Here is a 72,089-nt window from a genome sequence, read left to right as displayed (position 1 = left end):
GGATGAGCTGAGCTATTGTTTAGCTCAGAGGTAGGCAGAGTTGGTTCCTCCATGACATGTGGACTTCAACTCCCAGAATTCCTGAGCTAGCATTATTGACTCAGGAATTCTAGGAGTTGAAGTGCACAAGTCATAGAAGAGCCAACTTTGCCTACCTCTGGTTTAGCTCACTTGAGGCATACCAATCCGGTCTGCCATGCAAGTCAACTGAGCTAAAAAACAAAGGAAAATAGGACAAGGAACAGTGGGGGCAGGAGGGCAGGAGGGCAGGGCCAGGCAGACGTGGTATTTTCTGGTTCTCTGAACTACTCAAAATTTTTGGACTGCCCGACTCAGTCCAAACCAGGTGAATATCACTTCTGATACATACCATCTTTAGCAAAACACACTAAGCCATTTAACAATTCTTTGGTTTCTCTAAATGTTTTCAGTATTTATATTGTTCCTGAAAGGTGGTATTAACTAAAACAATTAATAAAAGAATTATGACAAATTCACCAGTTGCGGCCCTATTTGGACAGGGAGTCATTGCTCACAGTCATTCACGCCCTCATCACCTCGAGGTTCAACTACTGCAATGCTCTCTACATGGGGCTAGCTTTGAAAAGTGTTTGGAAACTTCAGATCTTGCAAAATGGGGCCGCGAGAGCTATGGTGGGGCTTCCTAGATTTGCCCACATTTCGCCAACACTCCGCGGCCTGCACTGGTTGCTGATCAGTTTCTGGTCACAATTCAAAGTGTTGCTAATGACCTATAAAGACCTACATGGCATCGGACCAGTATACCTGCAGTACCGCCTTCTGCTGCACGAATCTCAGCGGCCAATCCCATAGACTAAACAATGCTGTTTGGTGGGACCCAGGGGAAGAGCCTTCCCTGTGGAAGCCCCGCCCCTCTGGAATCAACTCCCCCTGGAGATTTGAATTGCCCCCACTCTTCCCGCCTTCCGCAAGATGTTGAAGACCTATCTATGTTGCCAGGCATGTGAAGACTAACTATCTCTTTCCCCCACCACCAACATTTTTCTTACTGTAATAAATGAGAATGGTGTGATTGTACAGTAATGATTGTTTTTAATATTCATGGGTTTTAAATTTAGCTTTTTATCTAATATTGGATTTGTACTCTGTATATTATATTATTGTTGTTGTGAGCCGTCCCAAGTCTTCGGAGAGGGGCGGCGTACAAATCTAATAAATAAATAATAAATAAATAAATAATGTAAACTAGGATGATTGGATTTTCAAGTACTTGATAGAATCACCATCAGAGGGGCTGAGGATTGATTGTGCTCCACTAATTTATTTTGTAGTGTGAACCAGGAGATTGATTCGATGTCCATCTGTGTTACAAGCGCCTGAGCCATATTTCTGGTCCGCAATATGTGAAACAGAGATCCATCTTCCTATTGTCTGGTAGGTCATCAAAATTATTTGCCTCTAGGAACATTCTGAATCTGGACATGTATGTTTTCCATGATTCCTTCTTCAGGTTGTAGAGCGCTGGAGCTGGAGATGTCTGCGTGGCCAGGGCCGCCATCAGGAATTTTGGGGCCCCATACAGCCTAAGTGTCTGGGCCCCCCCGTGCCATTTTAAAACTACTTTTTAAAAGTTTTTAAGAAGATGTTAGATAATCATCTGAAAATAGCTGTAAATAAAACCCGATGTTCCCAGAATTAACTTTATTCATAAGATTATGATAGCAACAACTTGACCTTAGTTTTACTGGAACTATAGAATAATCATATAATAACCGCTGATGTTACAGGCCGTATAACTATATAAAGAAGGAACTGTGAGGATAACAGTTCAAAAGGGACGGGGCTGGTGTTTGTTATGTTGTGTTGTTTTGTTGCTTGTCTTATAAAATGCAAATACAAAATTTAAACAAACAAATAAGTATATTGTAAAATGATAGATTATGTACTATCTTATTTTTTTAATGTTTACATAATAACTACTTTTAAAAAAAAATCATCTGCCTGAAGTAGTGTAGGATTCCTGTCTAAGCAGGGGGTTGGACTAGAAGACCTCCAAGGTGCCTTCCCACTGTTATTCTATTCTAATTATCCAGGGGGTTGTGTAGTTATCAGTGGTATTAAAATAGGAGCTGTTAAAAAAAAACCAAATACAATTTCATATTGCTTCACATCTCAATATCCTTTTCGATCTAGTTTTTACGCCCATCGGTGAACGCAGATCTGAACGAGCCCGTGGTATCCAAGTTAATTTCAAAGTACACTGCTCAAAAAAAAGTGAAGGGAACACTTAAACAACACAATATAAACTCCAAGTTGTCAATCAGCGTTGCTTCCTAAGTGGACAGTTTGATTTCACAGAAGTTTGATTTACTTGGAGTTATATTGTGTTGTTTAAGTGTTTCCTTTATTTTTTTGAACAGTGTAGATCAGGGGTCCCCAAACTTTTTACACAGGGGGCCAGTTCACTGTCCCTCAGACTGTTGGAGGGCCGGACTATTAAAAAAACATGTGAACAAATCTCTATGCACACTGCACATACCTTATTTAAAGTAAAAAACAAAATGGGAACAAATACAATATTTAATATTTATTCTTCCTCTTTCTTTCTCTCTCTCTCCCTTTCTCTCTGTCCTTCTGTCTTTCTAATTCTCTCTCTCTTTCTCTGTCCTCTCTTTCTCTTTCTTTCTTTCTTTCTTTCTCTCTTTCTTTCTGTCTCTTCTGTCTCTCTTTCTCTCACTCACTCTCTTTCTATCTCTCCCTCTTTCTCTCTCCCTCTCTCTGTCTCCTCCTTTCTCTCTCTCTCTCCCTTTCTATCTCTCTTCTTCCTTTCTCTCTCCCTTTCTATCTTTCCCTTTCTCTCCCCCCTCTCTCTTTCTTTCTCTCTCTCTTCTCTTTCTCTCACTCACTCTCTTTCTATCTCTCCCTCTTTCTCTCTACCTTTCTTTCTCTTTCTCTCTCCCTTTCTCTGTCCCTCTCTTTCTTTCTCTGTTCTTCTCTTTCTTTCTCTCTGTCCCTCTCTTTCTTTCTCTCTGTCCCTCTTTCTTTCTCTCTGTCCCTCTCTTTCTTTCTCTCTGTCCCTCTTTCTTTCACTCTGTCCCTCTCTTTCTTTCTCTCTGTCCCTCTCTTTCTTTCTCTCTGTCCCTCTTTCTTTCTCTCTGTCCCTCTCTTTCTTTCTCTCTGTCCCTCTCTTTCTTTCTCTCTGTCCCTCTCTTTCTTTCTCTCTGTCCCTCTTTCTTTCTCTCTGTCCCTCTTTCTTTCTCTCTGTCCCTCTCTTTCTTTCTCTCTGTCCCTCTCTTTCTCTCTGTCCCTCTTTCTTTCTCTCTGTCCCTCTTTCTTTCTCTCTGTCCCTCTCTTTCTTTCTCTCTGTCCCTCTCTTTCTCTCTGTCTCTCTGTGGGTGGGTGTATGTGTGAGTGTGCGCGCACGCGCTCCCCGCTGGGCGGTCGCGGGGGTTGTTCCCGTTACTTTGTTGTTGTTATTGCCTTTTTTTAAAAAGCAAGAAAGAGTCGTGGAGACCTCAGGCAGAAGGAAAGCCGTCTCACCGCCTTTAAATGGCAATTGCGTGTCATCTGAGCATGCTCCTGAGTGGGCCGGCGAGGGATATAAAAAAGGCTGGGACGCAGCGCGGAGCTCTCAAGCGAAAGAGCCGCCGCGGTAGGGGAGTCAGTGGGAGCGTTCAGGACCTACCCCTCTACCGCAAGGCGCCGGGTTCCCCTTTCTCCCTCGCCCGCATCCTTGCCGCGGTGACTCACCAGGAGAAGGCTGGAGACCCACGCGGCTCCTCTGGGGACCTTGCGGAAGGCGGCGGCGGAAGCCCCCATGGCCGGCGCTGGGTGTGAGGGAGGATGCTTTCTGCGCGGGCGGAGGCCCACCCTCGCCGGAAGAGCTGCCCATCTAGCAGTCCCACTGCCCCATTGGCCGGCAGGGGATGATGGGCAAGGGACGCCTCGGGGAAAGAGGGCAGGGCGGGAAGGGAAGGAGGGGGCTGGCGGGGGTTTAGGGAAGGGGAGCCGAGGCCAGCCTTGCAGCTCCTCGGCGGGAGGAGTCGAAAGCCACCGGGAGAAGACTGGGCTCAGCAGGAGAAGCGCCGGGCCCGCCCCCCCATTATTCAGGCTCTCTTCGGGGTTGGGGAGTTTTTGGCGGCCGCCGGGGCCCGGGGCCCCCCAATTTTCCAATTTGCCCGGGCCCGGGACAGCAGTCCCAGTAATACCCGTCTATCGGCGGCCCTGTGCGTGGCCATCCTTTTTTGTTGGCTGTGTGGTTTTCTTCATTGAATTTCAAACTAAGATGGGCGCTGGGTACCATAAGGTGCCTTTGGTCCTTAAATCCTTCATCACCAGTGTTAGATTCACATAACAAAAGTAGATCAGAGGCACAGCAAGAAGTATAGGCTTTCTTGTATCTCAGCTGTAATGAATGCAGAATGCCAGCCAGCTCCAGGCAACCCCCTTTTAAAGGTTTGCTTTGGAGGCAGCCAGGTTCGAATAGCCATTCAAAACTCCTGCTCGCAACTGGGCCAATCAGCAAGTGACCTGCAAATTTAAACCATACCTCAGTACGTAACAGAATGAGTTAGGCATATTTTTAAACTTTATTTTGTAGCCTGATCCGACTTTAATACCTTTTAAGTGAACTGAGACAATCAATGGTGAATGTTTATTTATTTATTTATTTATTTGTTTGTTTGTTTGTTTATTTGTTTGTTTGTTTATTTATTTATTAGATTTGTATGCCACCCCTTTCCGTAGACTCGGGGCGGCTCACAACACAATAAAACAATTCATGACAAATCTAATAATTTACAATTTAAAATTTAAAATAGTTAAGAAAACCCCATTTTTAAACAGACATACCTACAAACATACCATACATAAATTATATAGGCCCGGGGGAGATATCTCAATTCCCCCATGCCTGACGACAAAGGTGGGTTTTGAGGAGTTTACGAAAGGCAAGGAGGGTTGGGGCAGTTCTAATCTCTTGGGGGAGCTGGTTCCAGAGAGTTGGGGCCATCACAGAGAAGGCTCTTCCCCTGGGGCCCACCAACCGACATTGTTTAGTTGACGGGACCCGGAGGAGGCCGACTCTGTGGGACCTAATCGGTCAGTGGGATTCGTGCGGCAGAAGATATTCTGGTCCGATGCCATGAAGGGCTTTATAGGTCATATAGATAGATTTGATCAGAACAGTATATGGTTACTTAAACAATAAATCTTCTACATACTACAGTATGTAGTCTTCTTGGTTGATATTGAAAAAGTTAAGGCAAGTCTGGTCTGGTGACTATTTGAACGGGAGATTACTACAAAAATCCAGAAATGTGGAATAGAGTGGGACGAGGGGGGGCAGGTAAATATATAGAATATAATAGGCAGGTCTATGTTGTTTCCTAGGAAATGTTAACTTGATTCAGGATAGATTTTTACTCTTTTCTGTTTGTTTTATTTTTACAAATAATATAGCTGTGAGATCATTTTTCTTTTGTTATCTGTAAAACTTAAATAAGAAAATGATAACTAAATCATGGCTATGTTTCCTTTTCTTTTTCAAACATGATTGTTAACCCAATCAAAATTTGTTTCATGATACTGCTGGGATATCTACATTAAGTATCCTAACTATGACAACATCTGCTTGCCATTCAAAGTAGTCAATGATATTCTAGAGAGAGAATCTGCAAATCATAAATGCATTGTGTTAGATTCATAATTGGTAGCAAAGGTCTACAAAGAGATATGTATAATTGCTTCTGAGGGACTCTAGGAAAAGTAAAAAATAGTGAACAAGGCAAAGAAACTTTCTCATAATTACCTTTAGCAAAGATTGTTTACTCTTCAAAACATACCATAGGATTTTTACTTTTAATTAAGTTTTAACTGCTATTTATGGAAATGTTCCTTTAAATCAGTATCAAACATATCCTAAAGCCATTCATACACAACCACTAATTCATTCTGCATTTGACAATCCTATTGCTTAGAACACTGTCAGCAAAATAGCTGATTATACTAGATTTGGTTGTAGTTCATTTGCAATTTCCGATTAAACTGCTTTTATTGTACTGGATTGTAATGCTAATCAGAATTAGCTAGGTGCTGGAACATAACCAACATTTATCACAGAATAAGGTATTAAAGAGATCAGGCCAAATGTCTAAATGGAACTAACCTTTAATCTGTTATTAAGATTAGTACCAGAGCAAAACAAATGTGAATTGCAAGGAATTTTTGGATTTGGAGATTTTATTTGACAAGATTTTAAGGCGAAAAACACAATCCAACATCTGAAAGGCATATATACATTATATGATTAACGTAAAAAATGATACAGGCCTCTTAAGTTAAATGCTAGTATAGGCTCTACTAGTATTTATGCTTAAACAATACAGAGTTATTTCTGTGCACAGCAAACTAAAACAGGCTCTAATGAAATAAAAGTCCACGGTTCCAAGAAAGCCCTGCAAGATTAATATTAGCAATTAATTATTATACAAATCTAATCACAAAGTGTTATGGTGCATCAAGCAGAGTAGTCAGGATTCCAGACGTTGTTCTTAGGTTAATTAGAAGGCTCTGTTAAGTGTGAACTGTAAGAGTTCTGTTGATTTTTTTCCTTTCTGAAGATTCGATTACATTATGCTGCTCATAAAGTAAAAATATTTTTTTTACATACATATGAAGCTTTGGATCACCTCTGGAAGCATTTTGATGAAGACTAGATAATTTTTTGCCTGGAATTCCTGTTTCTTCACACTTTAAAATATTGAAACTTTTGTTAAAAATTCAAGGACCCTTTTAAGGGGGTGCTATAGTAAAATCAAAAATTCACCTATGAAGGGATTGCTTTTTGATACAGATTTTCTATGGACAAGTACAGTATACTGAATTCATTTATACAAAACACAGTAGGTTAAAACCAGTGATGGTTTGCTAGAGGTCCGGTCCAGTTCTATAAACTGATAACAGTGGCTGGAGGCTCCATCCATCCACCCCGGACCCTTCTGTACCTATACAGAAGTATTACTTGAGTGCATATGCAAACTGGTAGCAATGGTATTTAGAACTCATCACTGGTTAAAACATGATGGTTAGAGAACTAATTTTATAATTATGGAAGTGATGTGCTAGTGCCTGGAGGCTGTTGGGGTCTGGATGGGTGTCAACAGACTCAAACTCAACCCGGATAAGACGGAGTGGCTGTGGGTTCTGATTCCCAGGGACAATTCCATCTGTCCGTCCATAACCCTGGGGGGGGGGGAGTTATTGACCCCCTCAGAGAGGGTCCACAACTTGGGCGTCCTCCTCGATTTACAGCTCACATTAGAGAACCATCTTTCAGCTGTGGCGAGGGGGATGTTTGCCCAGGTTCACCTGGTGCACCAGTTGCGGCCCTATCTGGACCGGGACTCACTGCTCACAGTCACTTATGCCCTCATCACCTCGAGGCCCCCTTCTGCCGCACGAATCCCAGCGACTGATTAGGTCCCACAGAGTTGGCCTTCTCCGGGTTCCGTTGACTAAACAATGCCATTTGGCAGGACTCAGGGGAAGAGCCTTCTCTGTGGCAGCCCTGACCCTCTGGAACCAGCTCCCCCCCCCCGGAGATTAGAACTGCTCCCCCCCTCCTTGTCTTTCATAAACTCCTTAAAACCTACCTCTGCCGTCAGGCATGGGGGAATTGAAACATCTCCCCCGGGTTTATGCATGGTATGTTTGTGTGTATGTTTGCTTTTAATAATGGGGGTTTTAGTGTTTTTTCTTAAATTATTAGATTTGTTGTACATTATTTTATTATTGCTGTGAGCCACCCTGAATCTTAAGGATAAAACATATCAAGAAAGACTTAATGAACTCAATCTTTATAGTCGGGAGGACAGAAGGAAAAGTGGGGACATGATCGAAACATTTAAATATGTTAAAGGGTTAAATAAGTTTCAGGAGGGAAGTATTTTTAATAGGAAAGTGAACACAAGAACAAGGGGACACAATCTGAAGTTAGTTGGGGAAAGATCAAAAGCAACATGAGAAAATATTATTTTACTGAAAGAGTAGTAGATCCTTTGAACAAACTTCCAAAAGACGTGGTTGGTAAATTCAAAGTAACTGAATTTAAATATGCTTGGGATAAACATATATCTCTCCTAAGATAAAATACAGGAAATAGTATAAGGGCAGACTAAATTATTATTATTATTATTATTATTATTATTATTATTATTATTATTATTATTTTATTAGATTTGTATGCCGCCCCTCTCCGAAGACTCGGGGCGGCTCACAACAATGATAAAAACAATATTATAGTGGCACAAATCTAATATTAAAAGAAATAACTAAAACCCTATCATATTAAAACCAAACAACACATACATACCAAACATAAAGTATAAGGAGCCTGGGGGAAAGATGTCTCAAATCCCCCATGCCTGGTGGTATAGGTGGGTCTTGAGTAGTTTACGAAAGACAAGGAAGGTGGGAGCAGTTCTAATCTCCAGGGGGAGTTGATTCCAGAGGGCTGGGGCCACAACAGAGAAGGCTCTTCCCCTGGGGCCCGCCAGATGTGGGACCTTATCGGTTGCTGGGATTCGTGTGGTAGCAGGCGGTTCCGGATGTACTCTGGTCCAATGCCATGTAGGGCTTTAAAGGTCATAACCAACACTTTGAATTGTGACCGGAAATTGATCGGCAGCCAATGCAGGACACAGAGTGTTGTAGACACGTGGGCGAATCTGGGAAGCCCCACAATGGCTCTCGCGGGTGCATTCTGCACGATCTGAAGTTTCCAAACACTTTTCAAAGGTAGCCCCATGTAGAGAGCATTGCAGTAATTGACCCTCGAGGTGATGAGGGCATGAGTGACTGTGAGCAATGACTCCCTGTCCAAATAGGGCTGCAACTGGTGCACCAGGCGAACCTGGGAAAACGCCCTCCTCGCCACAGCCAAAAGATGATGTTCCAATGTCAGCTGTGGATTGAGGAGAACGCCCAAGTTGCGTACCCTCTCCGAGGGAGTCAATAATCCCCCCCCCGGGTGATGGACGGACAGATGGAATTGTCCTTGGGAGGCAAGATCCACAGCCACTCTGTCTTGTCTGGGTTGAGTTTGAGTTTGTTGACACCCATCCAGACCCCAACAGCCTCCAGACACCGGCACATCACTTCCACTGCTTCATTGACTGGATGGATCATGAGGTCTTTTTCTGCCGTCAGTCTTCTATGTTTCTATGTTTCTATGTTTATTCAATGTTACATCATTGTGGTTGCTATTCCAAAACATGTACAAGGAAATGCTGAAAGCTTTTAAATTTGTTTCTGGGTGACACGATGGAGAATTGTAAAATGATCCGTGGAAAAAGTGAATAGAGAAATTTTATTTCTCATAACTTGGTGTTATTTAATGAAAACAGCTTCCAAGTTTATTGGCTGTGCAAATAGCCATTGCTACCCTTCAGCAATGGGAATGAGAAGGGCCTTCATACCCTTTGGTTTTCTAACAGTATCTGATGGTTTCTGTGAAGAGCAGAAAAGTCAGTGCTTCTTATTCTTATGTATTGTATATTATACAATGGAATGGAAATGGAAAGATCTTTGCCTGAGAGCTTTTATAAGGAAGATTTCAAAATTGGAATTGGAAGGCCACAAGGACATTAGAAAACATTCAGAAATTAAAGTTTGTAACTTCAAATAGCCTGCCAGGGTGGATCCAAATAATGCTTCTCCCAATCCTTTTCATACAGAGAGAGTAAATGGTTTGAACTCAGTACGTGCCTCTTACCAACCTACATGGAGTCTGCTCCTGTGTGGGGCATTCTTGAATATTGTTCTAACAAATATGCAACCCATAGGTAAATTATGAACAACAGCAGTCTGAACTGGTAAAATCAAATGATTGACAAAAAACACTGCTTTCATTTTGCTTCTTTCTAGAGGAGAAGATTTACTCGTCTGTCAATCCGGTTGCAGACCGAGCATGATTGTGAGGGATTTGAGATAATAAACTTTTGGTCTGTCATCCAAAAGGCAAAAAGAATAATTTAGAAAATATTAAAAGCAGGATGGCTTTGAGCTTAAAAGAATATCTTAAGAGATATGAAATCCAAAAGAGGTAGATTTAAAGTAAACAGTCCAGTGGTGGGTTGTAAACAACCCCCACTCAGTAAAAGACCTTGGAATACTAATATCAAATGACTTAAGTGCCAAAGCCCACTGCAACAATATCGCCAAAAAGGCTTCTAGAATTGTCAACCTGATCCTACGTAGCTTCTACTCCGGCAAACTCACACTACTCACCAGAACTTACAAAACTTTTGCCAGACCCATCCTCGAATACAGCTCATCTGTCTGGAACCCACACCGCATTTCGGACATCAACACCCTAGAAAATGTCCAACGATACTTCACCCGAAGAGCCCTTCACTCCACCAATCAAAACAGAATACCCTACAAAACTAGATTTACAATCCTTGGTCTAGAAAGCTTAGAACTACAATGCCTTAAACATTATCTAAGTATTGCCCACAAGATCATATGCTGCAACATCCTGTCTGTCAATGACTACTTCAGCTTCAGCCGCAATAACAAAAGAGCACGCAACAGGTTCAAACTTAATATCAACCGCTCCAAGCTTGACTGTAAACAATATAACTTTATCAATCGAGTTGTTGAAGTGTGGAACTCATTACCGGACTCCGTGATGTCAGCCCCCAACCTCCAACATTTTTCTCTCAGACTTTCCACGGTTGACCTCTCCAGATTCCTTAGAGGTCAGTAAGGGGCGAGCATAAGTGCACTAGTGTACCTTCCGTCCCCTGTCCAATTGTCTCTTCTATATTTTATATATCTTTTCTCCCATTCATATATCCTTTCCTCTACTCTTCATTGATGTATTCTATTCTCATATCTCTTCTTCTATCCCTTCCCTGATATTTACTACTACACGTTTTTATTCTCTTTAACTTTCAATTTGTATTGGAATGAATGAATGAATGAATGAATGAATGAATGAATGAATGAATAAATAAATAAATAATTTTGCTACCAGTTCACTTCTGGGTATGCACAGAAGCTTCTTGGGTTGGTAGGCAGCGCTTCCCACCAACAGCACTACCAGTTCTAAGAACTGGTCCAAACAGGAGCAACCCATTGTTGAATCAGTCCTACTCTGTATCCTTGTAACTGTATCATGGGTGATTTAAAAAAACCACAAGAGAGAAATCCAGCTTCATGCAGCATATTTGGAGTATTAACAAATCTGGGTGATAATATAATGAATACAATAAACAATAAATTTAAAAAAGGTATCTTGGTGCATGGTAAGAATCATAGAGCAATATGATTAGTAGATAGAAATGTCAAATCTAATAAGATGTTGCCACAATATGCTTTGAGACTATAGGATCGTAAACATTTTTGAATATCTTAGCATCCCTTGGTTCATTCAGACGTCCGGTCACAAAAGTCATGTAAGACATATTAGTTACTTAAAATAATCTCATTTTTTAAAAAATAAAACTATTTATGTATTAAAATCACTAAGTCTAAATGTCTCAGTAAGATGAGCTACAATTACAGGTATATAAGGAAGCATTTAATAATTCATTTTCTAATGTTTAATCCCCCCTAAATGCTCCTTCCCCACCCAAACAATTGGCATCCATACAATCTGGACCTCATAGGAAAAGAACACAACCCCACCCCATATATTTTACCACTATTTTTATTCTTCCCTTATTATTTTTTACAAATAACTAAAAGCAGTGAAATATGATAATACTCCATCCTCTTCCTATTTTCCCCATAACAACAGTTCTGTGAGGTAGGTTGAGATGAGAGAGAATAACTGGCTCAAAGTTACCTAACCAGCTATCATGGCTAAGGCAAACTAAAACACAGAACACAGTCTCCAGGTTTCTAGACTCAGGGTTGAGTTTGAGTCTGTTGACACCCATCCAGAACCTAACAGCCTCCAGGCACCGGCACATCACTTCCACTGCTTCGTTGACTGCAATATGCATCTAAGAAAGGCATAAGTGAAATCAGAATTCTGGAAGGTGTGATGAATAGATAGTTCCCTCTTTTTTACAGACATAAACTTAATTGGGGGCCATTCTATTATGTAACTATTGATTTCATTTCAGTTGAGGTTAAGGACAGAAACTTCAAAATGGAAAAAAAAATAGAAGTAACTACAGCATTTTTTCTCCTTTTTGGAAAGGTGGGGAAGGAAGTTTGTTTTCAAAAAATGGATTTACCCATAAATCCTTCTGGGTAAATCCATTTGTATCCATTTGGCTAGATTCAGATAGAATTCTAAGCATGGTTTGTATATCTTTAGTTTAATACAGTATATTATGTGAACCCATTCACTATAATTGATAAAACTGTAAATTTGTGGCTTAACATGATAAATAAACACAACTGATGGTTTATTCAGCAACCACTTGTTAAACAAACCATAATTCAGTATGACATGTGACCGCAACCTTTGTCTGTAAATGGCTGTCCGAATTTGAGTGTTTGCTCATTAGGATGCATACATTTTGCTGTGAAAAATGCATAACAGCGACACTTCTTGGTGTAATTAGCTTTGTGAAATAGATGAAAATCTATTGAATTAGCAGATATGGCAGTAGTATCTCATATTCTTCATAGAGAAAACCAGAAAGGAAAATTACATAAAATTAAATTTTGTCTTACACTAATAACTTTTAAAAGATTTTTCTAAGAATCTGGAGCATTCCCAGGTACAATAAACAACCGAGTACAAAATGGGTGACTTTGGACCACTCCCTTTCTCTCAGCCTAACCCATCTCATAGGATTGTTGCAAAGAAAATAGAAAAAGGAAGCATTGTTTTCTATGTTTTCTGCCTTGAATTACTTACAAATTAATAAAGGCAGAATAAAATATAAATGTGGGATATCTGTAATCTAACATACATAGTAAAGGATTTCTGGATGCAAGACCTCTTAAATAAAGTTTAAACACAGCTGTATATTATTTTTTAGGTAATAATTTGGTTAAATTTTTACTGATCTGTGGTGTTTCTTCCCAACACTATAAAAATTTATTTTTTATGTGAGAGCAGTGAAAATAAATTTGTGATTCAGGGGAAAAAAGAATAGCAAATAAAACTGTAAAATCTGTTCTCAATCCTCAGGCTAATTAGACTGTTTAATTAAACTGTCTAATTGGTGACTGTCTTGCTGTGAACAAAAATGAAGGTGTCAAGGGCACTGAATTATAATGTATTGCTGATTAGACTTCTATTTTTTTCTAGAAAATCAGATGATTATACATGTTCAACCAACTCTGAAATTATATATACAAATACATATACTGTATGTGTGGTTGTATTGCCTCTCGATTATTGCCATCATACTTTCAAGGAGATTAAAATGTGTATTTCTGCACATTTTTGAAGCAAAATATTTTGGTTTTAAAATGACCTTGTTCCCCCCCCCCCCTCTCTCTGATGGCTATACATTTTTTGAATGTTTGATATGATTCTAATCAGTTTATATGCACTTTTGTGTACAAATTCCTTGTGTGTCCAACCACACTTGGCCAATAAAATTCTATTCCATAGATAAAATGAAATTAAACCCAAATATTCAAAACTGAAATTTGTAAAGTATTAAAAGATTTTAGTAGTAAACAAATACACTAGAAATGAACAGCCTTCCGATAAAATGACTGGCTGGAGTTGCAACGGGGCCGGTGGAGAAAACGTGGCTTCCGGCTTTGCTACCGGCATGGGGACATCACGCAAGATAACGCGTGATCTCTTCGTTGCCGCTGGCAACCAACCAAGGGTTCGGCTGGGCCAGGGGGCGTGGCTACTCACCTGGCAGCAGGCAATGGAGCAATCCTTCCCGTGCTTCAGCTGGTTGCCAGGCAACCGGCCAAAGCTAACTTGACAGCTGGGGGCGTGCTTGCTCCCTGTGTTTCAGCTGGTTGCCTAGGCAACCGGCCAAAGCTGGGGGCGTGCTCTGCGAGCCCTATAAATAGGGCTGCACAGGGGAGGCTCTTCCTTTTCACCCTGGCTGTCATTCTCACAAGCGAACACCTGCCTGCCCTCCTCTATTTTGTAGTGTGCTTCTAGGGGTCACCTTTTCAGGGGCCAAGTAGGAATTTTTTACAATTTCAACCTTTGTTGCGGCCGTTTTTTCACCTACTTTGCACTAGAGAGTGAGAATGGACTGGTTAGGAGGTGTAGCGCACTTTAGTTTCAATCTGGTTAAAATTGGCTTATCCCTTTGGTCACTGGGGTTTTGGCAGGTAAGGGCCAGAAATGGGCAGCAGTAGCAACTGCTCGTTCTCTTTTAGGGCATTTTTTGGGAGGTGATGGGCGGCCCCTCGCCAGCAACTTCGGGCGGCTACCTGCCTGAGAAATTGGAGGGGAGATACCCTTGGGACTCACCTAGCCCTATTCTCGGATGGGGATTGGATGATGAGCCCCTCCTACACACTTTGTGGGTGCGGCCTAGAACATGGTGATGGGTTGACCCCTCACCTTGATTGACAAGGAGCTACGCCCATAGTTGCCCAGAAATGTTTACCATCAGGAATTTCCGCCCCGTTTTATGATTGGCCTCTGCAGGTCCTGATTATTAGTTAATAATCAGTTATTTTAATATGTTAAACAATAAAGTGACCCGTTTCTTCCAGCTCTTTGTGTCTGTGTTCTCATTCCGCTTCCGTCGCAAACTAGTTTTTTTCTATTATCTTCTACTTAAGATAATACATGAAATTCTTATATTTCATGTATTATCTTAAGTAGAAGATAATAGGAAATTCTTATACTGCTTCCAAAAGGTAAATTATAAAAAAACCCTACATTTCAAAGTTTTAAATGTTATAAGGGATCCAATTTTGGGTTGTCGACTTCAGCAAACTCAGTTTTGCAGCAATTCTCCTAAGCTCCAAGTGGCTTACAATCAACTTCTCTCCCTCCCCTACCCTCTCTCTCTCACACACACACAGACACACACACACACATATGGACACACACACATACAGAGAGAGAGAGCAGAGACAGAGAGAGAAAGTGGAATATGCAAAATACAAACCTTATTAAAATGTCCTCTTTGATACATCATATTAGTTCAAGGTCATAAAAATCTTGGCCCCTTTAAAACCCCAACCTCCATAAAATGCATGCCATTACAAGTTGATAATTTCATCTTCAATCAATATATATTCCCAAATTATTAAGTTAATTGATCTTAATAAGGCTTTAAACCAATACCTGAGGAAAAGCTTGTTTTAAGATGGAAACAGGAATTAAAGGGTTTAATCCAGGAAAATAAGTTTACTGTAGCCATGAATAGAGTTTAGTAATAACTACTCAAATATTTTTTCAATGAAATTTAAACAAGTCTTTAAAATGTGAATAGTAAGAATAGATGTATTTTGAAAGTACACATTAGAGAAAGTTATTTATAAACTCCATTCATTTCAGAAAATTGTATCCAACAGTATATATTTTGGTGAAGCTGTAAAATATCAACATGGGTTTTCTAGTTTTAGTGTAATAAATAAATCCAAATAAGATTATTTTATAAGAGTGACTAATAGTGGCTCAAATACCATTTTAAGTTGCTTGGCATTATGTTTTTCTAAAAATATATTTGTGTGTTTATTCAAATCAAAGGTGCTTAGAATTTCAGAAAAAAGAAAGGGTAGGGTGAGATTATAGTATTATTTTGCCATAATCTCAGTGCAATGTCACTCCTGTTCTAGGATGTACATAGGCAGATCATATTCTACAGGATTCAAACCTTTAGTCATGAACTGAATTCATGGACCATTGCCATTCATATTAGTATATACACTTCATTAACTTCAGGAGCTCTCCAAATCCTAGTGCTCAGTGGTGTTGTAAAAAGAATTTGTTAGAATGCCATGTATAGATCAACTTCCCTTAAGCATTTGAAGAAAGATTTTATATGATTTCTAACTCTAATTCAAATGAAGACACTTCTCATTTTTCCTGTTCTGCTTTTCCACTATTCAGTTCTCTGTAGAATAAGATCTGCTACATTTATCTGATAAGTTCTACTAAAGGTGAAACCAATCTCAAGCTACCTTCTGGTGATCAATATGATACTAAATATGGTATAACATAAGATATACATTCTGTAAAATAGAGAAATCCTTCCTTCCAAGAAGTGTTATGTTGAAGGACCCATTGCAAAGAGGTGAAGAGAGCTGAATGTTTCATATATTTTTCTAATAAAAATATAAAAGACCACATAACTGATTATTATCATATAGAAAAGTAAATATTTATTCATTTTTCAATTTGCATAGCCTCCAACTAAACCAAGTTAGCTTACAATTATATTATAAAAAAAATAAAAACAATAGAATAAAATAAATTACTAGAATTATTAAAGAAAATAAGTAATGAATGCAAGCCATCTCTATACCTCCCTTAATTGAAAATACAAAGAAATAACAATATCTGTATACAGAAACAGTATCTGGATATAGAAATGCATAAATACTATGTTTATGTATTTATGCATTTATGCATTAGTTCTTATATTAAGACTTATCTAGTGGCCATCAAGGCGGTAAGATCTTTCCGCAGTGATTGCATCAGCGGAATCTCCCAGCCATCCTGTTTAGAGTGACCCGCTCCCTCCTTAATATGGGGAGTCTGGACAAACCCTTGCAGGGCAGTGCTGAGGATTTTAATAAGTTTTTTGCAGATAAAATCGCTCAGATCTGGGCAGATCTGAACTCCAACTGGAAAGCAGTTTCGACTGACAACAAGTCAGAAAAGGTAATTGGGGCCCATCTTACTCTGGTTAAGTGGGAAGAGTTTGATCTGGTGACATCTGATGAAGTGGACAAGGCCATGGGAGATGTGAGCTCCTCCACCTGCTTATCCCTCCATCCATATCCTGCCCAGCTGGCTTTGTCCAGTAGGGAGGTCACACAAGGCTGGATCCAGGTGGTTACAAATGCTTCGTTGATGGAGGGGTCCTTCCTTCCCAGTTAAAGGAGGCAGTGGTGCATCGCCTCCTCAAGAAGCCTTCAAACCTTATATCACAATGTCCTTCAACACCTGCTTTCACAATGTCCTTCAACACCTGCTTTCAGTCCACTTCCCAATTTTATCTTGTACCAATTCAAACGTCAACATAATCACTTAGGGGATATACATTCACATACTTCCACAACATGTAAACACACCATTCAACAATATCCTTTCTTAGAAGAATCAACAACACAAGATAAAAATTTATTACTCCCAAGCAAATTAATAACCCTACTACCTAAGGGTCCATCAATTAATATCAATGTCACTGTGTCTTAAAGTCTCAAAACCTAAAAGTCCATGTAGAAGAATCCCACCCACCATCCTAGAAATGATTAAACACCCTTTATCCACTGGATTCACTGGTCCTTGTACTCGTGAATAATGGACTCAATCTCTTTCCTTTGTCTTCACTGCCGATTTGGTGGTTAACAGCACTTGAAACGGTCCTTCTCATTTAATACTTGTTTAAACTAGTTCATTTGCATATCCAGCCGCTGATTGGTGAGAAAATCCAAACGGCTGTCAAAGACACGCCTACACTAAGCAAGCCCTTTAAATAAGGAAACCATGTTGCGCACCTTGTTACTTTTCGCTACAACTTAACTGTATCCATTCTGTTTGTTACTTGGTAACACGGCCAATTCCTAATAAACGAATCAGGCCAGATCGTGTCTTGCTCATTATTCCGATCTAACATATAGCATCCTAATTCTAGCTCTTGTTAAACCTTGTTTTGCACTAGCAAGACTTATATGCTAACATATTGCTTTATGTTTGAATTCTTTAAGGATCCCTTAGGTAGTAGAACAAAGCAAATGGAGAAAAAATGGGTTTTTCCCCCATCGTTTTTTGTTGTAAAGATAAAGTAGATTAATAAATGTCAGCAGTGAAACAAATGCTGATTATAAGTTTATTGATCTTTGTATATGACTCAAAATCAAAATTTAAAAAAATGTCTTTTGAACAAGGCAAAATAAATGGTTAAAGAAATCTTCTGTCTACCTAACAGAAATGCAGGCCACTTTATTCCATTTATTTATTTATTAGATTTGTATGCTGCCCCTCTCCGTAGACTCAGGGCGGCATACAAATCTAATTTATAGAATTCCTGGAGTTCATTTTGTTAACTATTTGTAGAATTCCTGGAGTTCATTTTGTTAACTATGGCTAAAACTCATGAAGAGGGATACTATAAATTCTTCAAAGGTTATCTCAATCTATTTATAAATATAAGAATTACATTTATCTCTTTGCCCTGATCTGCTTTCAAACTGTTTTTGCCTTGAGTTTGATGTCAAATTGATTATCATAACTTCAAACAAGCTGCCTGAGGAATGGTATAACCCTACCAATACTAATACGAATTGAATTTGGTACAGTCGTTCAGCATTAAATAGTTCACTGCTAAATAAATCTTTCCTGACACTTGATGAATTGTGAAAACTCTCTATTCTTTAGCTGTTGTGGTTATAAGCATTATAATAATGTTCTACTATTTTTTCCACAGTAATCCTGTGAGTTGGCTTTCATAGCTAATATAGGGCTTGAACTCATACTCTCAGACATTCTATCCTAGTGATTTAACCAGTAATGGGCAGCCAATTTTTTTTACTGCTACACTGTGGGTGTGGCTTATTTTGTGGATGTGGCTTAATGGTCTAGGAGTAGGAGTGGCTTGAATGATCATCATTGTTCAAGTGAACTGTTAAGTCCTTGATTTACAACTTTACCAGTGTCACTCGCTGGGGTGACAATTTGCTTCACGTTTCCTGTGCTTTCCTTCCTTGGTGCCCCCCCCCGCCTCAGGCTGGGTAGCTAGGTGAACGGGTGCTGCCAGAAGCATAAATGCTGCCAGCGCCGCTTCCACCCATGCCTTCTGCTTGCACCTCAGGCGGGAGGTGGCCGGGCAGGAGAGAGGGAAGTTCATCCAAGGCCAGGAAGGAGGAAAGAGGAAAAAAGCGAGGAGTGCAGACGCAGCAGGGGGAAAAAGGAGAACTGAGACAAAACCAGTAATCCAGAAAGTGACAGCCACCAATCAGCTGGAGCTGTGCACGCATCTTCATTTCCGCCAGCGGAACTATGTTCCACCCCGTCCTGCCTGCTTCCCACCCCTGGCTTTAACCACTAGATTAACCCAAGCTGTACAATTACCCATATGCAAGTCTAATGCTGTATCAAGGTTTTAATATTTATGTGCTTTGTAGGGCTTATGTTTGAGTGTGATGCAGTCTAAATTTGCAAGACTTGAGATGCAGCCTGAATATTGAAAGAAAAAAAATATTGAAAAAAATGTATTTGTGACTAAATAAATAGAATCTTGCTATTTGATATTTAGAATTTCCAAGCAATTTAACAATTATGTAAACAACTTATATATAATTTGGGGAGGAGGTTAGTGTAACAAATTTCAATCCAAAACAAGCTCTTCTATATTATTTTAATGTCAAATATTTTCTGAGAAAGGCAATATTTCCAAGGATATCATTTGTGTACATTCAAAAATGGCACAATGTCAAAAGGTTTTTATTGCTGTTGGTTTGATAGCTCCTTTGATAATCATTTTGCAGAAATGTTCCTGTTTTGGATCATTTTTTAAGCCGCTGTTTCAGTTACAGAATATTACTGTCTTCTGATTCATTCAGTATATTCTTCATTGGAGCAAATTCTGATTAAAAGACTAGTTTTTGTTAGGTGAATTAAACTAAGCTCTTCTTTACTTTAATTGCTACTTTTGAAGTAATTCTGAGGATTTAATCCCATACTGTATGGAGAAGTTTGTAGGTTGTGGTTTGGTGGTGATTCCCCCTCCCATAGGCAAGAATCAGTTCAGATTGATCAAAACTCAAGGTAATCCTATGAACCATTTAGAAATTGAGCTGTTGCCGATTTATGTAGTTGCTTACTAGAGAACTGTGCAAATGCCCCAAGCCTGTTCATTTTTGATTTCTAATATGCTTTCACATCAGAATGATTTTCTATTACTTCCTTTCTGTAATAACACAAGTTCACAGCTGCAGGTTAATATTAAAGCAGGCTTCAACTGAATATTCTGCCCTGCTTTGCTTGTATAGCCAAGAATGAGGGATGGGTTCCTTAAGAAAGTCATTTCTTTTTAATGGATTTTTCATACTACGTGGTTTCCTTATTACACACACACACAAAAAAAGTTTATAAAGCCAATACATAGTTTATGACCCAAAACAGGAATATTGGAATATTTCCTATGCAAATTGTGGAGTCTGAAGCCAAATACCCAGATTCACTGGCCATTATTCTAGGTGATTTTAACATAGGTACCTTAAGGAAAGAGCTTCCAAAATATTTTCAGCATGTCAATTGTTCCACCAGAGGCAAACACTAAAAGATGCTTATTGGTCCTTACTGTGAGCAGCTGTGGGCCACTCTGATCATTGCATGATTCACCTTGTACCTGCTTACAGACAAAGATTTAAAGCCACAAAACCAACAATTAAATCAGTGAGGACTTGGACTGAAGAGGCAAAGTTAAATCTACAGGCTAGCTTTGACTGCATGGACTGGAATATTTTCGAAGATATCTCTGCAGACCTGTATGAACTCACAGATACTCTAACATCATATGTCAGTTTCTGTTAAGATCTATGTAGCAACCAGGAACTTGTGAATATACAGTAACAATAAACCTTGGGTCATAGCTAAACTTAAGCAGTCACATCAATCTATGGCTATCGGGATAAATGTCAGCGGCTGAAATAGCATCTGAGAAATAAATCAGTCTCCAATCCAATTCTTTCATCCAAGGTTCAATTTATTATTAGAGCCATGTTGGTCACATCGTTGCCATCCTGATACTAACTTCCTTTCAGCACCGCACCCAGGTTAAGGTTCATCCCCGCTCCCCATACACACAGGTTCTTCATAAGGACCAGTCCCAGTGCAGAGATTTCACTCACCTCCTCCTTACAGAATAAAGGATGACCTTGGACTCTAAGAAAGGAATTTGTTGTGGCTAGTAACTTTCACTCTCGTGCAACTACCCCTCCCAGTTCCCAAAATCTCTAACTCCAAGTGATGGCTTTGGCCTAACACATGGCTTGTGATTACTGACAGTACTGGGATAAAGCTGCACATTAGGACATGACCATCAAGACATTTCCACAAAATTAAGCCACACCCACAAATTAAGCCACACCTACAAAGTGGTAGTAAAAAAAAAATTGGAACCCATCCCTGGGCCAAAGGTATTGAAGTCAATGGATTGGGGCTGGATTTCATGAATAAAGTAAAACAGAAATATTTATGTAATGGGAATTGTAAACCAACTTTGCATTAAAACGAAGCTGCTCCTTTGCCTCATATTTGCTTGCACTCTTCATATTTAAATAGTAAAAGTAAATAATAAAAATGAATATGATTTTCCAGGTTTGATTTAATCCAATATGATACACTTATATTCTGAATGTATATTAAGGTAATCTGGATCAGAATATGGTTTTAAATGAGAAAGAAACATCAATAACCTATCTTATGCTGATGACATTACTCTGATAATTGAAAATACAAAGGACTGACAGGCAAAGTTAATAAAAGTCAAAGAAACCAGTGGAAAAATTGGGTTTAAAATTAAACATAAAAAAGATCAAACTACAGTGATAATAATAGATAGAACAACTAACTTTAGAATTGACAATGAAGATATCAAAGTGATGGATAACTTCTGCCTTTTATACTCAACCATCCACTTTAAAGGAATGAGCTGTCAAGATACATACCACAGGCTAATACTTGGTAGTATTAGTGCTTCAGCCTTTGCAAAATAAATTCAAAGACCAGGAAGTATGCTCAGAATTATGTAACCAATGGAATTTCCAGTGATAATTTATGTGTGGACTTTAAAAAGGTAGAATAGAAAGAGTATTGATGTTTTTGAATTTTGCTGTTGAAGCTAACTGAGGATACCATGGGTAGCCAAGAAACAAACCAATGTATCCTCAGATAAATAAATCCAGAGTCTTCATTGGATGCAAAAATGATCAAGTTCCAATTAGGCTACTTCAGAGATAGTATGCAATAACTAACTGCCTAAAGAAGGTTCTGGGAAAACTAAAAAAAAAGAGAAGATGACAAGCAAAATGGTAGGTAAGCTCATTTACAATCATTTAGATGATTTTTTTGGGTAATTTTTTCAATTTTTATCCACATCAAAAACTTACATAACCTCACATATACCTTAATATGCATATATTATCACTAAAAAACAATATTACAATAATCTAAGTTACATTCCAATTTTAATTTTATTATTCAATCTATCTCAATCTTCTCTTTGTCCAATCCCCTCTTTCTGGCTATTATATCTCTGTGGTCACTAATGGTTTAGATTTAGATTTATTATGAGAATTGGAAGGGACCTTGTAATCATCTAATCCAACCTCCTGCTCAAGCAGGAGTTCCTACACCATTCGAGACAGATGGCAGTCCAATCTCCCCTTGAAGATCACAAGTGATGGGGTTCCCACAACCTCCACCAGCAAGCTGTTCTACTGGCTGGTCACTCTCACCATCAGAAAGTTTCTCCTCATTTCCAGGTTGAATCTTTCCTTGATCAGCTTCCATCCATTATTCCTTGTTTGGCTTTCTGGTGTCATGAGAACAGCCTGACCCCCTCCTCCCTGTGACATCCCCTCAAGTATTGGAACACTGCTGTCATGTCACCCCTGGTCCTTCTCTTCTACAGACTGGCCAAACTCAGTTCCTGCAATCACATTTCGTATGTTTTATTTTCCAGACCCTTTATCATCCGGGTTGCTCTCTTCTGAACTTTGTCTAGGGTTTCAATGTCTTTTTTGTAGCGTGGTGACTAAAACTGGATGCATTACTCTAGGTGTGGTATGACTGAGCTTTTATAGAGTGATACCAGTACCTCTCTGTCCTTCATTGTATCCCTCTATGCAGCTCAGGACTGTGTTGGCCCTTTTGGCTGCTGCTGCACACTGCTGGCTCATATTTAGTTGACTGTCTACCAAGACTCTTGCAATCGTTGCTATTGAGTGTTGTTTCATCCAGTTTGTATGTGTATTTTTTATTCTTCTTACCCAGGTGTAGGAATTTACTTTTTTCCATGTTGAATTTCATTTTATTAGTTTGGGCCCACTGTTCAAGTCTGTCATGGTCCCTCTGAATTCTGAGTTTGTCCTCTGGGGTGTTTGCTACTCCTGCCAGTTTGGTATCATCTGCAAAATTGATTAGTTCTTCTGTTATTCCTTCATTTATGTTGTTTATGAAGATAAATTAATTAAATTATATAATAAATTAATGTTGATAACTTTATGGGAAATAATCAATCCCTATCAAAACTGGAACAACCTCAGTTTCAGATTATTTGGTATTTGTCAAGATGAAAATGTTACAAAACCCAGTTGTGGTTTTCCATGCCAAATGTGTTAAAGTTGTTAATTGCTCCTTTAAAACTAACAAAACATAAAAACAATTTAGCACTCAGTTTTTGAAATTAAGTTAATAGTCTTTGCTTTTACTTTGTAATTCATAATTTTGAACATTGAATATTCATGTGTTGCTCATGTATTCAAGGGACACTAATTAGCATTCTGTCATTGATCTTTCAGTCTGTAATATTTTTTTTGCCTTCACTGTATATATCTGCAAGGGGCATACATAAGTGCACTGATGTGCCTAACGTCCCCTGTCCAATTACCTTTCCTTTTCTCATATATCCTATATATTCTCTCCCTCTCATCCACTCCTCTTCTTTTTTACTTACTATCCCTATATATACTACTTAATGTCTATTTCATTCCATATGTATTGTATATTGGACAAAGAATAAATAAAATAAAATAAAATTATATGGTATGTTTGGTATTCTTTCTTAAGTCTTCTTCATTCCAAACCTTTCTCTATTGGTAAGGCATTATATGGTTAAAAATACAGTTTCAGAAAAGTAGTCTTTAATTTTCAATGTATCTATAGTCCCATGCCTACATTTCATATCAGATTAGTTCCCATGCAATGCTCATATTCCGGCATACCGTAGCATTAACTAAATGAAGAGAATTCTTAGCAACTTGTAATATTGTAATGCATTCAAATGGAGAGCTAGATACTGAAGAAAAAAGAATCTCCAACAAAATAGATAGCTATGCAAGTTTTTAAAAACCTGACCACTCAATTCAATATAGCAAAACCAAAACAAACCCTAAAAAGAATTACAGTGGTACCTCATCTTACGAACGCCTCTTCTAACGAACTTTTTGAGATACGAACCCGGTGTTTAAGATTTTTTTGCCTCTTAGTCCGAACTATTTTCACCTTACGAACCCAAGCCGCTGCTGCTGGGATGAAGGGGTTTCTTTTTTTTTCTTTTTTGAAGAAAGAAAAGGGAGGGGTGGCTTGCAGGGGGAAAGAGTTTGCAGAGAACAGCATGCTTGCAGAGGCACTGAAAGGGTATCTTTTGAAGAAAGAAAAGGGAGGGGCGGCTTGGAGGGGGAAAGAGTTTGCAGAGAACAGCGTGCTTGCAGAGGCACTGAAAGGGTATCTTTTGAAGAAAGAAAAGGGAGGGGTGCCCCCTTGCCTTTCTTCCTTCCCACTCACCCTTTAGCCTAGCCTTGCTTCTTCCACCCGCCCCCTTTAGCTGCTCCTCCCTGCCCTCTGTTCGCCTCTCTTCTAAAGTTTGGGATTTTCCTGAAGGATTTGCACGCATTATTTGCTTTTACATTGATTCCTATGGGAAACATTGTTTCGTCTTACGAACTTTTCACCTTACGAACCTCCTCCTGGAACCAATTAAGTTCGAATCATGAGATACCACTGTACTGCCATTCAAGAATATCCCCAAAACTACCAACAGATCACTGTATCCACATGGATTCAGCATAGCACACAAGCCGGTTAAAATCCTTCGTAACATCCTAGGCAGACCAAAAGACCCAACAACTCTGAACAAAAAACATTTGCAACAACAAATGTGTAAGACAACCAGTCAGAAGATTACAAAATGCATCCACAAACACCAATTAGTAGTCAGAAAATGTGATGAAGTTTCTTTAAGAGCTGAAGTGGCGCAGCAGGTAGAGTGCTGTACTGCAGGCCACTAAAGCTGACTGTAGATCTCAGATCTCACCACTGGCTCAAGGTTGACTCAGCCTTCCATCCTTCCGAGGTGGGTAAAATGAGGACCTGGATTGTGGGGGCAATATGCTGGCTCTGTTAAGAAGTGCTATTGCTAACATGTTGTAAGCCGCCCTGAGTCTAAGGAGAAGGGCGGCATAAAAATCGGATGAATAAATAATTGTACAACATATAGGCAGATTTAACCATAGTTTCAATTTGGAAAATGTGAACCTCATAGACCAAGCCAAGTCCAATAGCGCTAGGGAATTTCTAAAAGTCTGGCACTCTGACAAAAGAGCTATGGCATTAACAATATCTACAAACTATGCAAAAGAGACTATCACCTACCCAAAAAGGAACAGAAAGACTCAAGCTCCTTTCATCCAGAAATCTTCATCCAGATCAGCATAGATAAACTGCAAGGTTAACATCAGATCCATAATCAAGTTAACTATTTATTTATTTTATTAATTCGATTTCTATGCCGCCCTTCTCCTAAGACTAAGGGCAGCATACAACGGTAATATAAACATAATAGAAACCTATATAAAATTACAACTAAAAATGCCCATAGTTAAAAACCAGCCAAACATATTAAAACATCATGCATCAGACATTCCTTCAATGGGCAGGGCAAGGTATTAAAATTTCAATAGTCCCAGGACTGCTAGCAGAGATGGGTCTTTAAAACTTTGCAGGAGGCAGGGAGAGTGGGGGCAGTACAGATCTCGGGGAGGGAACTTGTTCCATAGGGTCGGGGTCACCACAGAGAAAGCTCTTCCCCTAGGTCCCACCAGACGGCATTGTCTGGCTGATTGGACCTGGAGAAGGCCAACTCTGTGGGACCTGGCCAACCGCTGAGATGTATGACACCAAAGAAGCCAAACAGCCCAATCAAAGAACCTCTATGACTGTCCTCACAAACATTGATAGGCAGTCCACTAGAATATAAAGTGAAAGCAAACAGCACTCTTTATTACAACCTAGCTACTGATGATGTTACCTAGTTTGGGCAAGGAAACAAGCAAGTTCAGAGCACCAAGGACCCTCATGTCAACCCTGAACTATAAATATTCTCCTTTATAAATTATCCATCCTTTTATTCCCAGGTAGGCTGAAATTATATTCCACTGGTTTTCCTAGCTGGGAATGCAGAAGCATTTGGAAAGCAGCAGAAACATTAAATTAGAAATGTTCAAAAATATTAGCATTAATGTGAATCATTAAAACTACAAAAGCAAAGAAAGACACCGATGACTTATTTAACTATACTGAATATTAATACCACCTGTTCTTTAACTAAACTCCAGTACTTTTATACTTATTGGCAGAATACTAGGAGATTGGAATAAATGTGACATTTTAGTGGTCAACTGAATATACTGCTTCTTAATTTATTATCTTTGTACAGTTAAACAAGATAATGGCAGAATTTTATTTTATTTTTTAAATGAAATGAAAAAGAAATAAAAAATGAAATATCCCATGGGATTTCATCACATCTAAAATTTGGAAAAGATGCCATAAATGCTTTTCGGAAAATGGCTGGTTTCAAGAAAGATTTTTGCCCTATCACCAAATGGCTGCTATGGGAGATTAACCCAGATAAAAAGCCTTGATTTAGCAAAAATGTCACATAATATCTTCTTTTGTCTGATTCCAGGTTTTTTTGTCACTGCACATGTGCAGAAGTGAAAAAACCTGGAAATGGGCAAACCAGTAAGTGCCCGCTCGCCGCTGCCCGCCGCCGTTTGCCCCCCCCACTTGCTGTCATTCACCTTGGTTGCCTCTCGCTCTTGGGGCGAACGGCGGCAGCGCAGGTGGTGGTGGGAGCCAGTGCGAGAAGCGAGCAAGGGACTCGTGGTGGGGAAAGTCAGCACTCACTGCGGAGGAAGGAAGGGCTCATGGCGGGGGAAGGCAGCACTCGCGACAGGGGAAGGAAGGGCTCATGGCGTGAGAAGGAAGGGCTTGTGGTGGGGGAAGGCAGCCTTCGCAACAGGGCAGGGCTGGCATAGGTCCGGGGAAGCACCGGTGGCACATGCATGCACGGCATTGCCACCAGAGCTAGGCTACGCGCTACATTGCCACCACCAGAACCGCATTCCCCAGCGTTTAGGGTCAGGCCCACCACTGCCTAGAGGTTGATTCTCTGTCTTACAAGTCAGAGGCTGCAGGATCAAATCCCAGTGAGGGTATGGCTAGCTGATGAGGCCATAACAAGGCTGAAATAGATCTATACTCGTCTCCCTTCATTTTCAATTCAGCAAAAATTATAAAAAGCTAGTACAAATACAAACTCATATATGCAAACAGCTACTTAATCAGGCAGTAAATGTGACAAAAACAGGGAAGAGTGGCAGTAATTGTATCTCAATATAAATTTGTTATAATTTATTTATTCTCTCAAGGCATGTATGGAATAAATATGTCCAGCCCAGAGGTGTAACCACTCCTATCTTACCCCCACTCCCCAATCCATTTTCTCAGTGACTGGCAAGTTGGAATGGATGGATGGCTAGGAAGAACTGGACTATTGGTTTCTTGCATATGTTAACCAAGTCTATAAGTCCATTTCAGTCAATCATACCATACTAAGACTTATATTCTTTTTCTACGTTACTCTCAGAGTAGTTGGTGATTAATCAACATGCTGGCTGTGGAATTCTGGAAGTTGAAGTCCAAAGGTCTTAAAGTTGCCGAGATTGGATAACCTGTTCTGTGGTTTTGTTCCCATCTGGAACATTGTCTACAAAAATTTCATAGTCATTTATCAATACTGTACTACCACTTGCATTGATGGTATTACCTAAAGTGCTTGTGTAATGAAACAATTGTAAGCAAATAACCAAGATCAGGGATCACCAAGTACAGTAGTTGTCAGTTCAGCCCTGAGTGACATATTCTCCTTTGTGATTAAAATTGTAGTACCATGTGCTTATGATTTTCTTCTATACTTTTCTACTGCTTATATATTAAATATGTTATAAATCAAGCATTATTGAAGATTGATAGGCTATAGCTGATCAAGACTTTGGTGTGTATGTGTGTTTATGAACATGTCTTTTTATTTAGTTTACCTCTACTATTTTCTTCTGTAGAAAATTAAGAATAATGTTTCTTCCCTTATGAATTTTTAAAATAATGAAATAGAAAGGTGTAAGGAGAAAAAAACACCCCAGAAGACCATAAATAACAAAAGCAAGAAAATTTTTATTGCAAACGAAATCAAGGGGTGTGTGTGCAATATGGATATTGGACCAGAGAGATCACAGAAAACAGTCCGAGTATCTCTAGGGTAACTAATCTGTACAGAATATAGCATTTTTATACATTTTTCGCTCCCGTACCTTCCCACATTCCACACCCCTAATTTACTCCCATATTGGTGAGGTTCCTTAATGATTCAACATTTTCACTAAACATGCTTCTCCTTTTTGAGGTGTATCTCCTGCAACTACTTAGAACATTCCAGAGTTCATTCATCATTGATATTCATACCTTTATTTGTCCTATAGTTACCACATAATTTCTGCATCTCCTGTTCATTCCTTCTAAGAGCAGTCTTGTTGGGTGGCATACAGTTATAGAGGTGCAGATGACAGACTCAATAATTCCTCTGTAGAACTGTATCAGCAGATCCTTGGGCAGTTTGAGCTTCCAGAGTTGGCGCAGAAAGACCATTGCTCTTGTTTTTTTTACAAAAACAGGGTTGTTCGAGGCAATTAGGACACAGGGCCTTACAATTTTTCTTATAAAAGGCATCTAACAATTATATATGATCTAGACTAGGACTAATCTGTTTGAATCAGCATGATTGGGTTTATAACTTTGCTGAATCCAAAACATCTCATTAAGGAATATTTATTGTCTACTTAATATTGTTACATTGTACTCGCTACAATACTACTTACAGTATAAAAATCTGATATCATTATTTTATAAAGAACCATTCTACTCATATTTTCAAAGATTCATTTTCTTTGTTCCATTTGTTAATATATCTATCCATCATGGTTTATTTTTCTTTTCATTGTTCATATACTTAATGCATTTTGATATTTTCTCTACAGTAAATAAAATCCCTTTAGATAACTGAGCTTTTTAGTATCTTGAATTATTAATATTTAGCTAAGACATGTAGCTATTATCATTGTGCATTATACTGAATAATTACACTTTATTATGCTGCAAATTTATCATGCGAGAGATTCTTAATCTGCAGCAGATCTCCGCTATATTGTCCTTACTTAAATATTTTGTTTCTTTGCCCTCAGCCATTATCCTAAGCTGTTATTTTGTTCTGCTCTCTGTCAGACATTGTGCAATATTGATTTCAAGTCCCTCATTTAAAAAAAGTTCAAGTCAAACTATGCAGGTTTTTCTGTTCCTAAAATTTTTATAATGATGTAATAAAACTATGTGCATGTATGCTAATCCTAGCTAGATTTTATCCTTAGATTTTTTTAAAAAACTGATGTAATGTTTTTTGCTTCTTTTTAAACTGAAGGAATTTTTTAAAAAACGAATTCATAATTATCTTATGTACATTTTATTTAATGTTATTCTCACTGTATTTAATAGACAATGGTGAGGTCAGAATGCATGCCTATTAATCTAGAACAAGGTTGTCAAACTCGCAATAATGTTATCACAGGATGTATCGCAACTTTCTTTCCCCTTCCCTAAAACAGGGCTGGGTTTTGCAGTTGGGTGAACATCCAGCCCACAGGCCGCAAGTTTGACACCCTAGATCTAGAATGTTAGATGTAGGACCTGAGCAGACTGAGCTGGAAGATGGGGTTAAATGTGTCATCAGTTTGGAATCATTGCATTTCACAACAGACTTACTGTAATTCTAACCCTTCATGAAATCTATTCACCCTTATCTAGCACCAAATTATTTTTGACCATTAATTGACTAGATTTTTGTGTATTGGTAGAAATGTTCTTTGCATCTGACATAGTCCAGTATGTCCCAAACAGAAAGAACTTTCTTTCTGCTATACTTATATACATCTGTATCTTATCCTTCTTCTTCCTCCTCCAGCACCTATTCAGAAATTTGCTATAGATGACTACAGCTGTGTGAATAATTCTGTTCAAATGTTTACCTATCATAAAACTGAACACTTTGGTGAAAGATGAATATCTTAGGTTCAGATTACATGAGAGAATATTTCTCTGCATTTTCCTCATTACTTATTAAGATCATTAAGAGCATTTATATTTCAGTTTCATAGTCATCCGTAGTTCCGTAGTCATCTCAATCCTTGCCCCTGGAAACATGCTTTGTATAGATTCCATGATTCTCTATTCTTTAGAAACCTTCTAGTATGCCCTTGAAAGCCAAATTAATGATATTGAATCGTTTCAAATGAGTTGCAAGTGTATTGTATGAAGTTTAAGTGGTTTACAATTTAAGATCTCTTGCCCTAAGTAATTTTGTAAGGCTGGTGTGGAGACAAACTAATCTATATACTACTGTTTGATATTTTGCAACCTTCAATTGAGTGAAATGCTGCATCATAAGGCAAAATGTTGACAACAAAGGTACTACAAATGGGCTAACTTGCAGAAGACCTGACCTGTTAGGGGAGAGGGAAAGAGGTAGAGAAGTAAGATAGGAGGAAGGAAGGAAGGAAGGAAGGAAGGAAGGAAGGGGCAGATGAGGGAGGGGAGAAGGGAGGGAGATAGGGAAAGGGAAAGGAGAGAAGGCAGGGGTGGGCTACTGCCCGGACAGGGGGAATGCAGTAGGGTAGGAAAAATGGAGCTCCACCCCAGAGCACCCAAGTTGCACTGAAAGATATTGAAAGAAAATGCAGGGCGTCCTGCATAAGCCACGCCCACAGTGTGGTAATAAAACTTTTGGTAGCCCTTCTCTAAGAGAAGGTGAGTGGAAGAAGTAGAGGGAAGGGAAGAAGAGGGAGATTCTTGACACTCACTTCCAGCTTCTCAGAAGCAAAGTCAATGGAGAAACCAACAGTCAGTCAGAAATCACTCTTGACCCCACTGGCCTTTTGCTTACCTGAGGTCACTTTTATTCTTAATTTAAGTAAGATGTTTCCTTAAATATCTCTGAAATGATGATCCAATGGGCCAGAATTCACCCAATAATAAATAAAAATGCATTACAGATTATTTCAGAAGTGAAGAAAATTTCAGAAGATGTCCAATTGCTGCCTCTCAGCCTACAGTGGTACCTCGAGATACGAGTTTAATTCGTTCCGGACCTGGGCTCTTAAGTCGAGCAGCTCTTATCTCGAACGACTTTTCCCCATAGGAATTAATGTAAATAATTTTAATTGGTTCCAGCCCTCAAAAAACTCACAAAGTTAGTCTAAATTATGCAGAAAGTCATGTTTTTAATGAAGAAATGTACATGTACATATAAATGAATAATGAAGTTTCTTTCACTTAACTTGTAAACTTTCTTAAACTTTTAAATTTACATATGTTCAACTTCTCTGCCACCCAATCCTGTAGGACAGAGGTCCCCAACCCTTTTTGCACCAGGGACCGGCTTTAAGCGATCAAGAGAGGAATGGGTGAATGAATGGACGGAGGGTGGGAAGGAAGGAAGGAAAGAGGGAAGGGACAGGAACAGAGGAAGGAAGCAAGGAAACTTATGAAAGGGGAGAGTAAGAGAGGAATGAGTGAAGGGAGGGAGGGAGGGAAGAAGGTGGGAAGGAGAAAGAAAAGAAGAAATAGAGGAAGGGAAGGTAAAAGAGAGAAAGAAAAAGAGCAAGAAAGAAAGAAAGAAAGAAAGAAAGGGGGAAGGGACAGGAACAGAGGAAGGAAGCAAGGAAACTTATGAAAGGGGAGAGTAAGAGAGGAATGAGTGAAGGGAGGGAGGGAGGGAAGAAGGTGGGAAGGAGAAAGAAAAGAAGAAATAGAAGGGAAGGTAAAAGAGAGAAAGAAAAAGAGCAAGAAAGAAAGCTGCAAGCACCCCCCCGAGCCCCCCCAGGCCGGCTGCAACCTTTTAAAACACGTGCGCCGCTTCGCAGATGTCTCCTGAAGCCGAACGCGGAAGTTAGCGTTTGGCTTCAGGAGACAGCTCCTTGGCGCTTGTATCTCGAATTTGGGCTTGTAAGTAGAACAAAAATATCTCTCCCCTCCCAGCTCTTATCTCGAGTTGCTCTTAAGTAGAGCAGCTCTTATGCCGGGGTTCCACTGTATATGGTTTTGTCAGGCATTTCTGCCCACAAGGCACTCATAAATGTCTTGCTTTTAGGGTTACACCATTACTCTAGCAAAATATGGCTTCCCATATTTCAGTCTAACAAAAAAGTCATCATGATGGACTTTCCCAAAGGAATTTTTTTTCTTGTGCGTCTACACATGGGCACAACAATTGAATATATGTGGGATATAGAACAAATATATGTGGGATATAGAACTTCAACAGTAAATAAAATTAAAAATGTCACCGATTAATCAGAAATCTTAAAGGTCTCAGAAAATGCCTCTAATAATAAAAATCCAATAAATTTCATTATGAATTGCAGATGAATAATATTTGAAGCAGTATCCTCAGTCTGTGGTAAAAAAAAAATTATAAGGCCATGAATAAGGGCAATCAAAGTTTGGCCTGAGCTGTTTAGATTGCAGCTGTCTTCTTTCCTATTTTCATGACAACCTACAAATATTTTAACACTCTCTCCCAAAGATTTTAAATGTGCACCATCTCATTAATAATAATAATAATAATAATAATAATAATAATAATTCTATTCTATTCTATTCTATTCTATAGTATTCTATATTCTATTTTATTTTATTTTCTATTTTAATTAATTAATTGGCTGGCTGCCCAGCTTATCGCAGGATAACTCTGGACAACTACAATAATTAGAATTAATTAATTAATTAATTAAATATCAACAATCAATTTTTTGATACATTGAATGAGACAGAACAGATACTTAGAAACAAAATACATTGCGGATGCCGCAAAGTCCCTGAGGGGAACAGGGTCTTCAGAGGGACTTAGGGCAACCCAGACATGTGGGGTCACTCACGAAACCGAATCCTAGAAAGAAAACCTGGACACATTTCTCTCCGGGTGAAATGACACAGTATAGAGCTGTGCATGCCCTTTTATTGGGGGAATATGCAAATTGGGTAAGGTTATACGTATATGTCAAGTGGTATACAAACATCCAATAACATGACTCTAAGATATGACACAACTTCCGAGCCTTTCCTATCTACATATGGCACGTAACTAGCTTCTACTGAAGAAATGTCTCTTATGGCCAATTTCCTGGGACCTTTGTTATGAATATGGTTATCTTCCTGTATACCACAAAGCAAGGTCTTTTATTGCTGTTTTCGTCCGGTGTGCCCCAGGAAATGTAAACATGCATCCTTTTATCACAATTCTCATCCTGCTGGCACATTCTTGTTATTCGAGGAGAGCTGCCTTGAACTGCTTTATGGCCAGTCACTTCCAAGCAGATTTCACCAGAAATGCAGACTCACTTTGTGACCTACGTGCAGTCCTGTTATAAGACATTTATGTTAGAAGTCCAGATATTGAATCCTATCCTAACATGATATGGTAGCCACAATACATGAGGAAAAAACTGCAAAATATGTCAAACTATAAATGAGGCTCTTTATTTCACTAATTAATCTTTCCTTTAACTGGAACACTTTTATGGATCAGAATGAATGAAAGGTTCTAATTAACTATAGTTTTTCTCTTTTAATTAATGCTGAATTTCCTTTTTCCTATACTATTTTATATTCCTTCCTAACTGAGTTGCAGTGGAAATTTTTGTTAAACTGTAATTTAAAATAACTAAGTAATATTTAAAAGAAATGACAAAATATATAAACAGAATTTTATTAAAACAATTCCAGCTTTTGTGAGAGGAACTGCATAAATACTCCTAAAATCACTAGGCTTTAAGAGTAAACTAGTTAAATTTCATTCTTCACGATCCATAAGAGAGCAAGAAATCCCACACTATTCATTCTGGAACATATGACAGAAAACAACAGAAAAATATCTGAAAAACAAACAGAATTAAGCCAAGCAGAAATGACCTAAAATCTCATTAGGCAAGTTAAACTGACAAGGAATAGATCATTGTTCTGGAACTAAATTGAAGCAATAAAATATTATATAAATACACAAATGGCAGAGATCAATGAGTGATGGAAATGGAACATGAAGAGATGAAACTAAAACTCAGAAACGAGATTTAGAATTAAGATCAAATTAATTCTTGTGTGATGTAGTAGACAAGCAAAAGTAAAATTGAAATAGAAGAAATGGAACACCATTTTTCGAAAAGGAAGCGAAGGAAGGGAAGGAGAGAGGGAGGGAGGGAAGGAGGGAGAGAGGAAGGAAGTTAGTTAATTTCAAAGCAGTAAAACCACAGCCTCTCTGCAGATAGTTCTCATGAGAAAAGGAGCTGTGCCCTAAATTGTTCTCTCCTGTCAACAAAGATAATGCCTCCAATAATAAAAATCCAACAAATACTCCCTGGGAGAGAATAAGAATTAGAAAGTCACTGTCCATAATAACAAGCTTCTGGAAAATAAACTGGTGCCAAGGAGGCTGGCTGGGAGCAGGTTTAATGAAGGAAAAGCTCTGAGGTGACCCATCATGACATTTCCAGAGACAAAGGCAGAAAAAACCATTAGGCACAATCCAAGTCCTTGGTCAGTACAGGAAACTAAAGTATAAGCATCTTCTCTAATCTATCCAACATTTGTTTGGTTATATTTATTACTAGACCACCAATGAGCTTTTTATCAGATTCCAGGGGATAATTTTTAACTATTCCAAATTAAGGTTGATCAGCTAACATGTAAACATAAATTAATTTTTTGTTAATTAATTTAACATTTCTATTTAAATATAAATAGAACTTTGGTTCCTTTCTATTTCTAAATTCTGTTCACTGCTTTAATTTTACAATTTATTTTATCATTACTGTGTGAAACAATTCAACCACAACTTTTCATAAATGACTGAAAGCATACAGATAAATAGATTTATTAATTTCAGTAAATGTCTTTGACAACACTAAATTTTCCCCTGAAATGATATGGATTTATGGATCAGGAATGATTCTTGATTTGTTTCTTATTACAGACTGCATTCTGAGGGCATTGAAGGAGAGATGAGATGGAAAGTCTTCTGAGAAACTTTGTCTGCTACTGCTGAGATCCAACCTAATATGTTTAATTGTTCTTCAATTGTTCTACTGTGCAAACATTCCAAATGTTTTCAAACTTGTGGTAATTAGACTATTTTGCTGTTCAAAATAGCAAAATATTCAAATGGATCAAAATCTATCCTCCACTTTTGTCCCCTTACAAAAAAATAAAACATTTATTTTCTGTAACAGCCATATAGAGATTTGGACAGTTTTTTTAGACTGTTTGTTTGTTTGTTTGTTTGTTTGTTTGTTTGTTTGTTTGGTTGGTTGGTTGGTTGGTTGGTTGGTTGGTTGGTTGGTTGGTTGATTTTGCTGGGGTTTCTTTTTAATAAATGGGAAAGTTTGTAACTTGCTTGGGTGTGATCATTCACAACAAGCCAAGCTTGCCTCAAAATTATAAAATGTGTGATGATACAATGTAAGCTCTTTTCTTTGTAATACCATTGTAAAGATTTGCAACATGTTCCAAGTAAGTAAAATCTTTACTACAAGGTTACAAATCATGTTTCATCATTTGACACCCACACCCACCACATGTTGGAGTAAATGACCAGTGTACAGTTTTAGAACAGGAGTTCCTACCCAGGTTTTTCGTAGAAGTAATTGTTCTTTAAAAATTGGAGACCACTCTAGAAATTATTGATATATATATTCGTGCATATACTGAGCATATGCAGTAATGACAAATTCCTTGTGTGTCCAATCCACACTTGGCCAATAAAAAATTATGTTCTGTTCTGCTCTGCTCTGCTCTGTTTTTCTATTCATTCTGTTCTGCTGTATTTTATTCAGTCCTGTTCTATTCTGTTCTTTTCTATTCTAATAAAATATGTATTATATAGGTGTTATAATGTCTAAGCTAAATGTATTAATACCAGGCTCCAGTCATTAAGAAGCCATAATATTTTCTTCCTCCTTTTCTGTTGAATTGAAGGACAACATTAGATAAGTGCAAAAGAAAATGTTGGCCCAATATAACAATCAATACCGTTTCACAAAGGAACTATTTGCTTTGTTCTGTCTTTATTTTCAACAAGTTAAGGCTTATTGGTTCTCTAGGGATCTCATGGAGCTTTGTCCTTTACAGGCTCTGAATATTTCTCACTACAAAGCAATATTGGCCAGCCAGCCAAGAAAATTTTCAAGCTATGCCTCAACAGAGACAATAAATGAAACATAAGCACAGAATTGCTCATCAGTTTTGATCACATTTCCAAATACAATGTGCCTAAAGTAAAGTCATAATCCATCCGCAACTGCTAGAGGCACAACACAATGCATGCAGAGAAAGAGATTGAACAAAGGACAAAATATACAAATTCTTGAAGTATATATATATGAAAGTTTCCACTAGTGTGGAAAACACTGATAAAAGTGATTAATTATTGTCTAGTTAATTAATAGTTAATAGTTAAATAATAGTCTAGATTGACATTAGAATTTAGTTAGAACTTTAATTTATTTTAGTTGATTAGAGTTACATTGTTAACAGATTAATGAATCATCATTGATTAAATGATAAATTTTAGATATTAATGTACTAATAACCTGATTAGAAATGCTTAATTAATTGATTGTCCAACTGATTAATTATTGCCTATTTAATTACTTGATTAGCAATATTTAAATAGTTGATCGTCCAGTTAATTAATAGGTAATAGCTAATTAATAGTTTAGATTACTAAAATTTAAATAATTAATTAGAATTTAATTATTATAATTGATTAGAGTGACATTGTTTATTGATCTACTGCTAACAGATTAATTACTATGAATATTGCAATATTGATTAATTGGTTGTGAGTCTATTAACATCTAGATAAGACTCCTGCGAAAGAAAGATAGAAAGATAAGCCTTGTGAGAGACTCTTTGTTCTAAGTTAATACATACAAATTAATCAGCGATTATGCCAAGCAAAATCTCCAAAAACACATAAGTAAAAGACCTGGAAAACAGCAGCAACCCAACGACCAGCACATGATATAAATGCAATGTTGTCAGCAATGAATATGATGTGTCCAGGAAATACCACATTGGTATCAAATCCACCCACCACTCCTGGCTAAAAATAATCAAGCAAGTAGCCAACTACCTTTCTCCAAGAAGCTCCTTCTTTTTTCTATATATGCCCATCCTGCTCACCAAAACTGGACAACCTCATTGTTATGTCTGACAGATTCCATACCTTAGAAACAACCACACAGACCCAACAAACAACCATAGACAGCATTGAAACAAAATTAGAAGCTCAAATACTGGCATGCCTAGAATCACAACTACTAACATACCTAGAACCATGTTTTATATCCTTAAAAAAAATAATCTGTTGCAACATCCTTCCGGTTAATGACTACTTCAGCTTCAACCACAGTAATACACAAGCACACAAAGTAAACTCCAAGTAAACCACTCCAAACTTGACTGTAGAAAATACGACTTCAGCAACCGAGTAGTTAATGATTAGAACTCACTACCTGACTGTAGTTTCATTACCAAACCCCCAAATCTTTAGCCTTAGACTTTTCACTGTTGATCTCACCTGATTCCTAAGAGGTCAGTAAGGGGCATGCATAAGTGCACCAGTGTGCTTTCTGTCCCTGTCCTAATGTTTTCCTTTTATTAGTACCCATCTCATGCATATAAACAGTGTTATGTATATTACTAAGACGTACTTGACAAAATAAAATAAATAAATAAAATAAAATTTAAAATTGTCCGACAGTATAAAATTTCCTCAGCAAGAGAGGAAAAATATTAACTGCATCTTTAGACAGAGATAAAAGGTGCCTGCAAGATGCATTCTCTCTTTTTTCAAGTCAATTTTAATGCCAAAGAGGGTCCTGGCCATTTAAACAAAAACTCAATGGGAGCCATCTGCACTGAACAGCAGTTCATAAATTGCAAGATCTCTTTTGAGATGTTTGTTGTTCTTTGGGGAAAATAATAATAATAATCAACAAATCAGTAGCATAGTTTATCATCAAAATGATAGTGCTTTGATGATGCATTATAGCAGTATGTCACCAGCATTTTGATAACACAGTACATTAAATGCATCATCCAAACACCATCCTTCTGATGATAAAGTACTGCACCAGTTAAAATATGTGCTAGTTTTTTAAAATATACTTCGGAAGTGCATTCTACTTAAGAAAAAGGGTAATGTGAAAGCAGGTTAACTAAGTGATATTGCCTGAATGAGTATGTCAGAGGTGGAAAACAGAGGCGTAGATTATCCAATTTTTCTATGATTATCCAATTAGTCTAAAAGAGCTTATAGAATGCCATTTTAAGCAGCTGAAGCTGGAGCAGATTTAGTCCTATCAATCAGCTAAAGTGAAGTAGGGATATATTAGTTCCAGATATTGTAAGGATTTAATCAAATTATTTTTGCTTGTGTCCAAGGAGGATTCTGAAACTAGCACTTGTATAGAAGAGGCTGGTGTTCTCCAAGAAAGTATGTTCAGAGTATCAATTGCTCTTTCAGGTCAAGTTCTAGGAACCTCACAATATTCTATCCAATCTTTACTATGCCATTTTTGTCTTAATTCTCAGTTGAGGAGTAGCTATCATCAGGAAAAGTTTAACTGTGGAGAATGATAGACATTTGGAAAATGTTTTCCCAACATTGACCTGCCTTCTCTGAGATTAAAGAGGTCCATCAAAGAACGGGATATTTGTAATATAAAGCAGTCCTTTGAATACACTTCAGTTACTATATAATATGTACCTTGCTCATTAAAAAGATATTTTTCTCTGGACAGTGACAGGTGGGAGCCAAGCAAAAACCATTAAAAAAGAATTATATTGCACATCTGTGAGTTTGGATCCCCCACCAAATTTTTCTGAACCTTCTTTGGATAAATAGGTATAAAACTTAATCAATGAATCAGCCAATCACTTAAGTTGCTTATTTTGTGGGCAATTTGCAATAAGTCGTTTCCACTTCCCTCTTCTTTATGTCTCACTTATAATAGTATTAAATGAGGGAACAAAGAAATAGGATAAAATAAAAATGCCAAGTTGAATTGTCAGTCCCAACAGATTAGTATGGAATAAAATTGTGAAACTGAAGATATATTCTTTAGTAAACACATTATATCAATTTGTAACTACAAAGTTTCTTTTAAAAATTGGATCTGTGACATAGGAATTGGTTATATTTTTTTGTCATTTTAAATACCCCAAGAAACCAGTAAATTCAATGTAATCCATTCCTCAGCAGTTTATTTTTTTTCTTTTTCTGTATGCTGAGCTGTCTAACATCTGGGTTAAATGTTTCCTCAACTAATGGGATTTCTTTAATACTGCACTTGAAAATTCAGCTTGATTCATTGTTATTGCTTCTGCCACTCCTTCATCCAAGCTTCCTAGTATTTGCACTCAACTGAAATATTGAATGGAAACTTCAAGCTGTGAGTAACATAGAAGTTAGGAGGGATGCATTGTAATGATAGATTTATACTATTAGAATCAGAAACCAGAGAGAAGAGGTTGAAGAATTTTTCATATCTCATGGAGTTGTTAATAAGGTCTGTGGAAGATAATGGTGATGCATATTTGAATTCTGCTTTCCTGTAATACCACTTTGTTCACATGTGGGCAGTATTAGGAAAGATACTGCCAACAAATAGGGATGGGTCTAATTTTGTCTGTATTTAGTTGACTACTCTGATAACACTTTCTGACATATAAGGCCTTTCCTATTCTCATATCCCCAATAGCTCTTGGAATAAAGGTTTGTGTAAAAACACCCAAACATATTATGGCTTTTTACAATAACAGATAAGAAATCTTATTCAAATCCACTATCTTGTCTTCCTTGTTTTCCTTTTCCCTCAGCAAAACTGTTTTTTTTTAAATAAACTTTTCCATAAAATTTGAAAAAGAACAGCTAAAAGGCAGGAGACTTCCATCTCATCTATCTGCAAAAGCTCTAAATACAACATGCCAACCAAAGTTAAGGTAGAGGACCCAGATAGATATGGCTGAGAAAATAATATTCAATACCAAATACTTTGCATTGAATACTCAGGGTTTAAGTAAGTTGGCTCCCATCTGGGGTACATTTCATAAGCCAACAACAATGATCTTCCAAATTATTTGTAAAGAAGTGGTGATGGTGGGGAATTTTGCAAATGCTGACATTATTGGGGCCAGTAGTCTGGATATCCTGCAGTAGTATTTAAAATAAAAAGATCCTCTAAGAATGCTTATTTTAGTAATGTATTTTTTAAAAAGTCCCAGCTATTCATTTTGGTTCTGCCCATGATGTTTTCTACTTGAGTAGAAAAATGATTTCATTTGCAAGGATATGGTGGCAATCTTTAATTTACAGAGCTAAGGTTTACTCCCACAAACTATTCAAAATGTGTACAGACTACATTTGGCTGATTTGCTTCTTGTAATATTATCACTGAACTGACACACCATTTTTATGAATTTGAGATTCCAGTCAATATCTTAATGGACCTATAAATTAATAGCAAAGATCAAATGATAATGTATGAAGCAAGACACAAGCATGTTAGAAGTAAGGACAGTTTGCAAAATAGAAGTTGGGTAAACAATTTTTGAATGCTGGTGATGTGAACTAAAGTTAGTTAAGTTTCTTTTTTCTTAGATTTCAATTACTTTGACTTACTATTTTCATTTCCTTTTTGCAATTGTATAACATTTCTTACCCCAAGGAATTGTATGGTGGCCATGTAGCCTTGTGTAAATTATGGTAATCCATGCTGCTGAATATGAGTAATACAATTTCAACAGAATGCAATCCCATTTTGTAATATTTAGGGAGTCTGCTTTACATGAAATGCAATTTTTATGTTTTAATTTGTATAGGGGAAATGATGGAGGTAATTTTACATTTTACAGGTTTGAGAGGCAGATCTTATAATTACAATTGTGAGTGGATGGCTATATCACAATAATAGTGCATGGAATGTGTAGATCAACTCCTCTCGCCCCCATGGGTTTCCCTGGGTAAAAGACTGGAGAGCTGAACAAAGGATTTCCATAAATGTTGTCCGTCTTAAAAAGGAGAGGTAGATGGGATGGGGGATGGATGCTTGATAGATAAAATAAAGACTAACATGTTCAGAGAGATAGCTGAGAGACCAGTTATGAAAGGGTTCTAATTCACTGCAGAATTGCTAGAACTGTGCAAAGGTCAGTGACATGCAGAATTAGTTAGTTAGTTAGTTAGTTAGTTAGTTAGTTAGTTAGTTAGTTAGTTAGTTAGTTAGTTAGTTACTTAGTTAGTTACTTAGTTAGTTACTTAGTTAGTTACTTAGTTAGTTAGTTACTTAGTCCAATACAAATTGAAAGTTAAAGAGAATAAAAACTTGTAGTAGTAAATATCAGGGAAGGGATAGAAGAAGAGATATGAGAATAGAATACATCAATGAAGAGTAGAGGAAGGATATATGGATGGGAGAAAAGATATATAAAATATAGGAGAGACAATTAAACAGGGGACGGAAGGCACACTAGTGCACTTATGCTCGCCCCTTACTGACCTCTAAGGAATCTGGAGAAGTCATCTGTGGAAAGTCTAAGGGAAAAATGTTGGGGGTTGGGGGTTGAAACCACAGAGTCTGGTAATGAGTTCCACGCTTCAACAACTCGATTGCTAAAGTCATATTTTTTACAGCCAAGTTTGGAGCGGTTGATATTAAGTTTGAACCTGTTGCGTGCCCTTGAGTTATTGGGGTTGAAGCTGAAGTAGTTGTTGACAGGCAGGATGTTGCAGCATATGATCTTGTGGGCAATACTTAGATTATGTTTAAGGCACCGTAGTTCTAAGCTTTCTAGACCTAGGATTGTAACTTTAGTTTCGTAGGGTTTACCAATGCATCTCATGATAAATTGCTCCTTTATTAATATTTTTCAAATTTCCCATTTTTCTGAGAACTTAATTCAAGTACTTTCCCATTAATCTTTGTTGATGAACATGATTGGGAGAGTAGAGAAACCCTGGCTACAAGAATTTGCATAAACTTTCATGATGGCTCTTTAAGAATATAGGAGAAAGAGGAGATTTTAGTCTTCTAGTCATTGCAAACTTTAGGGGGGCATACAGTGGTACTCCTATTTACAAACTTAATTCGTTCCTTGACCAGGTTCTTAAGTAGAAAAGTTTGTAAGAAGAAGCAATCTTTCCCATAGGAATCAATGTGAAATCAAATAATGTGTGTGATTGGGGAAACCACAGGGATGGTGAAGGCCCTGTTTCCTCCCAGGAGATTCCTAGAGAGGCCCCATGGAGGCTTCTCCTCACCTTTTCCGGCCCTATTTCCTCCCAGGAGATTCCTAGAGTGGCCCCACGGAGGCTTCTTCCTGCCTTTTCTGGTTACAGTTTTCGAAGCTCGGATTTGTAATTAGAAAATGGTTCTTGAAAAGAGGCAAAAAAATCTTGACCACCCGGTTCTTATCTAGAAAAGTTTGTAAGTAGAGGCGTTCTTAGGTAGAAGTACCACTGTACTCAGCTCTGTTTCAAGGCCATTGAACCAGCATTGTCTGAAGACATTTCCACCTTCATATAGTCAACATATCAGCAAAGAGAACTGTTACCTTCCTACCAAATAATAAAGGATTTGGATTCAACTAGAGTGTGATGCCCGGGTATGAAAGAAGGAAACAGTTCGTGTCAAACTGTCAAAATTTACTCAGAGCGCATTTTATTCTTTTTTCTATTGATTGCTTGTTTTTCTCAATAATTCATATTAAAACTTGTATTTAGATAAGTTTTCTAAAATAATATACCACTTCCCCTATTTTACACCTTTGTGAATAAAAAAATTAAACAAAGAAAGGTGCATTGCAATCCAAAATATAAATAACTGTTTATTCTACAAAATAAATTGGACCAGTGCCTCTCTCTCAGTTCATGTAATCCATGAGTAACTCTCATGAGCATGTATGTAACCTACTACCAGGTGGAAAACTGTAATTGAAGCAAGATTTTAAATTAGGAGATGTATTCTAGGAGAGAAAGGGGCTCCTTATCTTGTAATAATATTGTCTTTCCTCCTTTTAACCTTTACGGCAAGCATTAAAAATATGATCATTCATCATTCAGTGCTATTTCTATTTTTATTTTAATCTTCCAAAGAACTGAATATAGATTTTGAAACTGGTTTTGGTAGATTAATCACATGCTGAGTCAAATGCAAACACCTGAAGCAAATTTCTTTCATCATGCTTAAAAAGACATACTGTAAATAATATTGGAAACTACATGAAGTATTGTCTGGTGGTAACAAATATATAAGTGATTGTTACATTCCAATTACAAATTTTCCTTAAATTTCAGTATTTAAAACAAGTTATTTATATGCATTCACAATGAAAAATTAATAAAACTAATTTCAAAAAACTGGAACAATTATTTAGTCCAGCAATCTCCTCGTTTTACTTATCATTGTTTTGCCTCAACTTATTCATCATTGCAGAATAGAAAGAAAGAACTGAATAAAATCACAAGATACAAAGACCTGCAAACAGAAGTAGAACAATTGTGGCAAAAGAAAACAAAGATAGTATCAATAATAATAGGCATTTTGGATGCAATCTCAAAACATTTAGAGCATCCCTTGAATACCATTGGCAATGACAAAAACACCATCAGTCAATTGCATAAGTCAGCTTTGCTTGGAACAGCTTACATCCTATGAAGATATTTTTAACATCATCAAACAAGAACATCTGCGTATTCAAGGTCCTTGGGAAGGATTCAATAGGTGGATAAAAACGCCAAATCCAGTCTAAATATCTGGCTGTAATAATAAGTTCAACATGGTACTTTAGAAATAATTTTGAAAAAAATGAAGGATGCAGGTTGTAAAGATATCATTTCCAACCTTTAAGCATTTGCATCTCTTCCAGGGATAATATAGGTCCCTCTGCAGCTGCCCTATGATCCTGGGAATTGGTGTATTTTAAATAGAAGCAGACGTAGGAAAGATTGCATCCCCATATGCTCCAAAATCTCTTTTTGGAACTGGATTGGAAGCATTACACAGTCCTGTTAATTCTTTTTCTTTCTGCCAAGAGAGCTTTGCAATAACTTTCAATAGCTGAAAGCAAGATAACATAGTTTATTACAAATGTGTATACATGCAATATTTATTATTCCCTAAAGATCCAAATAGCCAAATAAAAATACAGTCAGAAAGTTTAGCTGAGGATGAAACAGTCTGGCAAATTAAACTATAATATGAAAAGTTTTAAAACCTCAAAATTATGAATGCATTAGTAAAGACTAATAAATTTTTATAGCCATGGTTAAAAATTTAGCTATTACTACTTCAGTGTTATAATTTTTATCTAAAAATAAAATTTTAACATATTCAGAAATGTATCTAGCTGCCCTCAGTTACATTACAAATTGCCATACATAATATGAATCCATTCCCTTTTTGCAATTCTCCTAAGAGGAAAATCTCAAATCCAGATTCTACCAGACTGTACCAGACAATTTGGACTAACTGTTTTTAGCTCCTTAAATTAGGAAGTTCTAGGAACTGTATCTTAAATCAAGCAAAGGGGGAAACAACAATTTAAATCAATATTTTCCCTGGTTCTATTGCTTTATCAATGAACTTTTTTTTTCTTGATGACCCTAGCAGTTATATGAGTTATCATCACTAATCTTCTGTTAGTTTGATTTTAGCTCATATTCTATATGTGCTGCTTGAAGAGATGATAAACACGGGTTTTCATCTGAACCAGATCTGTGATATAAATTGAGTGAAATAATTAGAACAGTTTTCTAAGCCAGTTTTGAACCACCTTGTATTGTCAGCTGTTTTTACTTCAAAGTAGGCTAATTTATTTGATGAATGACGCATTTAAGGCCTTATTAACCTTTGTATAAGTTTTTCTACTCAAAATAAAGGAAGTTTTTAAAACCAAGCTGACTTTTTCAGCATCTGTAGCAAGGTTATGTTGTGCCTTGGCCAAGACAGAAGCAGGGGATTCATGTTTTACTCTTCTAATTAATTCCCATTTTAAATACCTCTTAAATTACAATCTTGATTTCCTTCCATGTACACCTCAGGACAGCTTGCTTAGTCTGAAATTGAATCCAATAAAACAAAAGCAAACTGAACTCCATTAAGAAAAGAACTGCAGCGCACACATCAGGGAATGAGTATTTCCCATGTGTGCAACAAATCTTTTGACTGCTTCTCCACACCAGAGACTTGGCAGTCTATTTAACACTCCAAAGGCTGATGGCAAATGGTGTCTATCAAGAGTGCAACTTTATTTCTCCACTGCAATCCAAATAGAATTGCATTATAGTAGTTAGAGATGGAAAAGACATATTAGATTTTCTTGTGCACCTGTAATATTAAACTTATACTGCACATGATGATAGAAAGGGGAACAAGAACTTCACAATGCCAGCTAAGCATGGGATGTTAAGAGTTGACCTATAGGCGTAGATGAAGTCCATATTGAAAAGGAATCTGAGGGGACAATCTTACCCATCTAAAAGGCAGTAGTCCATTCCTTTCAGTTACTACTTGACCTACTATGAAAATGGAAAGATTTTAGAAATTTTCTAAACACTCCTTCTCCCTTCTTTGATACAGCAGTGACCTCCATAGATCAAAAGCTGCTAAAGAAAAATCCTCAAAGAAAGATGCAAGCCTGATAGTGGAAGAATTAAACTGCTCGGCAGCATAATCACAATTTTTAAACAAAGTAATATTTTTTAAAAGTAAAGGAGTAGAGAAATAAAGCTGAGCATGTAGTCTTATGACTTGTGCATTAGAATGGCCAAAGAATGCACCAGATATGCCATCTAAATCTCAAGAGGAAAATCCAGGACTAGATTTGAAAAATGCTAACAAAACACAAGAAGAAAAGTATCTGCATAGTGTAAATTACATCAAGGCTGGAGATGATCCAAAGGCCTATCAGCCATGCCATAGACCTGAAAGAAAGTTTAAATAAATTGTTTTGTTAATGTAAAGAAACTCATTCCCATCGGGTGTTTTGTTCTTTACTTTTTCTCTATTAGAATACTAGTGAAAATCTTGTTGAAGTTCTCTAATTTGTCCCATTACCAGAAATAAATTATAAAAGTACCTTCAAACTGAACTATTTTAAAAGAAACTAGATAAAATAAAGAACTATTTAATAGCTCATACCAGAAAACTTTCTAATGTAAAAGCAAATGACCAAGTATGTGTTACAAAACTCTTAAAAGTAGTCTTAAATTAATGTTGAAACAGGGCCTAAGTCATAAGAGAACTTGAAGAATATGTGAAGGGTGGCATGCTAAATACAGACTAAATTGTTCTGTTTGTCCAGTGGACAAGGCTACAGCCAATGCATGAGCATTTCAGGGAGGCTTATTTATTTATTTATTTATTTATTTATTTATTTATTTATTTATTTATTTATTTATTTATTTATTTATTTATTTATTTACTTACTTACTTACTTACTTACTTACTTACTTACTTACCTACCTACCTACCTACCTACCTACCTACCTATTTATTTATTTATTTATTTGTTTGTTTGTTTTGTCCATTGCCCAATTAGCGTTATATTGGGTATAAATATAGTAAATATAGAATGAAGGTTATAGTAAAGTATACTTTACTATAAAGTATACTCATAGTAAAGTATATCTAAGAAAGAATAGAATAGAAGAAATAAGAATAAAATATATCAGTGAAAGAATAGAATAAATCTAGGAAAGAAGAATGGTATAGGAGATATAGGAGAGCAATAGGACAGGGGATGGAAGGCACTCTAGTGGACTTGTACTCACCCCTTACTGACCTCTTAGGAATCTGGAGAGGACAATCGTGGATAATCTAAGGGTAAAGTGTTGGGGGTTTGGGGGTGACACTACAGAGTCTGGCAATGAGTTTCACACTTCGACAACTCGGTTATTGAAGTCGTATTTTTTACGGTCAAGTTTGGAGCTTAATATTAAGTTTAATATTAATATTAAGTTTAATATTAATTTAAACTTAATATTAAGTTTAAATCTGTTGTTGAGGATGAAGCTGAAGTAGTCGCCAACAGGCAGGACGCTGCAGCATATAATTTTGTGGGCAATACTTAGATCATGTTTAAGGCGTCTTAGTTCTAAGCTTTCTAGACCCAGGGTTGAAAGTCTAGTCTCGTAGGGTATTCTGTTTATAGAAACAGATTATAGTAGTGTTCCAATACCTGAGGGCTACTGCATAGAGGAGGGGGTCAGGCTGTTTTCCAAGGCACCAGAAGCTTAGACTAGGCATAACGGATGGAAGCTCACCAAAGAGAGATTCAACCTGGAAATAAGAAGGAATTTTGTGAGCGTGAGAGCGATCAACCAGTGGAATAGCTTGCCTGCTAAGATTTATAGGCACTCTAGGGGGAGATTGGACTGCCATTTGTCCAAAATGGTATAGGGACTTCTGCCTGAGCAGGGAATTGGACTAGATGATCTACAAGGTCCTTTCAATTCCAATAAATAAATAAATAGTTAAAGATAAGGAGAAACTGGATAAGATAACACTCTGATAAAGAGTTAGATTGCCTGAGGAGCTGAAGAGCACCTTTCCATTGGCACTTTTTGAGGAAGATTGAATGGCTGTCTGTCAAGACAGCTGTAGCTTCACCCTATATAGAACAGGAGAATAGACTTACATACTAATCTTTTTTTAGAATTATATGTTATTTTAATTTGCTGAAAGTCCTAATATTAAAAGTATATTAAAAGCCAACATGGAATTAGTTATCCTGAAGAAAATACAAGAAGTAAAAACCTAGGCTAGATACCTTCTAGCAAACATTTGGTAGACTTTTTCTGTTTGTATTAATTGATTAGTTACCAGTATTTCTTGATTTTAATTTAGATTCATGCATTTAGCAGAGGTTAAATTCAATGGACAAACTCAATGATTCCAAAAGAAGAACTATATTAAGTTGTTTTATTTTGCACCAGATAGGGACATCTCCACTGTTCATGCATGAATAAATGTCATTGTTAATCCTGGATCATATGCAGAAAAGCAAGGCACTAAATCCCACCAGTACTAAGACAAAAGTTAGATAAAGCAGGATTTATCTAATTTATATAAGTTAGATAAAGCTCATCGAACATCATTCTCATTTAATTGTGATTCCTAGGTAGCGGTGTGTATGGGTGCATTATGACTGTACTGCAAATTCTTGACATTGACATATATATTCTTGGCAAGATACAGAATAAATAATTGGAAAATTGAGAGAGGGATTTTGCAGGTAGGAGCTAAATCTAGAAAAAAAAGAAAAAATATTCTATCTTCTTTTTTCTAGACTTAGCCCCTATCTGCAAAATATTAGATGATTCTCAAAAAATATTGGCCTTAAATAATGGGTGATTTGGTTCGTTTATATCCCCTTCTCATACACATACTTGTAACTGTATAGATTCTTCTGTATAGAACTTTCTAGTACCAACAATTATAAACATGTTTAGATTTTTCCATTTGTTAACCTTGCATAACTTCCAAAAAATTTTCTTCCTTTATGTATTCCTTTACAGGTGACATATCTTTTCAATTCATGTAGCAATTTTAAATTCATATTTTGTTTCAATAACACAATTTTAACTAAGAAGAAAAAAAAAGAATGTCATGGCATTTCTGGACAGATGGTTAGAAATGGAAGCATAATATAAAAGGCAGAAGTGAGGAGGAAGACAAGAAGCAGAAAGGTGAATGGGGTAGAAGTGAAGTTTCAATACAAAGTACAGTCAGTTAAGCATGCATCATGCAGTTAAGCTCACTTGCTGAGATCTAATGATATTGATCTGCTCCTTACAAAGCCCCTGGAGATCTATGAATCTTCTCTTAGAGTACTCTAGATACTAAATCCAAGGTTAGAGTTTATTGGCTTCTTCATACTCCTATTTCCTAGCAGATATGAAACATTGTGTATATTATATTGTTCAGAATATAATACACACCAGAATATAATATAATCTACAGGACCGCCTTCTGCCGCACGAATCCCAGCGACCAGTTAGGTCCCACAGAGTTGGCCTTCTCCGGGTCCAGTTGACTAAACAATATCGTTTGGCGGGACCCAGGGGAAGAGCCTTCTCTGTGGCGGCCCCGACCCTCTGGAATCAGCTCCACCCAGAGATCAGAATTGCCCCCACCCTCCTTGCCTTTCGTAAGCTCCTTAAAATCGACCTCTGTCGTCAGGCATGGGGGAATTGAGATATTCATTCCCCCCAGGCCTATACAATTTATGCATGGTATATTTGTGTATATGTTTAGTTTTTAATAAGGGTTTTTAGTTATTTTAAATATTAGATTTGTTATATGTTGTTTTATTACTGTTGTTAGTCGCCCCGAGTCTACGGAGAAGGGCGGCATACAAATCAAATGAATGAATGAATGAATGAATGAATGAATGAATGAATGAATGAATGAATAAATAAATAAATAAATAAATAAATAAATAAATAAATAAATAAATAAGAAAGACGTGCCTTAGTTTTGGGGGAGGGAAATAGGGCGGAAAATCTACCTACCAGGTATTCATCGGGCTAGTATCTTTAGTCTGTTTAGCTTCAGCACATTTTTTTATCCCCTGGTTAGGGCTGAAAAAGCCTTTTTCAGAGGGAGTACGAATGAAAGCAAGCCAGCAAAGATAGGAAAAACTGCTTTGCAGGGAGTAGGAATTAAAATATGTAGTAAGCCAGGAAGATCACTAGCACCATGTTAGGGCTGAAGAAGCCATTTTTAGAAGGAGTAGGAATGAAAACAACCCTGCAAAAACTTAGGGCTGGAAAAGAAAAACTTCTTCAGAGAGAATAGGAAGCCAGGAAGATCGTTAACACCTAGTTAGTGCTGGGAGGGAAAAAGCTTTAAAAAAAAAGCTATATTCGAAGTATAAGACGCATCCAAATTTTCAGAAAAAGATGTGTCTTATACTATAATTGACATATGAGAAGACATTGTTATGGTTTACCACAGGTTTTGAACAACTCAGAAGGAAGGTAAGACTCAATGAGGTGAGGTAGTATGTTCAAACTCTTTTAGTCCATGTGTGAGGACAGAAAGAAAAAATAAGAATATGACAAGTAAATGACTGGATACACCAATAGTGTGGACCGGAGAGATCTGGTTTCTGGTATTATACTATTTGAGTAGTCTAGATGAATGATTGAGTCATCCAGATGATATAAGATTGATTAGAATTCAAAACCATAGGAAAATAAGTAATTGTCTAAACTATATTGAGTTTGATTACAAAGACTTCATATTGAATCCTTAAGAAGTTGAAATGAAAACCCTGTAATAAGAGCCTCTCAAAAGAGTTATACATTGTCAAAAGTGGAAGAATTGCTGAAATAGTGCCTCTTAAACTATTGAAGGACAAATAAAAAAGTAACACGAGCTCTTAAACTTCATGACCTTCATTGTCTACACATTAATGCTAAGGTATGAGAAATAAACAATATGAGCTTGAGCCTTGTACAGAAGGGAAAATATGATTTAATAGTTGTAATGGAGACCCAGTGCAATTATTCCTAGTGGAATATAGCTGCAGGATATAATTTCTTTAAAATGAACTGAAGCAATAGAAAAGAGGCGAGGGGAAAATTACACTATATCTTTAAAAAAATATACCCACTCCTGCTCAGAAATCAAAGTGAATGTACAATCAAATTAAGTAGAGGAATAAATACAAGCAATACTTTAGTTGATGTCTACTGTCCTCTTCCCAACCAAAGAGAAGATGTGTAAGATAAAAGCAAAAGCAAATTGCAAATATTTCAAAAATTATAAAGACTTTAATTATCTAAAACAGGACAAGCTTTGCCAAGCATAGTCCTCTTACTTACATTCACACACACACACACTTTGGAAAAGATCACAACAGGAGCAACTATTTTTCGACTGATATCAATCAATATGGAATTTAATCTTCATACGGAAGTGATGTAGTAGAAATAACTAGAATGCTGTATGTATGTTGCTAGTACATATGATTATTAAATCCAGCTACAATCTAACAGTTATTTCTATGTTACTTAGTATATGTGTAAGCTCTCTATTTAAACAAAATCACAGCATTGGTTAAGAAGGAAAATGTACAGGAAATGAAAAGAGAACCTGGTTAGCCACAACTATAGAGCAAGTATTAGGAAAACAAAATTCAGAATGCAATACGCTAGCCAGTGTTCCCTCTAATTTTTGGGGGGGGTGGGCGGAAAAGTATAGTGTCTGAGCGGCAGTCCCTTTGGGACTGGGCAGCACAGAAATAATAAATAAACAAACAAACAAACAAACAAATAAAAAACCCACCCTGTTTTGCATCAGAGAATTTCAAAATAAAATACTGTACTGTGTGTCTATAACAGTGAGCTCATAATAGGGCAACTCTATCAATATCAAAATGCCACTTAAATAGTTGAGCTAGTTTCAGACTAGATTTTGATTTTCTTTCTCTCTTCCTTACTCACATTCTTTCTCTTTCTCTTTTCCTTCCTCTCTTTTTTCTATCTGTTTCTCTCTCTTCCTCTCTCTCTCCTTCCCTCTCACTCTTTCCCTCTCGGCTTCTGGGCAGGTTTGGAAAACTCTGAGTTGATGATGATTTTTAAGTGAGCAATTGCTCACTGCTCAGCTTAGAGGGAACTATGACGCTAGCCAAGGATGCTAAATATAAGAAAAAAGGCTTCTTTCTGTAAGTTCAAACTAAAAAGGGAAATCATTATAGTCAATGAAGAAGGCAACATGCTAAAGCAAAAGCAGAGCTACTGTACTGACATTTTTATTCTTCTTTTTTTCTCATAGAAAAAGAACAGGGTCACAAAGGAACAGAAATGAAACCCTGAGCCTGATAGAAATATCAAAGAATGCCTGTTTACTTTGAATGAGCTAAATCTCCTAAAAGACACCAGTTGTATCCCACGGTACTAAAGCAACTAACTGATGATCTCTTGGAAATTGTAAGTATTATCTCTGAGAAGTCCAGGAGATTTGAAGGGATGCCAAATGACCAAAGGAAACCAACTCTTGTCTCTCACTACTAAACAGGGACAAAACGCTGACTATCTGAAGGCCAGTCAGACTGACACTAGTATCAGAAAAGATTTTAAAGCAGACATAAAAAGGTTGACCTATAATCACCTTGAAATGCTATTATAAACAGAAGTCAACATGGATTTGTCTTGCTAGACTTATCCCATTTTTTTAATCCACTAAACTTGTAAGTATCAGGGTCACGGTCAGACAATTTGGGTGAATAAATCTGATAAAAATGAGTTTATCAGATATATTTTTTTCTGTCTATCTGAAAGTGAACCTTCTGCTCTCTGTTATTCCCACACAAACCATAGAAAAGGAGGGCAAACAACAACACACATGTAGCCATGGCAGTTGCGTAACTCATTTTAGCAAACTGACCAGCTACCTGAAAGCAAGCAAAGATATTTTGGTTTCTCTTCAGTTTGGTAAATAGAAGCCAATTATCTGAATCTTCCTGTCAACCATTTAAATAGAGCTGCCTGCAGTAGTGTGTGCAACAGGACCGACACAGACTTCAGAGGATAATCAGAACTGCAGAAAAAGCAATTGCTGCCAACCTGCCTTCCGTTGAAGACCTGTATACTGCACGAGTGAAAAAGAGGGCGGGGAAAATATTTACTGACCCCTCACATCCTGGACACAAACTGTTTCAACTCCTACCCTCAAAACGTCGCTACAGAGCACTGCACACCAAGACAACTAGACACAAGAACAGTTTTTTTCCGAACGCCATCACTCTACTAAACAAATAATTCCCTCAACACTGTCAGACTTTCTACTAAATCTGCACTTCTATTCTACTAGTTTTTCTCATCATTCCTATCACCCATTTCCTCCCATGTTGACTGTATGACTGTAACTTGTTGCTTATATCCTAAGATTTTTATTAATATTGCTTCTTCATTGCTTATTTGACCTCTTTGACATTAAGTGTCACACCACATGATTCTTGACAAGTGTATATTTTATTTTATGTACACTGAGAGCATATGCACCAAGACAAATTCCTTGTGTGTCCAATCACACTTGGCCAATAAAATTCTATTCTATTCTATTCTGTATGTGTTTGTGTTTGCAGGGAACTGAGAGAAAAGTGCAAGAAAGGGAAATATTGTCAGATTTGAGAAAGTGAGGCACATCACACTAAAAAGAAAAGGGAAATTGCAAACAACAGATCGGAGACACTTGCCTACTGTTCCTGTCCAAATGTCTTTTTTTATCTTTTCTATCTCTACTTTATACTTATATTATGTTAAACATACTACAATGCAATACTATATTTGTATGACAGATAAATAAAATAAATAAATTGTAGTGGGGGTGAGAAAGAGTAAGAGGGAGGAATGGAGAGAAAGAGAGAGAAACTCCAATTGACTGGCTGTTGACCAGACATTGAGCATCTGCTGCTACTATTAACTGTGTTCATTTGCAATATACATTAGTAATGTTTACCATTTTTTTTATCTTTTCCCCCCTTTTCCCTGTCTATTGTTACTTCATAACAAGCTTCATAAAATATGAGAGAGTATGGGGGAATATGTAAGCTTCATAAAATATGAGAGAGTCATTTTCTTTGAATTACATCTGGTATTGGAGGACCAGCTGCCTCACTTTCTCAAATCTGGCAACATTTACCTTTCTTGCACTTTCTCTCAGTTCCCTGCAAACACAAGCACACATGTACACACTACTGCAGGAAGCTCTGTATGTAGACGCTGTATTGACTATTTAAATGGATGACAGGGAGATTCTTTCTCCTCATAATTATATTCCACTGAACTTTGACATTTGAGTTCATACTTTAATTCATCTCATTTTCCTGGGAATAAATATTTTGCATGCCAAGCTTCGGTGCACAGATGACTCCATTAATTGTTCTAATTGTTTTTATAATTACCTGAAGGATTATTTCCTCACAGCTATTTATACCCATCCAAATCTGATACAATGGAATGGCCATATTATAGATCCTGTCAGCCAGAACAGGACATGCACCTTGTCTGCCAGATCATATGACCTCTGGAACATTCTCCTCACAGAAATCAGGATAACCCCAGCTCTGCAAAGCTGTGAAAACTTGGTTATGTGCCTGGGCCTGAAGCTCTGACTATGTTAGGGGTCCTGTTTCTTGGCTATTTTAATATCTATGGCAATAGCTTTAATCAGCATCTATAATGTATTATGTCATGCTTTACTGTTTTACATTTTCATGATGTACATCACCTAGGATCACAAGGTGATGTTATGAGCAGAGATAGATAGATAGATAGATAGATAGATGGATGGATGGATGGATGGATGGATGGATGGATGGATGGATGGATGGATGGATGGTTGGGGTGGGGTGGGGTGGGGTGGGGTGGGGTGGGGTGGGGTGGGTGGGTGGATGGATGGATAGATAGATAGATAGATAGATAGATAGATAGATAGATAGATAGATAGATAGATAGATAGATAGATAGATAGATAGATAGATAGATAGATGTACAATATCTATTCTACAATCATTTCTTCCTCGTCTTCCTATTCCTCCACCACAACAATGCCCTGGTGTATCAGAACTTGGGGTTAATAATCAAGTTCAGTAATCTTTTTGCACAAAGAAGCCCTTTTTCCCTTGCTTCTCCTTCTCTTCTCTTCTCTTCTCTTATCTCTTCATTGCTCTACAGTTCTGGTCTGTGAATCTGAAGCAGAACAGATGAAGCTTCAGATGAATAGTGGAGGATAACTACTGTCCCTATCTCAAACAAGATGGGAAAGGTGGATCGAGATTCAAGATCCAACTAATGGATACCTGGGTGATATCCAGGTGAGATCTTACTGCTATCTATTATGTGAATACCAGAAGTCAGCACGTATGTATTTTCAGATTAATTTTATTAATTTTCTTTTTTTAAAAAAACTGAGTAATATCTTTAATTGATTGTGAAAATGCCAAGGGCATAACATAAGTAAGTTCCAGCAATGCTTTTTACCTGCCTGCTAAAAAGTTAACTAAATACATCATGACTGTATTGCACTGATCCACAACTAGTTCTGAAACTTTAATCATTATCAGTTCCTTCTCAAATTGGTGTCAAATGTGCTGTCAATTAGATTTAGTCCTGAGGGCCATACTGTACTCCTTATTTTTTTCTTTTAGTAACTTGGATGCAGAGGTGAATGCTTATCTAAGTCTGAGATAGTAAAGGACCTAATGAAATGGCTTATATTCTATAAGATTGTGCTTTTAAAAATTAATCAGATTCCTTCTATCTCCATCAATTATGTTAACTTTAACTGTAAAAATTCAACAGTAAATACTTTCAATCTGCCTTAGGAAACCTGGAATTTTTATTTGCACATATTAGTGATTTTTTTTAATGCAACCATTGTATCTTTTCTGAGATTAAATCGAGGATTCCATTGAAATGTCTAGTTAATCTATTTTAGTAGACTTAGCATTTAGTAATTAACATATAATGAGATTTGATGCTGATAAAATTTTTCCCATTTAGTGTTAGCACTATTAGCAAAAGTATTTTTCATACTTAATGCTTTTTCTGCGTAACATCCTAATTTAGGATAATTTAAAAGTAGGCAGGATAATAATAATCCAATCATAATCATGCATTTCCATATTAATGCAGACAATTTGTTTTCTAGGTCTCATTTGTTCTGAACCTCATCTTCTCCCCCCCCCTCCTTTTTTTTTCTTATTTTGATGCATCAGGCTAGAATGATCTTGATCAAATATTTAAAATTCTTTACAAAATACCCTTCACAAGGAAGGATGCGAAAACCAAAGATCTGGGCTAGATGGCTGAACTAGTTTCTATACTCATACATTTTTAATATTTTGATGTCTCTTAAGCTGTCTTGTTTCTGCTCTTTTAATATCTAAATTAAGCACATGGAAGTAAGTGTGTGTGTGTGTGTTATGTGCACCAAATTTGGGGGCAATGGCTGGAAGAGGAATTCTGGATGCCACAACTTTCTTTCCTTATATTTCACGTCATCAAAGTTTTTAAAATGATATTCCATACTTCCTTATTTTAACTTACCTCCAACAATCCTCTTTAAGCATAAAGAACTCTCAAAAACGATGCAGATCTTCAAAAAGGAGTAACAGACTATGATTAAAAAAGAGACTTTTTAGCTAATGTGTGGTGTGTGTGTGGGTGTGATTTTTCATCGAGTCACCCTGAAATACATTAACTATAAGTGTAAGATATTTTTGCTGATAATGAAAAGGAAGGGAGACTAGGGGAAGGGAGGGGAGAAGAGTCCTATATTATGATAGTAGGATTTATACTATGAGTAGAAGTTATCTACAGGACACAGTCATATAATCCATATTAGTCCCAAAGGCTGGACTCCTTTTCTGCTCCAACCCATTTAGATTTAGTTGATTGAGTAGCTTCTACTACCATAAAATACAAAGAAAAATAAGAGGCCCAATCATGTAAGTTCATTTCTAGCTAATAGTTTCATGTCTTTTAGGTAAACTTCTTAAAACCCACCTCTGCCATCAGGCATGGGGGAACTGAGACATCTCCCCTTGCCTATGTAGTTTTATGTATGGTATGTTTGTGTGTATGCTTTTTAAATAATCAAATTATCACAGATAATCCCCACTCGGTTAAAGACCTCGGTATACTAATAACAAAAGATATAAGTGCCAATGCCCACTGCAACAACATAGCCAAGAAGGCTTCAAGAGTTGTAAGCCTAATCCTACGTAGCTTCTGCTCTGGCAATCTCACACAAGAGCTTACAAAACTTTTGCCAGACCCATCCTCGAATACAGCTCATCTGTTTGGAACCCATATCGCATCTCAGACATTAACACCCTTGAAAATGTCCAAAGATACTTCAACAGAAGAGCCCTTCATTCCTCCACTCAAAATAGAATACCCTACGAGACTAGACTTTCAATCCTGGGCTTAGAAAGCCTAGAACTAAGACTCCTTAAACAAGATCTAAGTATTGCCCACAAGATCATATCCTGCAATGTTCTGCCTGTCGGCGACTACTTCAGCTTCAACCACAACAACACAAGAGCACAACAGATTTAAACTTAATATTAACCGCTCCAAACTTGACTGTAAAAAATGTGAAGTTCTTGAAGCGTGGAACTCATTACCAGACTCCATAGTGTCATTCCCAAACCCCCAACACTTTACCCTTAGATTATCTACGGTTGCGAGTACAAGTGCACTAGAGTGCCTTCTGTCCCCTGTCCTATTGCTCTCCTATATCTCCTATACCTTTCTTCTATTCCTATATCTCTTCTTCTATTCTTTCATTGATATGTTCTATTTCTACATCTTCTTTTCTATTCTTTCATAGATATATTTTACTATGAGTATCTCCTCTATAACCTTCATCATGTATTTTACTATGTGTGTGTATATACCGGTATATACCCACTAAAACTCTCATTGTGTATTGGACTAACTAACTAACTAACTAACTAACTAACTAACTAACTAACTAAATAAATAAATAAATAAATAAATAAATAAACAAACAAACAAACAAACAAACAAATAAATAGGTTTTTAGGCTTTTAATGTTAAATCATTATTTTAGACTCTTAATAATAGATTTGTTATTGTATATTGTTTTATCACTGCTGTGAGCTGCCCCAAGTCTGCAGAGAGGGGCGGCATACAAATCTAATAAATAAAAATAAAATAAATAAAAATACCTAAGAACTTAAACAGGAATCACGCATACCAGAATAATACTTCCAAACTGCATGCAAATAATGACAGGTATACTTAGGTATACTTGACTCATAATGCAAATATTCTGCATCAGACATTTCTCCACCTCTATTATATACCTTTAACTATCAGAAGCACAGAAGCAACATTTCACCATCATTGTTCATTTACATAATAAATGCATCATGTGATTGTTCCATTTTATATAATAAATGCATCTATTCATTACAGGTAAGTAGAACGATTAGTTCTGGGAAATGATAGTTTTAGTAGCAGACACAGGTTTCATAAACAGAAGTATGTTTCAAATGATTGATTTCAGGATCCATACAAATTGTCACAGGTCTTAGTTCTCTAGCATCAGCATGAAAAAGGTAAAAAAATGTTTTCTGTCTGTCATTCTTTCTTTGAAGAAATAGTGCACCAAATTTAATTGGAGTCAGTAACTTTTGGTGACTGATAGCAAGTGAAGCTGCTGAGAGAAACTATTATAAAACCAGATCCACAACCCATGCTGCTGTGTAGGAATATATATGTTTTGTGTCTGCTGTCAACAACTCTACCTATCTGTTTTCAATGACACATATCATCCAAAAGGTGTTTGTGAGGTGCTTAATGAAACCAAATTTAAAAAGGAAAGTGGCATGAGATTTACCAACTTCCAAGGAATGCCCTGCCAGTGACGTTATCCCGGGCTGGATTTGCAGTGAGGCCAGGGAAACATGGCTCCCGGTGTAGCCGCCATCTTGTAATGGCCGGGATCTCGTGAGTTTCGTGAGATCCCGGCCATGCCTGTCATCGCCGCTGGCCGATGACGTTGCTGGAGTGGGGCCTGCCAGCCCTTATAAAGGGCTGTGCAGGCTCAGGGCTTCCTTTCGCCCCAGCAACGAGCAGGCGAACACCCACCCCGCCCTCCCTATCTTTCAGTGTGCTACAGGGGTCGCCCTTAGGGGTCCGAATAGGAATTTTTGGCGGTCTCGGCATTTTCCTGTGACCGTTTTTTCATCTATTCCACACTGCGGTGTTGGACAGATGGTTAGGGGGTGTTTCATTCCCCGATTAGTTCTAATTGGCTTACCTTTTGTCATTGGGTTGGCAGGTTAGGGGCGGAAATTGGGAGGTGTTAGCATGTTCTCCATTGGGCACCTATGGGCATCATTGGGGATGATTGGCAGACTCTCTCCAAGGGCTCATGGTGACTTTTTAACCGGCCTGAGCAATTGGGGAGAAGTTGCCTCTGGGTCTCACCCATTTCAATTCCCTTTCAGGGATTGGATGGCGAGACCTCCCACATGCCTTGCATGGCTGGGATCCAGGTGAGGGCGTGGTCCCCTTCACCTGGATCAGCATGGAGCTATGCGCCGAGTTGCCCAGGAAGTTTTTACTCCATCATTTCTGCCCCAGATGTTTTCAGTTGACCTCTGTGGGTCCACGTTAGTTTGAATTAAATAAATTTTATTTAATTAATAAAAATGACCCAGCTTAAATCCAGCTCTGTGTCCGCATTGTTATTCCTCTTCCGCTGCAACTGTAGTTTAGCATTTCTCTTCTTATCTTAAGTCCAAATAGGGTCTTGTTTATCTCTTTCCCTGTCTGCATGAAGGGAACTCCGGACTAATTCCAGATTCTCATGTAGCAACTGCAGCAAAAGACAGCCTATATCAGAAGCCAAGGTTTGATCTTGATTGTTGTAATAAACTAGTATTAGTTTATTACAACAAGAGCAGTTGGTTCAATTTAAGCAGAACATCATCCCAATGTCAAGGTTCCAAATAGCATCAAAAATTAAATCAAAGTCCAAGGCAAAGTATTCCTCAAAGTTCCAATTTATTAGCAGACCAATGTTGGCACCTCTCGGGAAACCCAAATCTGAAATCCTGGAGTTTCTCCATCCAGCTGAAAGTTCAAGCTCTTGTCCCCACACCCTCAAGTCCATCACTTTAACCAATCTTCATCGGCCAACATAGCAGATTCCACCCACCTCCTTCCATGCAGGTGCAGGAGTGCAAAGACAAAGGGTAACCTTGACTATCTAGAAAGAATTTGTTATGACTATATACAAACAACCTTCATGCAATTCCCCCTCCAAAATTCCCATAATGAAGAATACACATTAAACTCGCATAAAGTGTCTCACAGCCAACCCACACTCAGTAAAAGATCTTGGAATACTAATATCAAATGACCTAAGTGCTAAAACCCACTGCAACAATATCGCCAAAAAGGCTTCTAGAGTTGTTAACCCATATCATATCTTGGACATCAACACCCTTGAAAACGTCCAAAGATATTTCACCAGAAGAGCCCTTCACTCCTCCACTCGAAACAGAATATCCTACGAAAATAGACTAACAATCCTGGGTCTAGAAAGCTTAGAACTACGGCGCCTAAAACACGATTTAAGTATTGCCCACAAGATCATATGCTGCAATGTCCTACCGGTCAATGACTACTTCAGCTTCAACCACAACAACACAAGACCACGCAACAGATTCAAACTTAATATTAACTGCTCCATACTAGACTGTAAAAAATATGACTTTAACAATCGAGTTGTCGAAGTGTGGAACTCATTACCGGACTCAATAGTGTCAACCCCTAACCCCCAACATTTCTCCCTTAGACTATCCACGATTGACCTCTCCAGGTTCCTAAGAGGTCAGTAAGGGGCTACATAAGTGCACTAGTGTGCCTTTCATCCCCTGTCCAATTGTCTTTCCTTTATCTCATATATCTTTTTTTCCCCTTTCATATATCTTCTCCTCTATATTTCCATTTTATCTTTATATATATTACTTCATGTCTATTCTCTTCCATATGTATTGTGTATTGGACAAATGAATAAATAAAAATAAATAAATAAATAAAGACCAAAGATCTCAACTAAAATGGCTTCAGCCTAACAATCAGTTCTTTTTTAAAAGGAAAAACCATATTCTTCAAACATCACCAACAGTACTCTGGTGTAAAGCTTCCATCTCCTAATCTGAATAAGGATTTCAAAGAAGCCAACTAGAGCCTGGTTACTCAGTGAGTGTAGAAGCAGATTTTCACTATCATGAAATAGTGCTATATCCCTAGATCAGAGAAAGAAAAGGCAGTAAGCTATTCCCCTTGAGGATATGCCACATACATTCCCAAAATGTTATAATTAAGTTAGATTTAAATCATATAATTGTGTTGCCTTTATGGATAAAAGAATTAAATGAATTTTTAATACTGATTTCTTCAGCTGAAGGCCTAGATCAGAATTAAGTAACCAACTTCCTAAATCTAAATATAATAATAATAATAATTAATAATAATAATAATAATTTATTAGATTTGTATGCCTCCCCTCTCCGAAGACTCGGGGCGGCTCACAACAATAATAAAAAACAATATTGCAATGGAACAAATCTAATATTAAAAAGAAAAAACATATAAAACCCCATCATTTAAAACCATACAACACACACACATATAATACCATAGAATAGAATTCTTTATTGGTACAACAATTAATGATTGTCATAGGGGTCAAATAAGCAATGAAGAAGCAATCAACATTAATACAAATCTTAGGATACAAGCAACAAGTTACAATCATACGGTCTTGAGTGGGAGGAAATGGGTGATAGCAATGATGAGAAAAAACTAGTAGAAATATAAGTGCAGACTTAGTAAAAAGTTTGTTGAGGGATATTTTTGTTTAGTAGAGTGATGGCATTCGGGGGAAAACTGTTCTTGTGTCTAGTGCTCTGTAGCGATGTTTTGAGGGTAGGAGTTGAAACAGTTTATGTCCAGGATGCGAGGGGTCAGTAAATATTTTCACTGCCCTCTTTTTGACTTGTGTAGTATAAAGGTCCTCAATGGAAGGCAAATTGGCAGCATTTTTTTTCCTGCAGTTCTGATTATCCTCTGAAGTCTGTGTCGGTCTTGTTGGATTGCAGAAGTGGGTTCCTCCCTTTTAAGGCCGGTTCGCCCGAACTGGTAGCAACCTGCTGGTGACATTATAACGATGTCACTTCGGCAAGTAATGAGAATATTATCCAAGAGATGAGGTTTCATTTATGTAGTCATGACCACCATCTTATTTTACTTGCCTCCCAATGGATACTATTAAGCTGGGTCACATTCTCTAGTTCTCTTTCTGTCATTTGTTTGAATAAGATTTTACTTCCTTGGTGTAACATTCTCAGTTAGGCATTGTCCAAGATCAAATATAAACTATATAAAAAATAAAATAATATTTTATATTATTAATATTCTATAAATATTTTTTTGAAACTCAATTCACTAACTGAACAACCTGCCACTGCACGTTGCACATCGTCATTGTTTGCCACATCATCTTTTAGAACACATGGCAAAATAATTAAATGGCATGAAATCAACCATCCATGTCAGCACAACTGAATGATCTATCAATAAAAGAAAATTTACTTGAAAGCTAGCTCAATAGGTTTTGAATCTACATTCTTTCATTGCCAGGCATCTCATTGATTTTAGTACAAAAAAACCTCTTTAATTATCAAATAAGAAGAACTTCTACCAACTGGAAGGTATATGAAAACAAGAGAAGCACATGGAAACTAACAAAGAAAAATGAGTATGTTTTTTATTAAAAAGTCTACAAGACTAGTGTAAATCATTCTAATAGAATTTCAGAAGAATAAGATTTCACATTTATTTATTTATTTATTTATTTATTTATTTATTTATTCATTCATTCAATTTTTTTTATGCCATCCTTCTCCTTAGACTCAGGGTGATTTACAACATGTTAGCAATAGCACTTATTAACAGAGCCAGCATATTGCCCCCACAATCCGGGTCTTCATTTTACCCACCTTGGAAGGATGGAAGGCTGAGTCAACCTTGAGCCGGTGATGAGATTTGAACTACTGACCTACAGATTTAGCAGCCAGCTTTAGTGGCCTGCAGTACTGCACTACCCACTCCACCACATCGGCTTTTGTTACTTATCACATATCACTTCCTTTGCTTCCTCAACAAATGATCCTACTTGTGCTGTCCCCAGAGACAGAGATAGTTGGTCTGTATTTAGGCATGTTTCTTTAAGATATTGCATTAGGGGAAATGTAGTGAAATTGCACTCTGGGTAATGTAGTTTTACATGTGACCACATTTGTGTATTCCTATTGGCTCTGACTCGGGATGAGGGGTAATTGGAGAGAACATTCCAGTGGGTCTTTTGTCTTCACTCACTAAGCCAGCCAGCATGTAGATGCTACACCTAGAGCCAGAGTCAATTCAATCTCTTTTTACCTGCACAATGGGAAAGATTATACTGCAGAAGAATCACATCATAACTGTGAGTTATTGTGAGAATGCCTGTAATAAAATGATCTGTGATACCTTATTGTGCTGAGTTATCTGACTGGGAAAAGTTGAGCTTATACCAGAACACTAGTTCCTTGAAATGTGTCTCTCATAGTAGGGAAGACTTCCTATTAATATCTTTGCCATTAGGAAAGACAAAAGAAGAAACATTGCTTCCGCATCTGCATGCACTCATACTTGTAAGACTTGTACATAAGATATTTGTGCCAGAGGTGAGTTTCAGCAGGTTCTGACCAATTCTGGAGAACTGGTAGTGGAAATTTTCAATTTGGACAACTGGTAGCAGAAACTTTGAGTAGTTCTGGTAAACTGGTAAATACCATCTCTGACTGGCCCCACCCCATCTATTCTCGGCCTGACAAGTCCCAGCTGATCAGAAAGAAATTGAGATTTTACAGTATCCTTCCCCTGCCACGGTCACCAAGACACACCATGCCCACCAAGCATAGAACCAGTATGAATACCACCACTGATTTGTGTCCACGTGAATGTTAAGATCTAGAAAGAGAAAAGTCTTTACTACTTACTTATGTGAGGAGGCAGTCCCTGGTCATGGTAATGCAGTCCCAAACATCTCTGCCTGTAAGATAATTGACTGATATTAATACCAGTAATGTTTTGGCTCCATAAAACGTATCAGGAAAGACTTAATGAACAGTCAGTAGCTGTCAATGACATTCGCCGAGATGTCCGTAAAAAGCTACGCAGGTCAAGTATGAGGGTGAGCCATTTTTAAGCTCCTTTTCAGTCATATCCGTTCTGTTTTCATATTATTAAAAATAGAGAATAGTCACATATACCAAAAACAAGATTAGGGATTGAAGTGCCCCTTGAGACCAAAAAGCCATATGCGGCTCTGAAGCCACAGTTTGCAGACCCCTGCTCCAACCTGTTTACAGTATATACTGTTTTTATAACTGCTCGGGGCTTAAGCATAAAATGTATCAGGAAAGACTTAATGAACTCAATCTGTATAGTCTGGAGGACAGAAGGAAAAGGGGGGACATGATCGAAACATTTAAATATGTCAAAGGGTTAAATAAGGTCCAGGAGGGAAGTGTTTTTAATAGGAAAGTGAACACAAGAACAAGGGGACACAATCTGAAGTTATTTATTTATTTATTTATTTATTTATTTATTAGATTTGTATGCCGCCCCTCTCCGTAGACTCAGGGCGGCTAACAACAATAATGAAACAATCTGTAACAAATCTAATATTTAAATTAATTTAAAAGACCCTTATTTAAGAAACCAAACATACACACAGACATACCATGCATAAATTTTATAGGCCTAGGGGGAAGGGAATATCTCAATTCCCCCATGCCTGACGACAGAGGTGGGTTTCAAGGAGCTTACGAAAGGAGTTAGTTGGGGGAAAGATCAAAAGCAACATAAGAAAATATTATTTTACTGAAAGAGTAGTAGATCCTTGGAACAGACTTCCAGCAGACGTGGTTGGTAAATCCACAGTAACTGAATTTAAACATGCCTGGGATAAACATATATCCATCCTAAGATAAAATACAAAAAATAGTATAAGGGCAGACTAGATGGATCATGAGATCTTTTTCTGCCGTCAGTCTTCTATGTTTCTATGTTTCTATGTTTCTATGTTTCTATGTTTCTATGTTTCTATGTTTCTATGTTTCTATGTTTCTATGTTTCTATGTTTCTATGTTTCTATGTTTCTATGTTTCTATGTTTCTATGTTTCTATGTTTCTATGTTTCTATGTTTCTATGTTTCTATGTTTCTATGTTTCTATGTTTCTATGTTTCTATGTTTCTATGTTTCTAAAGACCTATATTTTTTTGCTTTTGCATTTTATGTTTTCCCCAAAATTCTTTAAGATCTATACATCTCTAATATTGCATTGAAGTTATTACGGCTGCCTTTATTTGTACTTTTCTATACAATTTTAAGCCATGTTTTTGTAGACAGTATAGAATATGACCTTCACCGAACTATGCAAGAATTATTACTTAGGCAAAGGGAGAAGAACAATTTCATAAGATAACATTGGAGAACAATTCACCTACATGCTTTCTTATTCACTGGACTATAAGAGGGAGAAGATAGAGCAATCAGACTTTCAAGATTTTATATTATAGTCAATGTCAATAAAAGTACTTTTAGCCTTCCTGTAGATTCAATTTCCTAGTGTGATCCTGTTAGTGGGCTGACAGTTTCTAAGTAAAAGGGAAATTTTCTAAATGGAAGCTTCTCTTTTCAGTAGCATCATCTTTCAGATATAATCCAATTATATTGTCTCTCCAAGTATATTTGTCTTAAGAGTCCTAATGTGACTGGCAGGACTCAGCTATGATTCCTGATTTTTGTCAACTGGCTAGTGAACTATGTCATATTGGGAGAATCAGCGTTGTCAAAATATGTCTTTTTGAAAGGCTCTTATGTCATGATTTTCCCAAGGTGAGAAGAAAGGGCAAGTTTATTCACTTAGACAGGAACTCTGGGGGTGGGGGAAGGCTTCTCTACAAGATGGAGGCTACCAGAAGAAAAACATAACTTTTGTATTCTAGTTCTTTTACCTCATGAGGATGTTCCATGTAGAAATCACTTATGTTTTGTAATTTATTACATCAAATAATAATTATGTTTTTTTCTTACATTCATAGCTGTTAATCAGGAGCAGGAACAGTTTTAGTTTATATTTAGGTAAATATATAAATGCATCGGGTTCAAAAGGGGACACCGAATGAAATATATTTATTTATTTATTTATTTTATTTATTTATTAGATTTGTATGCCGCCCCTCTCTGTAGACTCGGGGTGGCTAACAACAATAATAAAGCAACATATGACAAATCTAATATTTAAAATAACTAAAAACCCTTATTAAAAGCCAAACATACACACAGACATACCATGCATAAATTGTATAGGCCTGGGGGCAAAGGAATATCTGAATTCCCCCATGCCTGATGACACAGGTGAATTTTAAGGAGCTTACGAAAAGCAAAGAGGGTGGGGGCAATTCTGATATCTGCGGGAACTGTTTCCAGAGGGTCGGGGCCACCACAGAGAAGGCTCTTCCCCTGGGTCCTGCCAAATGACATTATTTAGTCGACAGGATCCAGAGAAGGCCAACTCTGTGGGATCTAACTGGTCGCTGGGATTCGTGTGGCAGAAGGCGGTCCTGAGATATTCAGGTCTGATGCCATATATCATAACATCATGTGAAATGCATACATCTTTTATTTAGGGCAGTGATGTGAATATTTTTTTGGTTTGCCTGCCAAAAGGATGTGTGCTGGTGTGCTAGCATGCATGCACATGCCCACACACTGTCCCTCCTCCCACACGCATGCACAACTCCCCCCCCCCCCCACGTGTGCTGCCTCTGCGCATGTGCAAAGGCTTGACTGAAGCCTGGAATATGAAAAAACAGCCAAATGGGCAAACCAGAAATTTGGAAAAACTGACTTCTGGTTTGCCCGTTGTGTTGTTTTCTGCACTCTGGAAGGTTCATGGAAGCTTCCTGAAGCCCCAGAGTGCAAGAAACAGTTCAACCGGGAAACCAGAGGTGCATTTTCCAAACTTCCGGTTTATCCATTGAGTGGGTTGTTGTTGTTGTTGTTGTTTTGCACTCCAGGGCTTCAGGGAAACTTCCCTGAAGCATCAGGAGGGTGAAATGGCCTTCCTCAAAGCCAAATATCAGCTAGCCAGTGAGTGCATCCAAGCTGGAGCTGACATATGACAATGTCTCATATGCCCTCTGATATAGTTCCGAGTGTCACCTGTAGCACACGAGCTACAAGTTTGTCATCATGGAACTAGGGTAGCTCAAGAGTCACCTGCCAATTGCTGCCAAGGACCTGTATACTACACAAATTATTTCAACTCAAAACGTCACTACAGAGCACTACACACTAAGACAATTAGGCACAAGAACAGTTTTTTTCCCAACACTGTCAAACTTTTTACTAAGTCTGCACTTCTATTTCTACTAGTTTTTTCTCATCATTCCTATCATCCTTTTCCTTCCACTTAGGACTATATAACTGTAACTTCTTGCTTGTATCCTAAGATTCTTATTAATATTGATTGTTTCTTCATTGCTTATTTGACCCCTATGACAATCATTAAGTATTGTACCACATGATTCTTGACAAATGTATCTTTTTCTTTTATGTACACCAAGAGCATATGCACCAAGACAAATTCCTTGTGTGTCCTATCACACTTGGCCAATAAAGAATAAAGAATTATATTTCATGAGAAGAAAGAAGAAATAATACTGTTTCATGAGTCTTACTATAGTTGTAACTTGAAAAGCTTAAAAAATATGTGTAGGACATCCTATACTTACATTGGAATATTAAAACAAAGTATGGGGCTTGTGAAATGACATCGCCAAATTGTATGTCTAGAAAAGATTCACAGTACTTTATTTGATATCTGATTCCATTTTTAACAAGGTAATAGGCCTATTTTTTTATTTCCTCTGATTTTTAAGTTATATTGGAGCAATTTTTTTCATTTAAGAGTTTTTCATTTAGGCAGCAGGCAGGTAGATGATAGCTGGATGATAGAGACAAACTGACATAAAATTGATTAGTCTTTTGGCCATATCAAAAACATTTAAAGCAAGCGTTTGGCATTCAAGCAGAATTAAAGACAAACATAATTCAGTAAGTAAGTGGCTGGTTTTTCTATGCAGAAATATAAATAGTTTAGAATTTTGTAAAGGGTTCCCAGTGGAAAAATAACAGTTCAAAGTATTCTGCATACCTTTCAATTCTTATCTGTGTTAGTCTTTGCAAAAATAAAATAAATAAAACAATATCAACCTCTGAAGATGGAGAATCAAGTCTGTAATACTAAGCACAATATTTTAATAGCCAATTAATGTTAAAGGATTGCAGTTATTGCTGGTTTTTAATATGGTTTCATTTGTGGAAAAAGATTTTAATAAGCCATCTGTCATTCTTCTTTCACATGGTTTCAGTTTTTAACAGTTGCCCTTATTTAAATCATCCATTAGCCTCAAGGAATAAATATATCTAGGACAGCTGATTATCTTCATCATTATTTAATTTGTTAAATACCAAACATATTATTTCATACAATAAGAATAAGAAGATATGCAATTTTGCATCTCAGCTATTCATAGAAAGCTTCTCTTTGCGTATGCTGGCCCTCTGAAACCAGCTCCCCACAAGACATTCGTACCACCACCCACCCTTCTTGTCTTCTGCAAGACTTTGAAGACCCACTGTGCCGACAGGCCTGGGAACATTAAACATCAGCTTCTGCCAGTGAATGGAACATTTGTTTGTTGTTAGAATGAGAGTGACTGGGTTTTTAATAAATTGGAGTTTTGGATATTTTGTATTGTTTTTTTATATACTGTAAACTGCCCTGAGTCCCCAGAGAGGGGTGGCACATAAATTAAACAGACAAACAAACAAATAAACAAATGATAAATATAGTATTCAACAAAAAATGGATACTCTAAGACAGTGATGGCGAACCTTTTTTTCCTTGGGTGCTAAAAGAGCATGCACGCGTGCTAACGCACATGCGCGATTGCCCACACCCATAATTCAATGCCTGGGGAGGGCAAAAAAGTCTTCCCCCACCCCCAGGAGGCCCTCTAGGGGCTGGAAACGGCCTGTTTCCCAACTTCTGGTGGGCTCAGTAGGCTCATGTTTTGCCCTTCCAGGGCTCCAAAGGCATCCTTGGAGCCAGTGGGAGGGTAAAAACGCCCTCCCCATCTCCCTGGAGGCTATTTGGAAGCCAAAAACACCCTCCCAGAGCCTCTTGGTGAGTCAAAACTCAGCTGTCCGGCACACACATGCACATTGGAGCTGAGCTAGCGTAACGGCTCGTGTGCCAGCAGAAATGACTCCACATGCCACCGTGCCATAGATTCACCATCACTGCTCTAAGCTAAGTCATTGCAACATATCTTTTCCCACAGTGGTAATCACTACTGAATATTTAAGAAATTTTAAGATGTTGTGGAAGATTCATATTAAAACACACCCAATATAATACTAACCAATATGCTTAGGACTAAGTCCCAAAATGCTTAGTTTGAAAAATCAGACCAAAATGTCAGTAGGATATTTTTAAAATTGCAGACATCGTCATCCATAAAGATTAATTTATTTTTATTGTTATATTTTCATAGAATGTAACAACGTTTTCTGAAAAATAACTAGCTTTTTCAGACATCTGAAAGGTTTACAAGTGGATAGTACAATGGAATGCATGGATGACCTTGGAGAGAAAGAAGAAAGAGATGCTGCCTAGGAAACAATCAGACAAGAGAGGCAAGAGCCCAGGAGATCAAAGAAATAAACTTTCTCTGATCCATTTCTCTGACCCTCCCTAATGGATCAAAACAAATAAAAGTACAGGGGAGAAATTTGTGTCTTTAATTCTTCAAAGATTCTGTTAATGCAGCTTCATAATAAAGTAGAAGTAATTCATCTTGTCGTATTTCCTCTCTGATTTACCTGGGAGGGCTGACAGATAGAGGGTATATAACTTATCCATATTGTCTATGACCACAATGCATTCACTCTGGCACTTTAAGAAGAGGTTCAACTTCTATTACGTGTGGATGGAGATGTGATCCAAGCTCCACTATTTTGCATATGCATCAACACTGCATGTGCAAAAAGATGAGGATTGCTACCCTTGTCAATTTCCAGGTTTATATATCCATACAAAGGCATAATGTAGATGCCCTGCTCAGCTCTGAGCTATCCACTATAATCCTCATAATTACAATAGTAGACCATATGAATAGCTCAGAGCTGAGCACATGTGCAGTAGCTCAGAGTAAGGAATGGGATTCATCAACATCTATTAAATGTATGTGTTGCTCAACTTCCAGCAGCTCTGGGCATGGACTTTCTCTATTGAATTTCCTGGAATCAGACAAGTTTCCAATGACATCAATAGAATCTGGGGATAGTTCAGTTAAGTAGTTGATTGCGATGGATGCAGAAAGAAACACACAGACCATAGAGCTGGGTATTAATGGGTCACTTTTAGTATCATACAAATAGTTTAGACCTGCAGAGGTAAAACCTAAATGGGGCGGAATTCTCTATCAAATAATATTTCTAAGCAACTATGGGTGAAGTTCCTTGCTAAGCAAGGGGAGGGTTCAATGTCCCTTCCCTTGCTCTCCGCAACACCGCCATGGTATGTGGGAAGGCTTAACTCCCCCACCCCCAAGATGCCCTTCTGAAGACCTGACCCCCTCTCCATCACTCAGGCCCGACATGCCCAGAGCTTCTAGGGAGAGGCAACCCATCACCAGAAGCTCCTTCCAAAAGGTGCCCTAAAGGAGAACACCCTTTTCCACCCCTACCTGCCACCCCAGTTCTTTTGTCCTGCCCAGGAACTAGGTAGTGCTGTTCTATTGGTTGTGTTTGTCTCTAAGGGAAGTTAGGTTGTTTTGGAGGGAGAATTACTTACATGTTGATTGGTTGGCCGTTCCTAGAGTTGGGGAGAATAAATATCCTGTTATCCTGTTCTGTTGCTCTCCTCATCTTGTCTTTGAACTTATGTGATGTTAATAAAGTTGTGTTCTACGCTGACCGGGCTTCCGACTTAATACCAGTGACCAGAGGGAATTAAGCCAAATGGAAGCTGAATGAAGCTAATTGTAGCTGGGGGAAATAACACCACCCCCTAACCAAGCTCGTGCCCGAATCTCAGTGTGGACTGGGTGAAAAAATAGCTATGCTGAAAAAAAACTGCAGCCATAAAAAAATTCCTACTCAGCCCCCACCGGCGACCAGCACTCACACTGACACAAGGGGAGGGAGGGTGGGTACCAGCGAGAGAAATCCAAAAAGGCCAAGGTTGGGAGTGCAAGCTTTTTTGTACCGGTCCTGAGCCCTTCCCCCGGACAGTACTGAGCATGTGCGGGCAGCTGTACTGCTTTCTGGGCGATCCCCACATAGATGATGAGACTGAACCTTCCGGTCCCACTGCAAATGCCAGCCGGCATTTAAGCTGCCAACCGGTAATTCTTTAAATCCATGAAAGTATACAACATGTCCATTTTTGATTGACTGAGCAGCAGATAGAAGAAAATCCATCAGGTTTGGAAAGAAAGGTTTTTCTCATAAATTTCTGATGGACAAGAAACTAAATACTGTAGCTGTGCCTCGTTTCATCTGTGTGATCAGGACACAGGAGAAACGTGAGAATGCTTATTTTTCATTTTTCATTTTCATTTTATTGGATTTGTATGCCGCCCCTCTCTGTAGACTCGGGGCGGCTAACAACAGTGGTTAAAAACAACATGCAACAATCCAATACTAAAGAAGCTAAAAACCCTTATTTTAAAACCAATCATACATACAAATGTACCATACATAAATTGTGGAAGCCTAGGGGGAAAGAATATCTTAATTCCCCCATGCCTGACGACAGAGGTGGGTTTTAAGAAGCTTGCGAAAGGCAAGAAGGGTGGGGGCAATTCTAATCTCTGGGGGGAGTTGGTTCCAGAGGGCTGGGGTCGCCACAGAGAAGGCTCTTCCCCTGGGTCCCGCCAAACGACATTGTTTAGTTGACGGGACCCGGAGAAGGCCAACTCTGTGGGACCTAATTGGTCGCTAGGATTCGTGCGGCAGAAGGCGGTCCCGAAGATAACCTGGCCCGGTGCCATGAAGGGCTTTATAG

Source organism: Erythrolamprus reginae, chromosome 7 (genome assembly GCF_031021105.1).
Source record: "Erythrolamprus reginae isolate rEryReg1 chromosome 7, rEryReg1.hap1, whole genome shotgun sequence".
Lineage (NCBI taxonomy): Eukaryota > Metazoa > Chordata > Lepidosauria > Squamata > Dipsadidae > Erythrolamprus > Erythrolamprus reginae.
Note: the sequence above shows the minus strand (reverse complement) of the source record.